This window comes from Procambarus clarkii, chromosome 8 (genome assembly GCF_040958095.1).
Source record: "Procambarus clarkii isolate CNS0578487 chromosome 8, FALCON_Pclarkii_2.0, whole genome shotgun sequence".
Classification (NCBI taxonomy): domain Eukaryota; kingdom Metazoa; phylum Arthropoda; class Malacostraca; order Decapoda; family Cambaridae; genus Procambarus; species Procambarus clarkii.
This window is the reverse complement of record NC_091157.1, coordinates 50,084,714-50,156,802: the sequence shown is the minus strand read 5'-3', so window position 1 is coordinate 50,156,802 and position 72,089 is coordinate 50,084,714. Positions and strand designations below refer to the sequence as shown.

Sequence of the window (72,089 nt, the reverse complement as noted above, 5' to 3'; positions counted from 1 at the left end):
TGGGGTAGGGCATGATCTTGGGTGTCAGGTGTTTCCACGGGTGTTACCTTGGGTGTCAGGTGTTTCCACGGGTGTTACCTTGGGTGTCAGGTGTTTCCATGGGCGTTACCTTGGGTGTAGGCGTAGCGGGTGTGGATGTTGACGAGGACACCCTGGCAGGCGTCCACCCAGGAGTTGAGACGACTCACCGTCTCCTCCAGCGGCTCCCACTCGCTGTGCCTACACGCGCCTCCTGAAGTGGTACAGTGGTACAGTGCTACAGTAGCATAGTGGTACAATGCTACAGTGGTACCGCCTATCAACCTCTGGAGGGGTATTAAGGCGTCCATAAGCATTTACTGCTCATCTAGCAAGTGTAATATAGTCTAGCTAGCAATTAATTGTCATTTATTTACAAGTGTCAGTCATTTCATTGTAATTGATTTTTCATTATTAATTATTTGTTAAGTTGCGATACATGATTTGCATTTGTACATTTATCCTATTGTTAATGATGACAATTATTGGCTTATTATTTGTCAATTTACTTAAATTTAAGAATTAAATTTATATTCCCATACCAAGTTTGAGTTTCGCTTGACCTGGAAATATATATATTATTGAATACAACAGAAAGGGTGAGGTCAATGATTCTAGGACAAATCTTTATATGTCTAAAGTTTTCCCTTCACTCGAGAAGTTGAAAAATTAACCTTCCAAAGTTCACTTTACAGTCTTATTATGACCAGACGCTTAGAGGCGCGTTTTCGTTTATTTGAAGTGCAGTGCCTCGCTGACTGGACATCGATGAAGAACCACAGTTACAGCCCCGCTCCTGTGCCGGGTAAGTCCGCTACGGGCTCACCATAGCCCGTGCTACTTGCCCCGCTCCTGTGCCAGGTAAGTCCGCTACGGGCTCACCATAGCCCGTGCTACTTGCCCCGCTCCTGTGCCGGGTAAGTCCGCTACGGGCTCACCATAGCCCGTGCTACTTGCCCCGCTCCTGTGCCGGGTAAGTCCGCTACGGGCTCACCATAGCCCGTGCTACTTGCCCCGCTCCTGTGCCGGGTAAGTCCGCTACGGGCTCACCATAGCCCGTGCTACTTACCCCGCTCCTGTGCCGGGTAAGTCCGCTACGGGCTCACCATAGCCCGTGCTACTTGCCCCGCTCCTGTGCCGGGTAAGTCCGCTACGGGCTCACCATAGCCCGTGCTACTTGCCCCGCTCCTGTGCCGGGTAAGTCCGCTACGGGCTCACCATAGCCCGTGCTACTTGCCCCGCTCCTGTGCCAGGTAAGTCCGCTACGGGCTCACCATAGCCCGTGCTACTTGCCCCGCTCCTGTGCCAGGTAAGTCCGCTACGGGCTCACCATAGCCCGTGCTACTTGCAACTTTTTGTTCGCAGTAGCTGAATCCAAAACAACAACAGCAACGGCGAATAACTGTATATGAGCCGTCAGCGATCCACCCCTGACCCAATACAATTTTAAATTAACTTCGGAGAGTTTCTTTTTCAGCTTCTTTCCCAAGTGAAGAACAAGAAATATAAAGAAGATTCTGCCTAGAATCACCGATCTTACCCTTTCAGGATAAAAAAATGGATGTAGGAGGGTGGTGGAGGCTTCTTAACATACTGAGACCAGAGAATATCTACCTCAACACCACCCTTATGGAATCAAGTGAAACCAACAATGATTACTATATTATTTCTTAAAGTATTATTACATGTGTGGTACCTGCAGTCAGTTGTTTAGGGAGGAAGGTCTTGCAATGGAGGCCGGTTAGTGGTCCTGAGGGAGGCCGGAGGGCCGCCACACTCACCACACCAGGCAGGCTCATCACCTCTGTGACACACAGATATACACAGCTTTACACAGCGGTTTATCACGACTAAAACAGAAGCGAAAAAGAAACAGGGAAAAAGGAGGAAACCCCACCTCCGTTTAAAACTTTGACCCAAATATCAGAGTAAGAAGGTTATCGCGAATAACGGAACTCAATTACGGGCTCACCAAAGCCCGTGTAATGTCACACTAAGGCTATAGATGAACACTGAGCAATACTTAACAAGTACACAAGGAGGAATATATGGTCAGATAACGCCCTGATGATAACGGCAAATACGGGTTTGATAAATTAGTTAAATTTATCATGTAAGACAAATCATGGTAGTCTGCCCCCAGAAGATGAATGCAGAATGAACGAGTGAGACAGTATAGTGTTTTGTTACAGAGCTGCTAGCAAGCTCAGTGAAGCTGTCAGATAAAGCTGCCAGCTACACTGAGTTACTGAGTTCACTGAGTTGTTGATCAGACCACACATTAGAAGGTGAAGGGACGACGACGTTTCGGGTCCGTCCTGGACTATTCACAATCGACTTGAGAATGGTCCAGGACGGACCGAAACGTCGTCGTCCCTTCACCTTCTAGTGTGTGGTCTGGTTAACATACTTCAGCCACGTTATTGTGACTCATCGCCCTCACCGAGTTACTTGACCATCTTGAACACGAGCGTCCACAACTGTCAAGAGCCTCCCGCCAAGTCAGTAATTAGTGCAAGAGGCCGCCAAGCCTGGACGACGCCCACATGTGGGTACTATGGAAGTAGTAAGTTTGGCGGCGGGAGGCTGATGACCAGCCTGAAAACCATCTTTTGATGCGTTATCTCAAGATATCTTATCTGAATTTACCTGAGGGCTACCATCTCTTTAGTGGCCTCAATGGGGACAAGAAGCCTGTGCATATATATACATATTTTAGGTTTGTACTGAGGTTCCCTTCCCATAGGTAGAATTATTGACTCTCCCCAAGATGTAACCCCATAGCAGTTCCCTAACTTCTGGGTTATCTATTTACTGCTCGATGAACAGTGGCATTAGGTGAAAGGAAACGTGCCCAACCATTTATGTTCTGCCCGAGGATTCGAACCCGAATTCTCAATTGTGAGTCTATAACGTAGCCAGTGTACTTCCATCTTATAATATATTGATACACATGCCATAGGCCTAATAGATGGCATTGTTTACACATGATATCGGAGCTAGAGTTTGTCAACATATATTCCTTATGAATGATGACTAAACAGTGTTATCACAGACAAAATTACATCGCTAATGTATTAAGTAACCATAATTATTTTTCCTGATAACTTGTACAATATTAATCTCTATTTATTTACAGTCAGCGACGTTGAGTGGGTCAGAGTACAGGGAGGACCTGTTGTACAGGGAGGCACTGTGTGTGTCTCCCTCAGTTCGTCAAAAGATTGTTATTTGCTTAGCTAAACGAACTCTGGGGTTCAGTTCCTGAACCAATGTGTCTCCGTAACCCTTTACACCACCGTCCACGGGATGGGTATGGGGTGCATAATAAAGAAATTGAATTGAATCAGTTCTGCCTCTAAACACACACTAACGATGCTCTCACAAAAACTAGAAATGTAATCATGTGTCGTGAAGTTACTGGTAAGTCAAGTTTTTAAACTCTACGGCCACTTGACCATTAATAACACAAGAGCTGCTCGAGGAACTGAGCATCACCATTAATGCTTGAGGATAGCAACAGGACACGTCGAGGGTTACATTGTTGTTGGTGAATGTTGAAGATGTATCTACTGAACCGCTCTTGGGGAGTGCAACCTGTCCTCTTAAAAAGAACGTCGCTTTTGGCCGTTTACCCGTATGGCCGAATTTGGACGTAATTTGAAAATGAAAAAAAAATGAAAATAAATTTGGGATTTTTTTTTTCAACAATAGTAAGTCAAGGGTCGTCTGATAGGTTAGGTGGGCAGGAAATTCTCATAAAGTTTCAAAACGTTAATTTAAAGTGTCCTCTTATAACCTCTGCGCGTAAGCCGGACGACTCGAATAGAAAACGGAACAGAACGTCACTTTTGTGAGTCGATTTCATTTCAAATTACGTCCAAATTTAGCCATATCGCGAATACGAGCCAAAAATTGCCAGAGCGGGCCAGTGTGTGGGTAACTCTGGTAAACGGGACATGGGCCGAGTGCTCGTCCTCTCAGGGGTCTCCAGTCTTATATATACAAAGCCAGTAAAGTGAAAAAACAATATTATATATTATGGAATGTTGATGAACATTTATTAAATATCATTCCGAGCTGTTTAATCCACGTGGCTACAGCTTTTAACAAAGAACTATTTTGACAGTAGTAGCACCTATGGGCCCGGACCAGATTGTCCTCTTCTAGTCATTACTTGACATCAAAACGCCACATTTTCAAAATATGAAAATCTCACTACAAGTACTTGACTACTTAAAGCCCATCTCCTTACCGGCCACTGTGTCCTGGTCGTCCCTAGGGACGTCGTCCTCCACCGTGGACTCCGGGGCCACCTCGTCCACCGCCTCGCCGGTAGCCTCGCCCGCAGCCTCGCCGCCGGCGCTCTCCTCCGTCACCTCTGTGACCTCGCCCTCGGTGTAGGCGATGCGGACGAAGGAAAAAAACTTATTGAAGACGTGTCCAGGATTTTCCAGCATCCAGGTGGAGGCTGTGGTGGTGCGGCCAGCTTTAGCGGGCAGGACCTGGCAGGGAAGATGGAGTTGTGGTCGAGATGGGGGAGGAGTAGTGGTACATGCTTATCCACACTCCCAAAATGATTGATAATACTGGTGCTAACATCACCTATATATAAATAGAAAACATTTTACACACACTCAGCCAACCCGTCCTCAGTCCATGTTTATAAAGACCCCCCAAAAAAGAAGACATTCATCAATTTTAACATACCGTTCATTCAAACTTGGAATATTCTAAAATATAAATTAATATTATTCAATATTTGCATACTTAGGCATAGGTCATGTTAGGTGTTTATGTTCTGTTAACAATTATATGTATTTGTATCTTTTTTCTTATTTTTTATTTTCTCAACACAATTTATACTTTAATTTCAATTAGTATTAAGTTTTAGTCTTAGTGTTTTTCCTGCCCGAAACGCATTGCGTAATAGTGGCTTTAGGCATTGTATGTACCAGCTCTATCTATAAGTCCATCAACGTTTTGTATCTATGTATGTATTTTACCTGAATAAATATTTGTATTTGTAGTATGTGGGGAAAGCATTGAAACATTTACAGAGTTGTGATTCGAACAGAGGTCGTGAGCAAACCACTGTTTGAGAAACGTTCATTCCACTTTCCCTCCCTTCCCTTTCCTTCGTTCGTTCCCTCTCTTTCCCTCCTATTTTTTTTCAGAAAATAAATTACGTAATCCAAATGAATTCACATTTATAGTTTTCAAGTAAACTACGAAAGTATGCTGGTAAACCGCTAGATTAAGCTTGAAAACTTTACGGAAAACACAGATCACTATAGATGCTGATATGCCTTAAGCACGGTACTTGGGTCGACCCCGACTAGCCGATGACATGAACACACCGCTCCATGTTTCATATGTGAAAGTTGGGTGAGGCTACCCTTAAGCGTCTGGCTTCCTACTTCCGACTAGACAGAATTTGATAAATCTAGATTAGAACATATTTTGTGGCTATTACACAGCATGTTAATAAAGAGCGACAATTGTGTCTTTGGCGTCGGGTGCTGCTTGGACGAGCATGTCCTGAAGATGGGTTGTGTGACTTATGTGAAGTTATTTTTGTATTCATAAACAGAGGGCTTAATGGCTGGTTCAATGAGCATCTGGCCCCTGTTTATGGGGTCGAGCTTGATTTTCAGAGAGGAGGGCAGGGTGACCATGGTGGCAGAGAGGAGGGCAGGGTGACCAAGGTGTCAGAGAGGAGGCCAGGGTGACCAAGGTGTCAGAGAGGAGGGCAGGGTGACCATGGTGGCAGAGAGGAGGGCAGGGTGACCATGGTGTCAGAGAGGAGGCCAGGGTGACCAAGGTGTCAGAGAGGAGGCCAGGGTGACCAAGGTGTCAGAGAGGAGGGCAGGATGACCAAGGTGGTAGAGAGGAGGCCAGGGTGACCATGGTGTCAGGTAAGGGGGCTGGAGTAAGCAAAAAAGGTAGGGGGGGGGGGAGCAAGTGTGAGTGAGGGTGAAGGACTCACCTGAAGATTGAGTAGGGTGACACCCTTAGTGGTAGAGCACCACCTGAGGGCTCGCTGCATCATCTCCGTCACCGTCTCCTCGCCACTGAAACACAACACCTCGTGTCAAAGGTCACAAAGGCGGTAATAACCAGTATTAACGAGACTCACTACACACAGTCACGGCCCTTGTGGATTTGTTCATTTGATACATCACGCTATTGTGATTTCTGCGTGTAATGAAGTAAGGGCGAAGAGGTAGAACGGCCTATTAACATAGCTCGAGTGCATGGGGGGAGTTGTGCAAAATCCTGGTTTGTGTCTCGGAGAGGCTGCAGGATCCAAGTAAATTCCATAGAATTTCTGGTTGTAATTCTTATACCATGTCGTATCTCAGTCGATTAAGGCAGCGTCTGGGATGCTCTCGGACGTAGGTTCGAATCCTTGTCACGGCCCTTGTGGATTTGTTCAGTATTAACGAGCATATGCTTGTTAATAGGTCAGGTTAGGTCCTCCAAAGGCACACACACAAACAGGGTAACAACGGCAGTATATGGGAAGCTGACAATCGTTAGGACGTCATTTAAAAACCCGAATAAGGGCTCTTCCAAGGTAATCTTTACAATCTAGCTTAGTTAGACTGATACTGGAATATGCAGCACCGGCCTGGAAAGTGCAGAGATTTGCAACAAAGATTAGTGCCAGAATTAAGAGGGGTTAAGCTACGAGAATGGTCCAGGACGGACCGAAACGTCGTCGTCCCTTCACCTTCTAGTGTGTGGTCTGGTCAACATACTTTAGCCACGTTATTGTGACTCATCGCCTGCTTAAGCTACGAGAACAGGTCAGGGGAATTAATTTTCACCAACCAAGATAGACGAAACAAAGAGGCTATGATCACAGCATACAAGATACTGAAGAGGACAAGAGCAGCCTCTTTATTTTAAGACAAAGTAGGACAAGAAGACATAAGTGGAATCTGAAAACTCAGCTTCCTCGCTGAGTTTGGGGGTGTGCTGAGTGTACTGGCTGACAGGTGAGCACACCACCACCACAACAACCCTTTCAACCACAATAGCAACAACTCACCTTATGAATTTGTCTGGTTTGTTTTTTGGGACAAAGTCCAAGAGGCAGATCCTGGGTATAACGTCATATCCCTGGCCCTCTTGCGGCCGCTTCTGGTACTGCGTCACGAAGAACACCCGCAGCGAGCGGCAGTACCTGCAACACAAACCTTCACTCAGCGGCAGTACCTGCAACACGCCTTCACTCACACTACAGATTGAAGCTAGTTTTAAAGGCTGTCTTAAATGATGACAGCTACGGTGGCCTCTCATAATATGATAATTATATGCAAGGAACACCGCTACTATCACTCTCATCGTGTAATATTACATGTAAACACACACACACACGACGTACTTGGTAAAGCCGTGCTGGGAGAAGGTGAGGGAAGACTTCTCGGTGTCCACCTCGATGTCCAGCACGCCGCTCATGGGGGTGTCCTAGTGGGGGAGACGGGAGGTTATTGTCATCCTATTGTCCTCCCCACAGTGTGGTGTCCCTTCCCCACTCTCCTCCCCATGGTGTGGTGTGACCTGTCACTACCCTTCCCACAGTGTGAACTGGGGGAGTGTGTCGAGGACTCACCAGGGTCTCCACGGCCAGGATACGAACCCTGGAGGTGCGGTTCTCCAGGTACTGGTTGAGACGCTCCAACAGCACTCCGGTGTCTTCGTAGTCCCTACTGAATAGGTTCTTGCGGTCCAGGTATGGCGTGAAGTCCCGGTAACTGAGCAGGAAGCGACCGGTGACAGAAGAGGACGTGTCTTCACCAGGACCTCTCAGCCACAGACGGAGGCCCCTGTGGTGGGGATGAATCGTCTTACCATCTTTCTCTGCCACAACAACGTGGCCAGCGACTCCAATATACATAACAAAGTGTCTTAAATACACATTAGTGGTCTTTAGCATTAATGAACCATGTTATAATTGTTAATAAATATATGTTAAATTTCCACGACAGATTACAGCACACAGAATGAGTATAAGGGGGTGCACTACCCACATAATGGGTATAGGGGGATGCACTGCCCACAGAATGGGTATAGGGGATGCACTACCCACAGAATGGGTATAGGGGGATGCACTACCGGTCACATGATGGGTATCGGGTCCACTTACGATACGACAACAGATATACCTGATGTGTGTGGTGGTGGGCCAAGAGTCGGCCAGGTAGGAGGGCATCTCAGACGGGGTGCAGGCCAAGCTTTCACATCCCAGGATCTCGTAGCCTTCGTGGCGGCCAAGCCATTCGTTGGCGTGTTGAACCGTCTCGCTGAAACAATCAACACACGCGCTGGTTACTAACGACACTGCAGGCCGGGAATTGTATCACTGAATTGACTGTGCCCAACACTGTCGGTGTTGGGCACTGCTGGGCACCACAGAGGGTCGAAGTACCCTCACTTGTGCTCGGGCAGGGCAGGGCACAGCCGAAGATAAGTAGGCACAGTTCTCACCGCTCAGTCCTCAACTATATATTGCATTTCTCTGCAGAAAGCCACTACAATTAGTTACGTGGTTAAGAGCAATATACCACACTACCAACTACCACATGGGAGCCATGTGGGAGGCCAGCTGTGGCCAGCTGGTCGACTCCACTCAACATGACTCAAGTTGGTCCTGAAAAGTGACTAGGTTATAGTACTTATAATTATTAATTTATCATAATTTGTGAAGCAATTGGAACGTCATGTAGTAGTAGTTAATAAATGTTAAAATATATTAAAAATACATAACCATGATCATCACCTAAAGTACCCATTTACACTGGTAAATAATTTACGAGTGAATGATGCATAAAAATAAAAAAAATCAGATAAACATGAATGTCAGGTGTTCTCTCAAGTCGTCTGATTCAAGTATCGTACTTGACCAGTGTGACAATACTGGCATACGTGACAATACTGGCATACGTGACAATACTGGCATACGTGATAATGTTGCGTCACCTCTTGTCACTGGCGGAGGCGCTTAACAGCGCTCCTGGTTACAATATAGAGCGATTTAGGCTTTTCTAATGGGTTCCTCGCGCTCCCTCCCCCCCCCCCCGAACCATGGGCCAGAATCACGAAGCAGTTACGCAAGTACTTACGAACCTGTACATCTCTTCTCAATCTTTGACGGCTTTGTTTACAATCATTAAACAATGCGCTCAGAAGCACCAGGAGGCTGTTTATAACAATAACAACAGTTGATTAGGAAGTTTTCATGCTTGTAAAGTGTTTAATAAATGTAAACAAAGCCGTCAAAGATTGAAGAAAGAGGTACACATTCGTAAGCACTTGGGTAACTGCTTCGCGAATCTGGTCCCATACCTATTATGACCGGGAATGGTTTCATAACCTGTTACCAACCATTGCAGTGTCGACAGGTGTGTGTGTCTCTCTCCCTCTGTGTTTACTCCCTCACCCCTAGCAAGGCATTCCGCGCGTTTCTCTTATTGTTTGCTACGGGGGGGGGGGGGGGGGTTATCCGGCTGCGCCCGGGTCTCTCCTCCTCTCTCTTTCCCTATCTCCGCACTCTTCCCATCTCCCTCTTCCCCTCTTTGCCTTTCTTCTCTCTCATCCTCTCCACCTTCTCTCCCCCCTCTTCCACTCTCTCCCCCAATCACAACACATAAGGTGTAGCTGCTGGAGAAGACATACCAGAAGGTTTGGCTGCTGGAGAAGACATACCAGAAGGTTTGGCTGCTGGAGAAGACATACCAGAAGGTTTGGCTGCTGGAGAAGACATACCAGAAGGTTTGGCTGCTGGAGAAGACATACCAGAAGGTTTGGCTGCTGGAGAAGACATACCAGAAGGTTTGGCTGCTGGAGAAGACATACCAGAAGGTGTGGCTGCTGGAGAAGACATACCAGAAGGTGTGGCTGCTGGAGAAGACATACAAGGTGAGGCCACTGGAGGGAGAAAAGCCTCACCTGAAGCTCTGGTAGCTGGTGGACCAGCATGTCGAGTTATCCGGGTCTTTCAAGGGAAGGAAATCCTGGTACATGAGGCCGCTGGAGAAGCCTGGCGCAGAGTTCTCCACCCACCGTCCGTTCTGTGCCGGAGAGACCACCGTCACAACCACATTCTCTCTTCCAAAAATATGAAACAAAAGAACGAGGAGATTCCAGCTTGGGTTGGAATTGGGATTCCAGCCCAACCACTTGGCCTGGAATCGCAATTGCAAGACGCAAAGATCATCTTTGACACTGAAACAGTTTGAAAAATGGTATCATTTCTGAGTTAACAATGTCACAATATGATGTAGATATATAATTGAGGTGAAAATTTAGGTGAATAGTGACCTATAACTCACCAGAGGATCAAGATGACCCTGTCGTCGTTACGAACACACACACAGAGCAGCTTGGGCAGAGCAGTTACACAGATTATCAAGGAATGTTAATCAAAAGGAAAAAATTATATATGTGCTTCCGGGGGTTGAGCTCTGGCTCTTTTGGTCCTGCCTCTCAACCGTCAATCAACTAATGTACAGGTTCCTGAGCCTACTGGGCTCTATCATATCTACACTTGAAACTGTGTATGGAGTCTGACTCCACCTCATCACTGCCTACTGCATTCCATTTGTCAACTACTCTGACACTAAGAAATAAATTCTAATGTCTCTATGGTTCATTTGGGCACTCAATTTCCACCTGTGTTCCCTAGTGCGTGTGCCCCTTGTGAGTTCAAACGAGAATACTTTTTTTGTATTCTCTCACATATTGCAGTTGGTTCTTCCTTGCTAGAATATTCTCATTCATGGTCTCGTTTGCAAACACTATCTTTATCAGGCAGTCTTTGTCGTTGTTGTACCAGCCTAACTTGAAAACATTTTCAATGCTTCATTCAACCCCTTCCACCTTTAACCCTTTTAGTATTTCATTCACTGCTGCTCTGTCCTTACCATTCCATTCTATCATACTGGAGCCTTCCTGTTCTTTAATGCCCACTGCTACCACTGATATTTTTCTTTCCAGCAGCTGACTAGTGCATCTTGCTGCTTCCTGTGAGGTAGCTGCTTTCATGGCTACCTCCTTCACCGTGGACATTGCTTCTGAATTCTTTCTCAGTATTTTTTTTTTTTAGATATATACAAGAGTTGTTACATTCTTGTACAGGCACTAGTACGCGTAGCGTTTCGGGCAGGTCCTTGAAATACGATCCCCTGCCGTGAAGAATCGTTTTTTCATCCAAGTACACATTTTACTGTTGCGTTAAACAGAGGCTACAGTTAAAAAATTGCGCCCAGTAAATCCTCCCCGGCCAGGATACGAACCCATGACATAGCGCTCGCAGAACGCCAGGCGAGTGTCTTACCACTACACCATGGAGACTGTCATTTTGAGACTGGAGACTGTCAACATTTCTGCAAATGTTGCTTGTACAGTGGCAGTCCCTTCCAATAAACCATTTCTATCTTATCTTTGGATGATTATCTGATGCTCAGCCTCAGTATTGTTCTCTGTGAAGGATTTTATCTCCTCCTTTGCTGCTGTCAGCTCGCTTTGCAGGTTGCTTATTGTATTCTTCATTTCATGCATCTCCCTCTTGATTTCCTCCCAAACTTGGGAAACATTTTCTTCATTTGGTCACTTTGACTTTTTCCTGTGTCATTGGTGTGTCTCCATGTGTGTGTGTGTGTGTGTGTGTGTGTATGTATGTTGAGGTCGTAATATTCCTGCAGTGTTGTTCTTGCATGTAGAGTCGTCGATCTTTGTACCAAAAAGCAACGCTCCATTGCACTTTTGTCAAAGTTCTTGTGTTGGAGTCACACTCACACACACACACCCACTTAGGGTCTGGTAGCTGAGTGGACAGCATGCGGGACTCGTAATTCTGTGGCCCGCGTTCGATTCACGGCGCCAGTGAGAAACAATGGGCAGAGTTTCTTTCACTCTGATGCCCCTGTTACCTAGCAATAAATAGGTACCTGGGAGTTTGACATCTGATACGGGCTGCTTCCTGGGTGTGTGTTGGGGGGGGGGAGATTAATTAGTTAGTAGTTAGTAACAATTGATTGACAGTTGAGAGGCGGGCCAAAAGAGCAGAGCTCAACCCCCACAAGCACAACTAGGTGAATATACACACTGTCATAACACACTCGTGTTCCGAGACGTAAATCACCTGGCCAGCGCAAACAACCACGCTTTGCAAATCATCTCTTTGAAGAATTCAAAGGAATTTTGATCTTGAGGTCAAACACCTCAACCTCAAGGTAAGGTTGCTAACAATAGCGATCACCCGCCCGCGGTCCGCTGACACTGAGCAGAATATTAAGTTCTTGTCTCGAAGGTTTAAGCCTCAACAGTTAATGTGATCAGCATTTTTGAGAGCTTTACCTACGTGTGTTTAATTAAATCTTGAATGTTAATTCTTGTCATTTTTTGAGTCCAGTATCGATTTGCCTCTTGGCGGAAGGTTTTGCTCCTCCGTAATACATTAGCGCCTGAGCTGGCCAAGGCACGAGGACACATTTTTTTTTAATTATCAGGGAAGGGCGCCAAGCCATTACGACTTTATAGCACTAGGAAGGGGTGTGGATAAGGATTTGGGATGGGACGGGGGATGGAATGGTGGCCCAACCACTTAGACGGTCGGGGATTGAATGCCGACCTGCATGAAGGGAGACCGTTGCTCTACCGTCCACTCCAAGTGGTTGGACAAAAATGTTCAAGAGGACACAAATGGAAGCTGGAAGCGCAAATGAGACGACGAAATACAAGGAAATAATCTTACCATGTACAGGTACTTAACAAGTGGAATGCCCTGAAGGCACAAACTGTGGAAGCCACCGCCATCCATAACTTTAAGGTCAGATTCGACAATGAGAATTCAAGCGTCAGAATATTTAAATTATTATGCAACAGGTACAAGAAGGGTTGTCAGGCGGGGCGTGACAAGCCTAGACCTCCCTCCCCCGTAGTGACTGACAGGTGGACATAAAAGCGTTTACCAACTTAAATAATGTTTCATTTATGACGTTACAAGATGACTGAAGCACAGTCACATACAGCATCAAAGAGCTTCACTGCCATATAAGATGTTCACTCACACACAAAAACTAGCTTCCAAACTAAAAGTTGACAAACTTGCTCTGCTGAAGTGGAATATGAAGTCTATAACATAGACAAACCAGTGCATGTCTCACTGGCTATTAATATACACAAAATTTCGCTGAAGCATTCGTTGTGGCACTGACTAGTGGCACTGACTAGTGGCACTGCCCTCACCTCCCAGAAGTTAGAAATATCTCGGTACGAAATTGGGACAATCAAACCGCCTTAGAAATTCTTCACATGATATACAAGCCCGATTTTCCAAGTTTTGCGAGCGCTACAAATTCAAACTTTTCCTCACTACTCTCGTAAAACTTCTATAATCTTCTTAGACTCAAACTTATAACCCATATTCAAGTAGTGATCTGAATAACTGTCGACAGGCAGTTATCTAAAATATGTGACCACATCACTGCCACCACAATTGTCAGCGAGGGTCAATTCACTCACACGAGTCCGTGACCTCGTTCTCTCTTTGCGCCTAGCAGCGGCCCTTCTCTAACCTGGAACTTCTCGGCAGTGAAGGAGGCGCCAGGGAAGGTGGAGGCACTCATAGTGGCGGTGTGTCCGCCGGCCGCCCCGCCCCGGCACTGGTCGTCACAGCAACTCGTGCTCACCTGCTGCCCGCCATCACAACAAACGTTCGCACGTCACAGCCGAACATGAGGGCCAGGCCACCACATCGACCAGTGGAACATGGCTCCACCCGCCCCTGTAATTACCCACATGAATGAATACCTTTGTACTCCAGCAGACACTCGGCAGGAGTGCCAGTATCTGTGTACTCCAGGAGACACTCGGCAGCAGCAGTGCCAGTATCTGTGTACTCCAGGAGACACTCGGCAGCAGTGCCAGTATCTGTGTACTCCAGGAGACACTCGGCAGGAGTGTCAGTATCTGTGTACTCCAGGAGACACTCGGCAGGAGTGCCAGTATCTGTGTACTCCAGCAGACACACAGTGACGAAGAGCAGTGAAGTCCATTCCATGCACCCGTCATACCCCCTGTTTATGAATGAAAAGTGGTTTACACCCCACCCGTCCTCACACTAGGCTGTTTAAAGCAGCGGCCGTCCTCCCCAGACGCATTCATCAATTTTAACATACTGTGTATTAAAAAGTGGTTTGTTCTCATATATAAATTAATATTATTATACATAAAAATTCTATGTATAATTAGGCGTAGATTAGGTTAGGCGTTTAGGTTCTGTTGGCGATTATTTGTATTTGAAGTACGTGGGTGAAGCATTTATAGCAACCCGTCCTCGACTCAAGTCCATTACATCCAGCGGTCAACCCCACAGACGCATTCATAAATTTTAACATGCTGTTCATTCAAAACGGGAATTTTCGCAAGTATAAATTAATATTATAATATATTAGCATATTGTGTATAAATAGGCATAGGTTAGGTTAGGTTAGGTGTTTAGGTTCTGTTGGCGATTATTTGTATTTGTAGTACGTGGGTGAAACATTTATAGCGTTGTGATTCGAACAAAATTCGTCAGTGAAGCACTTGTTCCGGATATGTTCGAACGTCAGCAGTTGTGAGTCGTGTGTAAACCGCTTTTCATTCATAAACAGGGGGTTTGGAGGCTGGATTAACGAGCTTGGATCTTTGTATGCAACCCGTCTTCGACTCAAGTCCATTACATCCATCGGTCGACCCCACAGGCGCATTCATAAATTTTAACATGCTGTTCATTCAAAACGGGAATTTTCTCAAATATAAATTAATATTATAATATATTAGCATATTGTGCATATATAGGCATAGGTTAGGTTAGGTGTTTAGGTTCTGTTGGCGATTATATGTATTTGTAGTACATGGGGGAAGCATTTACAGCATTGTGATTCGAACAAAATTCGTCAGTGAAGCACTTGTTCCGGAAGTGTTCGAATGAAATCAGTTGTAAGTCAGCCCGTCCTCCAAACAAAGATCCAAAAGTGATTCCATGCAGCCGCCAAACCCCCTGTTTATGAATGAAAAGCGGTTTACACACGACTCACAACTGCTGACGTTCGAACATATCCGGAACAAGTGCTTCACTGACGAATTTTGTTCGAACCACAACGCTATAAATGCTTCACCCACGTACTAAAAATACAAATAATCGCCAACAGAACCTAAACACCTGACCTAACCTAACCTATGCCTATATATACACAATATGCTAATATATTATAATATTAATTTATACTTGCGAAAATTCCCGTTTTGAATGAACAGCATGTTAAAATTTATGAATGCGCCTGTGGGGTTGACCGCTGAATGTAATGGACTTGAGTCGAGGACGGGTTGTGTAAGTCGTGTGTAAACTGTTTTTCATTCATAAACAGCTGGGGTTTGGCGGGTGCATGGAATCACTTTTGGGTCTTTGTTTGGAGGACGGGCTGCGACTCCAGCCCGTCCTCCAAACAAAGACAGGTATAAGCTCAGTATACCTGTGTCAGTTCAACAGTGTATTCCTGAAGATGTCACATTGCTGACGAAACGTCGAACAATGGAAAGATTAAGTGATCCAGTGTTTCCTCCAGATGGTAAAAGATATTTACGTAGAATGGAAAATATCCAAAAGCCAGACAGCCAGGAGCACTATGCAACTGGCGTACATGGTACCTTAACCGCTTGATCAACCGTGACTGTACAAAAGACGTTGGTAGCCGTGCTATATCCCCAACATCCCTACGGCACTTGGTGGTAAGCTTGGGCATAGTTATTTCATTGAATCACCTCACTTTGTGGGGCCACGTGAGCAGCACAAATGCGAACAAGCTTGAATGGCCCCCAAGCATATATGCAACTGAAAACTCACACCCCAGAAATGACTCGAACCCAGACAGCCAGGAGCACTATGCAACTGGCGTATATAACGGCATAACCTTTAGTATAATTTAACGGTTATGTTGAAGACGTCATAAAAAGAAAGGTGAAACGCCATGCAACTTGTGAAGAGTCAACCAACACGACACTTGTACCCACTATTAGATTCTTTTACAGGAACTTCTTTTCGACGGCTCATAAAACGGAGGAAAGTGTCCTGAAAGATATTATTAATAGGAACGTTATCCTCACAGACACAAATCAGAAGATACAATTGACAATTTACTACAAAAACAAGAAAACGGCCAACCTACTCATGAAGAACTCTCCAGACACCAAACAGAACGTCTTGAAAGAAACCAACGTCGTCTATGACTTCAAATGCCCACTTGGGGACTGTCAGCCCCAAAGATCTCAGTATATAGGCAAGACAACAACGTCTCTTTCCAGGCGATTAACAATGCACAAACAACAGGGCTCCATCAAGGAACATATAATCTCCTCTCAACCAGACCGTCACCAGAGAAATCTTAACAAGCAACACAGAAATCATCGATAGATATAGCGATAGCAGGCGGCTCGACATCAGCGGGGCACAACACATCAAAAAGTCAACACCAGCAATCAACAGCCAATTAACACAACTATATTCTACTCACTTCAAGACCCCGAACCAGCAAGAGAAAATAAGGACCTATAGGCCTTCTGTAGTTACTTTCATTCTTATGTTCACATATGCAATTCATACCCATTGATTTGTGTCACCTCACCCAAAAACATTAGTGTTATATCACCTCACCCAAAACGAATATAAGCACGAAATGATATGTGTAAGCCTGTCTTTGAAAATGTGAGAAGTCCTTGCGAAACGCTTTTAGGCGTCAAATCATAAATAAAAAAATGAGAAAATGAACTTTAGAGAGTTAATTTTTCAATTACCCCCGACAGTGAAGAGAAATATTGAGAAGATCCGTGTTAGAATCATTAATCTTACCCTTTCGGTCATATTCAACAACATATGTTTACAAGAAAGACTGCTACCAATATATATATATATAATGAATCAATTAATAAAAGTAAGTAGGTAGGTGGCGTGTGTGTGTGGAGTTTATCAAAATCAATTAATGACTCTAGCGCGAATCTTCCTTTACATTTTCTTCACCTGAGAAGGAATATTAAAAATGAACTTTCCAAAGTTCTTTTTAGTTTGATTTGACCTGACACTAAGAGATGAGTTTCATTAACACTTGTTAACATTTTCAATGGCAGAGTTCCAATGATTACAAGGATTGTTTGATGAAGATTAAGCCACCCAAGAGGTGGCACGGGCATGAATAGCCCGTAATGATTACAAACTTTCCTGTTGCATGATATATAATAGAGGATGAGGTACAGGTGAAGCACCTCACTTATAGGTCCATTGTATCTTATCTATCTCTTACGGGCTCACCATAGCCCGTGCTACATGGACACTTCGTACTGAGTAGCTAAATCTGAAACAACAACAACAGTATGTTGTATGTTCCGTCGTGTTCTGAACAAACAACAACAACATAGTCAAAAGTTACAGCAACAATAGAAGACTGGACATCGGCGAGGCACTATACACCAAGTCACGTATCAATAGCCAACTAGCACCAAATTATACGCTGCCAACTTCCAGAACACGACGGAGCATACAACATACTGCCCCAGCCATCATGAGCCAGGCCACACCTTCATCCATGCATTGTGTCTTACGTTGCCTGAAGTATATTCAACAAGATGAAGTCTACAATCTACTTAAATCACTAGCCACAGGTTGTGGGGCTGCTTAAGTCCGCCAAAGACTCTTATAAATGTCTAAGACAATAGGCAAGACAATCTACCGTTGTATGGAGCTGCTGGCTTCAACTCTCAATCGAATCTCGAATCTCACTCTTTCCCAGTGAGAAAACGAGCAGATGTAGACCCTGTCCACACAAATAAGAGTCATTCAGAAGTCTCTATTTACTATTTGTATCTGCAGAATCGAGCTATTAGCTCTTGGACCCCGCCTTTCTAACCAATATATGTTTCCTCTTTTATTGCTACTACATATATTTCTCTTTAACACACTCACACACATCCCCAGGAAGCAGCCCGCAGCAGCTGTCTAACTTCCAGGTCCCTATTTACTGCTAGGTGAACAGACGCATCAGGGTGAAAGAAACTATGCCCATTTGTTTCTGCCTCTGCCAGGGATCGAACCCAGGCCCTTAGGACTACGACCCTAGATCGTTGTCAACTCAGCCGTGAGGCCCCCAACCCGTTCTCGCAAATTTAATAAGTCAATATTGACTTATTAAATATGTGCATAGGTGACATACTTAACATAATAGATACCCGTAAAAAAAATTCATAGAAAATACTGACCTTACCTAACCTACTTAGTATGTTAAGATAAGCATCTTATTGCTTCGTAATTACAATTATTACCTAACCTATAATAGGTATAGGTTAAGTAATAATTGTAATTACGAAGCAATAAGATGCTTATCTTAAGATACTAACAAGGTTAGGTAAGGTTGGTGTTTTCTATGAATCTTTTTAAGGGTATCTATTATGTTTAGTATATCACCTAAGCACGTAGTTAATAAGTCAATATTGACTTTACGAATTTGCGAGAACGGGTTGGAGGCCCCTCTGTATTTACAGACCTGTGTCATTGCTTTCAATTACTGGGTAAATTTGCTCGTGCAACAGATGGCTCAATGTTCACCTAACAGGTGGCTCAATGTTCACCTAACAGGTGGCTCAATGTTCACCTAACAGGTGGCTCAATGTTCACCTAACAGGTGGCTCAATGTTCACCTAACAGATGGCTCAATGTTCACCTAACAGGTGGCTCAATGTTCACCTAACAGGTGGCTCAATGTTCACCTAACAGGTGGCTCAATGTTCACCTAACAGGTGGGTCAATGTTCACCAAACAGGTGGCTCAATGTTCACCTAACAGGTGGCTCAATGTTCACCTAACAGGTGGCTCAATGTTCAACGTCCACCGTTGGTTCAAACAGCTGGATTCTTGCAACAGATGAACCAAACATACTTCGGGGAACCAGAGTGAACCGGTGCCATCTGGCTGGTCGTCAAATGCAACGATCGATTGGCTTTAAGCAAGACTGGCAACGGGTGGCGTCACCTACGGCTCCAGGAGGTACCTGGAATTGGCAGGTGAACACACCCCCGCCTACACACGCGTGTTGATATGATCACGACGTAGAAAATAGTGACAGCAATCGCGACACAACTGACAAGGAGAAATCTGTTAAACCAATTTAGCAAACAGGAGGTCATAGATTCAAAGCTAAGGAGCTGAAGGGGCAGAATGCATACAGGAGATTTATCTTTTGGCGAACAAGGCTACAGACGGTTGGAACAGGTTAAGTGGTGGAGGCCAAAACCGTCAGTAGTTTCAAAGTGTTGTACGACAAAGAGTACTGGGAAGACGGGACACCACGAGCGTAGCTCTCATCCTGTAACTACACTTTTGTTATTACACACTTCCCCACACCCCACACACCAACCCGTCCTCGACTCAAGTCCATTCCATCCAGCGGTCGACCCCACAGACGCATTCATAAATTTTAATATGCTGTTCATTCAAAACGGGAATTTTCTCAAGTATAAATTAATATTATAATATATTGGCATATTGTGTAAATATAGGCATAGGTTACGTTAGGTTAGGTGTTTAGGTTCTGTTGGCGATTATTTGTATTTGTAGTACGTGGGTGAAGCATTTACAGCGTTGTGGTTCGAACAAAATTCGTCAGTGAAGCACTTGTTCCGGAAGTGTTCGGACCTCATCAGTTGTGAGTCGTGTGTAAACCGTTTTTCATTCATAAACAGGGGGTTTGGCGGGTGGATGGAATCACTTTTGGGTCTTTGTTTAGAGGACGGGCTGCACACACCACCTTCATTATTCCAATGATCCTAAATTAACCCTTCAAATATAATTATAATCTTTGCGAGCGTGATGAGCTGGAGTGTGTAGGTGGTGTGTGTGTAGGTGGTGTTTATTGGGGGGTGGCGCCGTATCTTGGTGGTAATGAAGTAGTTTAGTGGGTGGTAGGGTGGCCAGGGTGGTGACTGGCTAGGGTGGCCAGGGTGGCAAGGGAGGTGAGTGGCCAGGGTGGTGACTGGCTAGGGTGGCCAGGGTGGCAAGGGAGGTGAGTGGCCAGGGTGGTGACTGGCTAGGGTGGCAAGGGAGGTGAGTGGCCAGGGTGGTGACTGGCTAGGGTGGACAGGGTGGCCAGGGAGGTGAGTGGCCAGGGTGGTGACTGGCTAGGGTGGCCAGGGTGGCAAGGGAGGTGAGTGGCCAGGGTGGTGACTGGCTAGGGTGGCCAGGGTGGCCAGGGAGGTGAGTGGCCAGGGTGGTGACTGGCTAGGGTGGACAGGGTGGCCAGGGAGGTGAGTGGCCAGGGTGGTGACTGGCTAGGGTGGCAAGGGAGGTGAGTGGCCAGGGTGGTGACTGGCTAGGGTGGACAGGGTGGCTAGGGTGGACAGTGGCTTGTTGCAAAGCACATAATCAGAAGGTGTGTGGTTATGTGGGCGTGATGGAGGAGGGGACGCGGGTCGACACGCGACGGGTGAGAAACAACATTGATGAAAACATTTGCTAGAAAACTGTAATTCGAAGAAAAATAGGTGAAGGTCATTTGGCACATTATTACCCTTTATTACTTATCCCATTTATTTTTTATTTTTTTTTATTAATTACCGCATTGATCCGGAACTTGTCTTGCCATATTCACCTTGTTATCGTTACTCCTTACAATTTGTGTTTCCTGATATATTTTCGTAAACTCATCTAATGGGATTGTAATTTATTGTAGGCACGGGAGGCGGCTGGTTCATTGTGCACCCCATACTCATCCTGTGAGTGGTAGTTCAATGTGCACCCCATACTCATCCTGTGAGTGGTAGTCCATTGTGCACCCCATACTTATCCTGTGAGTGGTAGTTCATTGTGTACCCCATACTCATCCTATGAGTGGTAGTCCATTGTGTACCCGAAACTCATCCTGTGAGCAGTAACGCAAACAAGTATTAAAAACGGCTCTTATGAGAATCTGTTGTTTACAATATTTGTTTACAGTATGTTATTTACAACTACGGAAAGATAGGCGAGCTGAAGTAGACAGGGAACTTCCATTGATTATTATTTCGCATGAACTGACATCCACGTAGGGCTCCTGAAACATTGATGAAGATGTGAGCCCGCGAGTCATCACATGTTTACCAAGAGTGGGAGCAGCCTCGCCCACCTCAGAGAATGTGGGCCACAGTCTCACAGTACAAAACATCTCGTTTCGTGTCAGCTAATGATGGTGGAAGATCAATAGCGGCCAATATCATGCCGTCCTTACCACCGTAAGAGCTGACAGGGTGGAGTCGGAGGAGGGGGGGGGGGAGGAGGGATCTCAACACGCATGGCACCTAGTTGCCACAGGCAGCATATCCTCTGGGACCGCTACCAGTTGCCACAGGCAGCATATCCTCTGGGACCTCTACCAGTTGCCACAGGCAGCATATCCTCTGGGACCTCTACCAGTTGCTACAGGCAGCATATCCTCTGGGACCTCTACCAGTTGCCACAGGCAGCATATTCTCTGGGACCTCTACCAATTGCCACAGGCAGCATATCCTCTGGGACCTCTACCAGTTGCCACAGGCAGCATATCCTCTGGGACCTCTACCAGTTGCCACAGGCAGCATATCCTCTGGGACCTCTACCAGTTGCTACAGGCAGCATATCCTCTGGGACCTCTACCAGTTGCCACAGGCAGCATATTCTCTGGGACCTCTACCAATTGCCACAGGCAGCATATCCTCTGGGACCTCTACCAGTTGCCACAGGCAGCATATCCTCTGGGACCTCTACCAGCTGCCACAGGCAGCATATCCTCTGGGACCTCTACCAGTTGCTACAGGCAGCATATCCTCTGGGACCTCTACCAGTTGCCACAGGCAGCATATTCTCTGGGACCTTTACCAGTTGCCACAGGCAGCATATCCTCTGGGACCTCTATCAGTTGCCACAGGCAGCATATCTTCTGGGACCTCTACCAGTTGCCACAGGCAGCATATCCTCTGGGACCTCTACCAGTTGCCACAGGCAGCATATCCTCTGGGACCTCTACCAGTTGCCACAGGCAGCATATTCTCTGGGACCTCTACCAGTTGCCACAGGCAGCATATTCTCTGGGACCTCTACCAGTTGCCACAGGCAGCATATTCTCTGGGACCTCTACCAGTTGCCACTGGCAGTATATTCTCTGGGACCTCTACCAGTTGCCACAGACAGCATATCCTCTGGGACCCCCACCTCTACCAGTGGCCACATTCTCTGGGCTTCAAGTAAAGAACAGATGAAGAGTACAATTCCAATCCAATAAAAGGAACCGAGTGGGTCCAAGGACCTTACCCGTCTTCTCACTAAAGACGGGAGTAGTTCCATCTCCATATCAAGCCACGAACTCGATGAGAGGTTTGATAATCAAAGTATACCAGAAGATCACAATTACCTTCACCTTCAGGAGTGAAAGATAAGGAGAAAGAACCCAGAAAGAAAGGTCCACCAATTACGATAAAGCGAGCGTGTTACACCCGAAAGCTCCTATCTTAGTGACTGTCGATCCTTCAACAGACACCAGCTGCCATCACCCGCAACAGGCGCCAGTTGCCATCACCCGCAACAGGCGCCAGCTGCCATCACCCGCAACAGGCGCCAGCTGCCATCACCCGCAACAGGCGCCAGCTGCCATCACCCGCAACAGGCGCCAGCTGCCATCACCCGCAACAGGCGCCAGCTGCCATCACCCGCAACAGGCGCCAGCTGCCATCACCCGCAACAGGCGCCAGCTGCCATCACCCACAACAGGCGCCAGTTGCCATCACCCGCAACAGGCGCCAGTTGCCATCACCCGCAACAGACACCAGCTGAAAGTCGACATTTAGGCGTCTTAAAACAACGGCCGGTGCTGGCGTGTCCCTCAGAAGGTCGCCCTGAATGTCAGAAAAGGTCACAACACACTCGCCCTCCCGTCCCGCCTGCAGGTATTAAGCTCACCCTCAGGTCTCTCACAGCCAGCCAGTAAACCTACATTGTTTACCTTACTTGACTCGCTAGTCAAAGCATGTGCTCTTAAAAGAGGCCAGTTGATTACCCTCTTGGACTGCCTTGAGGATATACCAGGAACTGCAACAATATTTTAGTAGATCGTCACAGAGCTCACACACTGCTGGGATAAGCATCCAGGGTTTCATGACTGTGAAAAGTGTGAAAAGTACTTACGCGCCGAGGTGCCCAAGGCCCAGCGTACAGCTGGGTGACAGCGTCCCAACTCCTCCCGTAAAACTATTACAAATTCACTATGTGATCACAGTATAAAACATAATTAAAAATATAATTTCAAATGGAGTGAAACAGACAGCCCCAGACCAAAGCTTGGAATTCAATATTTATTACAAAACAAAAAGGACTGTTCATTTAATACTTAAGAACAGCCCCAATAAACAATACAACTTTCTCGAAAGAGCAAACGTGATATCCCAATTTACATGCCCTAATGAATGATGCCACCTTCGACCTTCTTATATTGGTATGACCATCACAAAGTTTTCAGAAGACCGACCTGCCATCTACAAGCTGCTGCCCCCTAGACACCATATGCAAAGTGTACATAACACAACACTCACTAGGTACATGCTAGTAGATAATACAAAAATCCTGGCATCCACCACTGACCAAAGACTACAAATCCTGGAAGTGCAAATACAGAACCTTCATGACTTCAGGAATGGATTGTGGAGCCAGCACTAGTGGAATGGATGCTGAAGCCAGCAGACAACCCAAGCGACAGAGAGAGGTAGATATGACAGAGAACGAAAGATGAACCTCGAGGTCCAGAAGACCTCCTGAACCTCCTGGAGGAGAGTATATGTTCAGTGAGGTGTTTGTCGCACACGACAACTCCTAACTGGTGCAAATGGTAATATCTTTCCAGGAAATCAATCTTGGGACTGAAGGTAATATTTACCGCGAGTCACAACTGCAATTTCGGAAACGAATGAAGATTTGCTGGATATTTATGAGTAATCAATATGGCCTCTAAACCTCGCCTATCGACCTCTTTTCGGCAATTTTTTGTCTTGGCAACAAAGGCAGACTGCACAGTACCGACTGCCAGACTCTGGCTGTGTCAATCGATCTTAAGAGTATTGTAGTGCTTAAGTGACAGGACTCCAACAGCCAACACTCAAACTGGGAACACTAACAAAAGTCTCACAAGTGAGCGAGTGAGCGAGCAAGACAGCCAGCCAGCCAGCCAGCCAGCCAGCCAAATACTCAACAAGCCAACTCCTCGAAACATAGAAGACTGGATGTACAAGAAACGCAATTCAGTCGTCATTGTTTACCAACATTAGCGCTGTACCTGCTCCAACTATGTGAACATTAATCATCCGTGCCAAACACAGCAGAAATACTTGGAAGATTGGACCAGCCGTTTCCGATGAATTCTTAGTAACCGCAAACACCTGGTGAGCTGCAGTTGTTTGTATGTCGTCACCATCTGCGTCAAACAACCCAGAACTAAAGACAGCTGCTGATTAGAGCAACTGTGTCAAGGCAGTTGGACAGCTCGCACCACTTCAGGCGCTGAATGTTCCACTACCCATGGCAACCTGCTTCACATCTGCCGAGAGCATTCACCTGTTGCTGCCTACCCCCACATAACGTTCCTGCCTACCGCAACAATGGGTGTGCGTGTGTGCATACTTGTGAAACTAAGCATTAACACCTGTTTGGACTCTTGTCCGCAAAGTTTACAATGGATCTCGTGTGAAAATAATTACCTCTGGCCATAGATTACCACTTTAACTACTACCAGTTAAAGGAGTATTACAGACATCTTGTGGACGAAATTTGCTTGTACCCTGTGACCAAACGGCTTGTATTTTCCCAACATCAACCTAATAGGTGACGCCAGGATTCCTCGTAGGGGTGCCGTCGCCCACACTTGCTGTAGTACAACCGAGACAAATAGTTATTTGTTGTAGCTACACTGTTAAGCCAGACATTCCACTAACTCTGCTTACCTTCGCCGTGACACTTTCGCAGAGTTTTGCCAAACCCTCTGGTTCTCTATAGGTACATTGTTATCAAATAATGTTTAGAGGTTGCTGTTGAGGCCAGTTTACTCTATACTACTTGTCCTGTGAGTAGTAATTCAGATTAATCACCGAGGTACAGACGGTCTTAACCAGACCCCGTGCATGTTCTTTGACTAGTTTTTAACATGTCTGTGAACACCTTACATTTAAATATAATGAAAGCTAATAACATAACATTTCCGGCGCTGTAACTTTGACAATGTAATATTCCACATTAAAGGCAAGTCATTTTGGTAATACTTTTTATTTCCAACACTGAGTGTACGAGGCAACAGAAGTAATGTTGTTAAGGCCCCACAACTTACGACGTGTCGCAAATAACGCGGCTAAGACAAACTCACAAAATCTGAAATTGAAGATACAACTACGCTTCGGTCCTTCCTAGATTGTCCTTACACCACTTGATTGTTGGTGTAATTGTCATTACACCAACAATCAAGTGGTGTAATGACATGATAATGGTCCAGCACGGACCAAAATTTAGTCATTTCCTTTCTTGTTTATCGGTTAGGCGTCTCAGTCCGCTTATTCTATCGCACACAGTTTCCGTTATCTACCAAAGTCAAATTCGGATACATTGAACGAATGTCCCATTAGATTGTGTTTTAAACCTTCAATATTCTTTGTAATCCTAAACGCTACGCGTACTAGTGGCTGTACAAGAATGTAACAACTCTTGTATATATCTCAAAAAAAAAAAAAAAAAAAAATCACACAGGGCTGTTTTTTTTTGCTCCAGCGGTGTTTGATAGCTTTTATAGGAAGAAGAAACTGACCGAGATTACAGCCTATCTGAGGACTTGAAACTTCAGCGATTGCTGTAGAATGTCGCAGTTTTGTGTTCGCTTACACTTGTAAACGTTGTAAAGGATGGATTCACATATAAATCAGCTCAACGTAGAGTTGACATTGAAAAACAAAAAACTTCACAGAGTGGAGGCCTTAAAGAGGTGCCTAGGACGTGGAGGGCAGGGAGTGGGAGGCAGGGAGTGGGAGGCAGGATGTGGGAGGCAGGGAGTGGGAGGCAGGATGTGGGAGGCAGGGAGTGGGAGGTAGGGAGTGGGAGGTAGGGAGTGGGAGGCAGGATGTGGGAGGCAGGGCGTGGGAGGCAGGGTGTGGAGGACAGGGAGTGGAAGGCAGGAAGTGCCCGGGACACTGAAACAATGATGAACGATGCCACTTACCTGAATGTTGTTTGACGAAGAGTTTTGCGACATCTCTGGACCTGCAAAATATCACCACATCCAGATCTTTCCGCACCAACCGTAAACCTTATATCTAAACCGGAACTTGACCTTCTCCAAGCCGGTATCAAGGTTATCTAGGGCAGTAGTCGACGTTATCCAAGCCAGCAGTCGACGTTATGTAGGGAAGTAGTGGAAGTTATCCAGGGAAATAGTCGACGTTATCCAAGCCAGTGGTCGACGTTATGTAGGGAAGTAGTGGAAGTTATCCAGGGAAATAGTCGACGTTATCCAAGCCAGTGGTCGACGTTATGTGGGGAAGTAGTGGAAGTTATCCAGGGGAAATAGTCGACGTTATCTGGGGCAGTAATCAACGAACTGTCGCTGTGTATTTCTACTTTTTCTTCTAACGTGAGAGAGTAGCGCAGCAACACTCCACCAACAGTATCATATTTTGCTACGATTCTTTACAAAAGTTGCACATATTTATCGTTGTGGGTATACACTGCATGCATACACGTGTCACTGCGAGTATACATGGCTTGTATACACGTCCCTGCGAGTACACACTGTTTGCAAACGCATGTTAATGTGAGTACACATTGTTTGCATACGCATATCTGTGTAGGTATAAACGATATTTTGCTATCTCAGTAGCTGGCGAACTGTATATTTATTTATCATTTGTTTACGAATAATCAACCAAGAGTTGTAAACAAAACTCCTCCACTGCTGAGACAGGAGAACTGTAAACTAAGCTCTACAGCTGAGACAGGAGAACTGTAAACATAGCTCCTCCACAGCTGAGACAGGAGAACTGTAAACAAAGCTCTACAGCTGAGACAGGAGAACTGTAAACAAAGCTCCTCCACAGCTGAGACAGGAGAGCTGCAATCCAAGCTGTGGACAGGTGTGGTGGTGCGAGCCGGACGCGAGCGACAGTAGAGAGAGGTTGACAGTGACTGGCCCAGGTTCAGGTGGCAGAGTGAGGCGGCTGGTAATGCTCGGGAAAGAGGCGCCTGGAAGAGTAGCAGGTGAGCCAGTAGCACTACTTGCATTTGTTCCTGACGCACCAGATCTATAGTAGCAGTCGCTTATGTTCACATGACAGTCGCCGGCCGTTCGTGAGTGTGCTGGACCAGCGGGCCGGTCGATTGTTACCCAGGTGTTTCTGTAGACATATAGTGGGTCACGCAACGTGAGGAACGACCCGCACTCAAAAATTGACCAAAATCTCCTCTTTACAACCGCTCCTGTGCCAGATAAGTCCACTATGGGCTCACCATAGCCTGTGCTACTTGCCCCGCTCCTGTGCCAGGAAAGTCCACTATGGGCTCACCATAGCCCGTGCTACTTGCCCCGCTCCTGTGCCAGGTAAGTTACGGGCTCACCATAGCCCGTGCTGCTTGGAACTTGTTCCGAGTAGCTGAATCTATAACAACAACAACATCCTCTTTACAAATAATAAGTATTACACACAAAACTCAGCTAATTGTTGGAACTTTTTTCACTTGCTATATTTGAACACTCTCTTCAAACTATTGGCTAAATGCCGGTTAGTCCACTTTTACACTATGTCTAACAAGCAATCAGTCCTCAGGTTGTGTTCATTTCCTCCAGCGGCCGACCCCAAAGATGCATTCATCAATTACACACACAAATCACAATAGCGTGATGCATCAAAAGAACAAATCCACAAGGGCTTTGACGAGGGTCAAGGATTCGTTCTTGCCCTTGATGGGGTGGTTCCTCTCCGGCCCCGACTACGGCGGTTTCCGGGTTTGGAGTCCCTGTGCTTTCTTATACCAACTTCGAGGTAAACTCCAGAACTGGAGCCCTTAGGGCAGTTTGTTGTTGCCGTCAACTTCGTTCTGACAGTTCCTGCGACAGCGCTGGAACCAATCTTATTGGCGTTTGCCTTTCCATTGGAGACTTGGCGCCGTGGAGAGGGGGGAGACCTGCTGCATGGGCGACAGCTTCTCCTCCATAACCTGTAGCGAGTAAACATTATACTCGCTCCAGTCTCTCATGATCTTAATGACAAACTCATTAGCACTAATTATGACTACTCAAATCCTTTCCTTAATTACAGGTAACATTCTTTCCATCCTATTGGAGGAAGCTGAGGTGTAGTCACCAAATATAAGCAAGCGAGAAGCGAATAGTCTCCTTACGGGCTATTCATGCCCGTGCCACCTCTTGGGTAGCTTAATCTTCATCATCGAATAGTCTCCACCATTTGGTCACCATTTGGTCACCATTTGGTCACCATTTGGTCACCATTTGGTCCGGGAGACATCTCCCGTCACGCAGGGTGCAGTCGCACCTCCAGATCTCCAGTATCAGCTCTTGATACTGGTAATGGCTCAAAAGGGCCACCACTTACGGGCTATTCATGCATGTGCCACCTTTTGGGTGGCTTAATCTTCATCAATCAATCAATCGAATAGCCACAAGTTAAAGCCCCGCTCCTGGGCCAGGTAAGTCCACTACGGGCTCACCATAGCCCGTGCTACTTGGAACTTTTTTGTTCCCAGTAGCTGAATACAACATCAACAACGAATAGCAAACAGTACAATTTCCAGTGATTCAGTTAACTTCAGTACAGACACTTCGGATTTACCACACACCTTCAACCTCAAAAATGTAGCACTCGGTGTAAGCAGTTCTAATCGACCCTAAGATGCTCCAGCTTCGACACAGCAGACAGCAGACTACGACTGCATCGAGCTACAATGCTCTCGTTCCCTATTGAGTTTAGACACTCATGATTCCGCATAGAGCTCCGCGACTCTGGCCTCACTCAGCTCTCTGCTCTGCTCCAAGCTCCGTCTCAACGTCTACAACACCACCAATAACCGACTGCTGTAATCAAGACTAAATAAAGGTGAAACCCACTAAACGCTGTGTATCTAATCTGTCCAACAACATAACATAATCGTATGTTACAAACCTACCCTGGCTTTGCACCCTGGAGAGGCCACTCCAGACTGACAACCAGAGCACAACTCCATAGTCTCATATGACTGATGGATGCCTACTATATATTAGCATATTACACAAATTTATGCATAGGTTAGGTTAGGTATTTAGATTCTGTTAGCCATAATTTGTATTTGAAGTACTATACATGGGTAAGCAGTTACAGCATTGTCATTTATATGCAATGTTGGGGTACCCAGCTATACCCGAGTGTATCAAGTTTATTATATCAGTAATATACTTGCTCCATACTCTCATTAGCTCATGTGCAGATAATGAGAGGGGTCTGTTAATTCTACTTAGTCCACTAATTACAGTTAATACCTCTTCCCAAACCTGCTAGAGGATGGTCAGTCGAGGTGTAGGACTGGTAATATAAGCAGTCGATAGGAAATCATCGAGTTAGTTTTACGGGCTATTCATGCCCGTGCTTCCTCTTGGGTGGTCTAATCTTCAACAATCAATCTTCATCAGTCTAATTCCTAGAATTGTTCAGTACAGATACTAGAGAGATATTGCACATCTTTAACACCATTAATAATCAGTGTGCACTTGACTCACCAACTCACTGTCACACCATCAATATTTCCATGCACTCGACTTTCCATCACACCATCGACATTCAGCATGCACTCAACTCACTGACTCGCCAAGCTTCACCTGCAAGCTTCTGTAGACTACATTAGTCCAAATATATATTTTTTATTACTATCTCTGTTTATTGTCACCACAATTGATGTAACAATAAAATGTTACAAGGGTCTCTTCTCCCCTTCACTTTTCTCTCAGATAATGTATCATTATGAAGCACTGAAATACTATGGGAATCACACCAAATATTTCACACTTAACTAAATGAAAATCACATGGGCATCTCTATAAGTTCTAGTATTTCTTGAAGTATTTAACTTATGCCGACCCTGACCAACCTATGTCCGTCCTGTACCTCAGACCCTTCCCCCCCTGCAATGGTGAGGCTAGCCCGAAGAGCCTTGGCCTCCAACCTTGGACTAACACTCATATACAGATTAAAATTTCAAGTTAACGCACCAAGTCTCTCAAGATATTGCGCAAGGGTTGTCTAGTGCACGTGCATTAAAATAATGTATTTCATGCTTAGATAACCAAACGTATTAGGTACTGATGAAAATAAGAAAAATCTTTAAAATAATGAAAAACTTTTATTTGAATTTTTGTTTGTCAAACATTAATTACTTTTCATATAATTAAATAGTCTATACAAACCTATAAAAGACATTTTAATATTAATTACTTTTATATAATATTGCATTGATGTGCATATCCACCCCTCTGCCAGTATACTTATATAATAGTGACAAACACTCTTGTATTGTATAATAAATTATGTCTTGGGAACAGACTTCTATCATTCCAAGAATGAGCGTAGTATGCTCATATGATTTGTATAATACAGAGGACACTTTCATCCAGTGTGTTGCTGGGCTTTCCATCTAAAAATATATTCTCTGTATCTCCTGTGTTGCACCATTATTTCTTGTAGGTGTAGAATCCTTCACCAGTCTTCACTCCTAGTTTACCCTCTTTCACTAATTTATCCATTACAGGAGATGGTTTGAAGAGGGGGTCATCTGGGAACTCCTTGTGCCAACCTGGGGAAACGAAGCTGTTGATGGATGACTAATGCAATGAAACAAAAAATATATATGGTAGTTCAGTCATATGAGAGGAATACCCAAGCTGGTATATCTAGCTATAAAAATAGGGTGATAAAAATATGAGTTCCACTAACACAGCAAAATTTGGACTACTTCTCACAAGCCTGCGACAACTTTGGTCTCATCACCAGCACCAAAAAGACTGAAGTTGTGTACCAACCCACGCCTGGAATACCCTACCCTTTCCCCACCTTTCTTGTCAAACATTACATGATTCCAGGCGCAACGCGCGCCTGGAATACCCCACCTTTCTCTATGCTTGAGACCTGGACTGTCTACAGCAGACACGTCAAACAGCTAAATCCCTTTCACTTGAGCTGTCTCTGTAGACTCCTCCACATCAGGTGGCAGGACAAAATCCCAGACACGGAGGTCCTGGAAGGGGCCAGTATTCCCAGAGTGTCTACACCCTCCTACAGAAAACTCTGGCCTGATGGGCAAGCCATGTTGTCAGAATGCCTGACAGCAGACTGCCTAAACAGCTGATGTATGGAGAATTATGCCAGGGCATGTGTTCAGTTGGGGAGCAGAAGAAACGATTCAAGGACTTCCTGAAGGTCCCTCAAAGACTTGGACATCAACCTCAATACCTGTACTTGGGAGTCACTTGCTCAAGACCATCCAACTTGGAAAATCAAAGTCACTACAGGGGGCCCGTGCAGCAGAAAATAGACAGACTGCAGAGGCCCAGAGGAAATTGACTGTGCACAAAGCTAGAGCAACCTCCACCTCTATAGTAGCACCCACCCACACACACACACACATGGGACATGTGTGGGCGAGCCTTCCGGACTCAGATTGGTCTCATTCTCCATCTGACACAGCCACCGACCTTCGACCTGATATATTGAAGTCATGGTCATCTTCGACCCCGAAGGATGACCATCGTAGTAGTAGGCATCCATCAGTCTCCGGAGACTATGGGGTTGCGCTCTGGCTGTCGGTCTGGAGTGGCCTCTCCAGTAGGCTGATATGGAGGAGAAGCTGTTACCCAAGCAGCAGGTCCTCCCCCCCCCCCCTCTCCATGGCCCTGAAAGTCTCCAATGGAAAGGCAAACGCCAATACGATTGGTTCCAGCACCGTCGCAGGAACTGTGAGCTCCGGAGTTGACCTCGGAGTTGGTGAAAAAGGCATACGGACTCCAAACCCAGAGACCGTCGAGGTCGAGGCTGGAGAAGAACCACCCCATCAAGGGAAAGAACAACCCCCAGCCTCCTGAAGGAGAACTTGGGCTGCACGAGCCTCAGGAGGTGGACTTCCCAGTCTCGCACCTACGGGTTACAGAGAGATCGTCACAGCCCTCTTTCAGCTTCCTTCAAGACCAAGCAAAAGGAAGAGTGATAATTATTAAATACAACAATTATTATTATAATACTGTAATTATAATAATAATATAATTAATAATAAATAAAATAAAATAAATAAATAAATAAATGTTTATTTAGGTAAGGTACATACATACAAGAAATTTTTACAAAGATTGGTTGACTTATAGGTAGAGCTAGTACATACAATGCCTAAAGCCACTATTACGCAAAGCGTTTCGGGCATGAAAAACTTAAATGACAAGCTTAATACTAATTGAGCATAAAGAGTAGAATGAAAACAAGAAATGAAAACAGCTGAAAAAGCAGCACAAATACAATTATGTCGACAAACAGAGCTCTTTAAAAAAAACAGACATTGGTTGACAATAGAAGGGTAAGGTAGGTTACAGGGAATTTATTAGGGATAGCTTCGTTTTTATCTTAAACTGGTTGAGAGAGGTACAGTCTTTAACATGGTTGGGAAGGTCATTCCACATTCTGGGCCCCTTGATTTGTAGAGCATTTCTAGTTTGATTAAGTCGTACTCTAGGAATATCAAAATTGTATTTATTTCTGGTGTAGTGCTCATGGGTTCTGTTACAACCTTCTATGAAGCGTTTGAGATCAGGATTGGCATTATAGTTTAGCATTTTATATATGTATAATACACATGAGAGAATGTGCAGTGACTTAATGTCTAACATATTCAGAGATTTGAGTAGGGGTACCGAGTGATGTCTGGGGCCAGAGTTGGATATTGTCCTAATAGCAGCTTTGTGTTGAGTAATTAGAGGACGTAAGTGATTTTGGGTAGTAGAGCCCCAAGCACAAATAATAATTATCACACATCATCCTATGCAGTCTGTATTCCCTCTATTTCAGCAATCTCTCCTGCTCTGAAAGTGGAAACAAATACCAAGCACATCTCAAGGCAGGACAGCACCGGTGATTCAAATATTAACATTGCTAAAGGATCAATGGATTTTAATGTTCTTGTAATCCATCCTATCATTTTACTGGCCGACGCTATATTTGCACGGTTATGTTAATTAATTGTCAGGTGATCAGACAATATAATTCACAGAACTTTTACATGTTATTTTCCTTTTATGAATCGGTTTGATTGTCTTGTACTCTGCATTTCATTAAAGTTCTTCATTTCTACCATACCTAAGTGCCTGGAATTTATTAGTTAAACTATGCTATTTTCCAATGCCCAATCGAAGACTTTATTAATACTTTCGCCCGGGCATGACGCAGCATTGCGTCATCCGTTTACTGTCGGTGATGCCGGGGATGACGCAGTATTGCGTCATCCACTTTAAATAATCGCCAAAAATCAGGTTTTTATCCGATTTTTTTGGGACTGGTTTTAAAATGCGTGCCGATGTCTTCCCATTTTCCTTGTTGCACCTCGTGGCCCGCAGGCGGCTCGGCACACGCCGTCGGCCCATTGTTTTCGCTCCACTGTTGTGACCAATGTCGCCTCCCCTCGCATCTCAAACGTGTGAACATTTCGGCTATTTTCCGTGGCTATATTTCTTACTGCGGCTTTAGAAACTATCTACGCTTACTCCACGATGGATAGTGATCATGAACAAGGCCCTTCCAGGAAGAAATTTGCGAAAGAAAGGCTTGAAAAGGGCGGGAATTGGGAGTGTAGCTGGAAGGCATCTGAGCGCTCACTCGCGGCTAACGCATGGCCCGTCTTCAACTCGTCGGCGGTTGGAGCGTGACCAGGTTTTTTATTTTATATGCAAATGTTCCTCTAGAGAATTCTATTGCAAACCCATTGAGACCAAAATGAAAGACCTAGGACGAAAATTGAGGTGACCAGAGTGAAAATAGTGAAAACATTTTATCGCGTTTGCTCGCTCCTGGGTAACTCGTTCGCACTTTCTCTGTTTGCTGCGGGTAATTAGCCGGGCTTTTGGAGTTTATATGCATTTAGTGCTGTAGAGAATTCTATTGCGAACACAATGATACCAAATTTAATCTCGTAGGATGAGAATTGAGGTGACAAAGTTGAAGAGAGTATACACTTTTCAGAATTTACGCGCGCTCCCGTGACACCCTGGGGCCCAAATCGCACAGTTGAGGGGTGGCGTGCGGGGTACGCCAAAGTGTTAATATCAACTTTTAGTTTTTTCAGCGTCTTTTACAGAAGTAATTTTCATGCCGAGTTTTGTATCTGCAAAGGATGACAAAAGTGACTTGCCTTTTTGTCTATAACTGATATGAGAATGAGAAAAAGCAGTGGTGCCAGGATTGTGCCCTGAGGTATAGAGCTTTTCACTGTGCTTGAACCCGATTTTATTTGACTGACTGACTTGCTCTTTGCATTCTGCTTGACAGGAAATTGAATATCTACTGTCCTACTTACCAGTTATTCTTATTGACTATTTTATGGGCTATCACTCCATGGTCACATTTATTAAATGCCTATGCAAAGCCCATGTATACGATACCTATTTTTACTTTTATTGCTTTTATTGTTGAGTAATTTCAAAAAGCAGGATCTTCCTGCTCTAAATCCATGATGTCCTGGATTGTGAAGTTCATTGTTCTCTATGAAACTGGATATCTGACTCCTAATCACTCTTACAAAATCTTTATATTTGTGGGATATTAATGTATTGTCTGCAGATTTTAGCCAAGCTAACTATCCAGACAACCTTCTCCCTTCAGGGATTCTGGATATAACTAATACAAGCAATACAAAATAAAAATGTAAACTAAATAAAATCATCTTACCATCAACAATGAATTTCCCAGTGTCAAGACCAACATAGTCCATGAGCTCAAAGGGTCCCATTGGGTAACCGGCACCAAGTTTCATTGCAGTGTCAATATCACGGGCACTAGCATCACCTGAAATAAATAGGCAAGCGTCTTTTGCTTATAACAGCCAATAAAAAAAATTCCTACTTACATTATGCTATGCACAGTGTTAATCACAACTTTTATATCACAAAATATATGATAATAACTAAACAGTCACTTGTGTTAAAAAATAAAAGTACTTTTGTGAGATGAATGATTTGGTTGGCCACTAGGATAAAAATTCAATGTGTAGCAGCCAAGATCACATACAGTTAGGCAGGACAAGATGTCATGGGATAAAGAATTGGCTCAGGTTATAATGAGTTTTATGACTTGGGTGTTCTTGACTCGTACGGGCCTGGTAGGGTATGTTAGGTTTGGTGCTAACCAGGCCATTTGCTCAGAGGGCAGGGGGGAGGGGCTAATAAATATGGATTAATGTATGGATGCTACTTTGTACTGGTTGCTGATTATTGGTAGACCCTAAGAGTTAGTGGGTGAACAGAGACTGGTACCAACACCTTGACTCTAAGCTAACTGGATGCTGGGAGCCATGTGTCTGCTTTCAGAAATCCCATTTCTTTGTGGATATATATATATATATATATATATATATATATATATATATATATATATATATATATATATATATATATATATTATATATATTATATATATTATATATATATATATTATATATATTATATATATTATATATATATATATATATATATATATATATATATATATATATATATATATATATGCAAACAAGCCTGAATGGTCCCCAGGACTATATACAACTGAAAACTCACACCCCAGAAGTGACTCGAACCCATACTCCCACAACTGGTATGTACAGGGACGCCTTAATCCGCTTGACCATCACGACCGGACATAAGGAAGTGATAGCCGAGGCTATATGAACCACTTCCCCGCCGGCACTCGGATGGTTATCTTGGGCATAGCATTTTATCAAATCACCTCATTCTTTGGGGCACACGTGAGGAACACAAATGCAAACAAGCCTGAATGGTCCCCAGGACTATATACAACTGAAAACTCACACCCCAGAAGTGACTCGAACCCATACTCCCACAACTGGTATGTACAGGGACGCCTTAATCCGCTTGACCATCACGACCGGACATAAGGAAGTGATAGCCGAGGCTATATGAACCACTTCCCCGCCGGCACTCGGATGGTTATCTTGGGCATAGCATTTTATCAAATCACCTCATTCTTTGGGGCACACGTGAGGAACACAAATGCAAACAAGCCTGAATGGTCCCCAGGACTATATACAACTGAAAACTCACACCCCAGAAGTGACTCGAACCCATACTCCCACAACTGGTATGTACAGGGACGCCTTAATCCGCTTGACCATCACGACCGGACATAAGGAAGTGATAGCCGAGGCTATATGAACCACTTCCCCGCCGGCACTCGGATGGTTATCTTGGGCATAGCATTTTATCAAATCACCTCATTCTTTGGGGCACACGTGAGGAACACAAATGCAAACAAGCCTGAATGGTCCCCAGGACTATATACAACTGAAAACTCACACCCCAGAAGTGACTCGAACCCATACTCCCACAACTGGTATGTACAGGGACGCCTTAATCCGCTTGACCATCACGACCGGACATAAGGAAGTGATAGCCGAGGCTATATGAACCACTTCCCCGCCGGCACTCGGATGGTTATCTTGGGCATAGCATTTTATCAAATCACCTCATTCTTTGGGGCACACGTGAGGAACACAAATGCAAACAAGCCTGAATGGTCCCCAGGACTATATACAACTGAAAACTCACACCCCAGAAGTGACTCGAACCCATACTCCCACAACTGGTATGTACAGGGACGCCTTAATCCGCTTGACCATCACGACCGGACATAAGGAAGTGATAGCCGAGGCTATATGAACCACTTCCCCGCCGGCACTCGGATGGTTATCTTGGGCATAGCATTTTATCAAATCACCTCATTCTTTGGGGCACACGTGAGGAACACAAATGCAAACAAGCCTGAATGGTCCCCAGGACTATATACAACTGAAAACTCACACCCCAGAAGTGACTCGAACCCATACTCCCACAACTGGTATGTACAGGGACGCCTTAATCCGCTTGACCATCACGACCGGACATAAGGAAGTGATAGCCGAGGCTATATGAACCACTTCCCCGCCGGCACTCGGATGGTTATCTTGGGCATAGCATTTTATCAAATCACCTCATTCTTTGGGGCACACGTGAGGAACACAAATGCAAACAAGCCTGAATGGTCCCCAGGACTATATACAACTGAAAACTCACACCCCAGAAGTGACTCGAACCCATACTCCCACAACTGGTATGTACAGGGACGCCTTAATCCGCTTGACCATCACGACCGGACATAAGGAAGTGATAGCCGAGGCTATATGAACCACTTCCCCGCCGGCACTTCCTTATGTCCGGTCGTGATGGTCAAGCGGATTAAGGCGTCCCTGTACATACCAGTTGTGGGAGTATGGGTTCGAGTCACTTCTGGGGTGTGAGTTTTCAGTTGTATATAGTCCTGGGGACCATTCAGGCTTGTTTGCATTTGTGTTCCTCACGTGTGCCCCAAAGAATGAGGTGATTTGATAAAATGCTATGCCCAAGATAACCATCCGAGTGCCGGCGGGGAAGTGGTTCATATAGCCTCGGCTATCACTTCCTTATGTCCGGTCGTGATGGTCAAGCGGATTAAGGCGTCCCTGTACATACCAGTTGTGGGAGTATGGGTTCGAGTCACTTCTGGGGTGTGAGTTTTCAGTTGTATATAGTCCTGGGGACCATTCAGGCTTGTTTGCATTTGTGTTCCTCACGTGTGCCCCAAAGAATGAGGTGATTTGATAAAATGCTATGCCCAAGATAACCATCCGAGTGCCGGCGGGGAAGTGGTTCATATAGCCTCGGCTATCACTTCCTTATGTCCGGTCGTGATGGTCAAGCGGATTAAGGCGTCCCTGTACATACCAGTTGTGGGAGTATGGGTTCGAGTCACTTCTGGGGTGTGAGTTTTCAGTTGTATATAGTCCTGGGGACCATTCAGGCTTGTTTGCATTTGTGTTCCTCACGTGTGCCCCAAAGAATGAGGTGATTTGATAAAATGCTATGCCCAAGATAACCATCCGAGTGCCGGCGGGGAAGTGGTTCATATAGCCTCGGCTATCACTTCCTTATGTCCGGTCGTGATGGTCAAGCGGATTAAGGCGTCCCTGTACATACCAGTTGTGGGAGTATGGGTTCGAGTCACTTCTGGGGTGTGAGTTTTCAGTTGTATATAGTCCTGGGGACCATTCAGGCTTGTTTGCATTTGTGTTCCTCACGTGTGCCCCAAAGAATGAGGTGATTTGATAAAATGCTATGCCCAAGATAACCATCCGAGTGCCGGCGGGGAAGTGGTTCATATAGCCTCGGCTATCACTTCCTTATGTCCGGTCGTGATGGTCAAGCGGATTAAGGCGTCCCTGTACATACCAGTTGTGGGAGTATGGGTTCGAGTCACTTCTGGGGTGTGAGTTTTCAGTTGTATATAGTCCTGGGGACCATTCAGGCTTGTTTGCATTTGTGTTCCTCACGTGTGCCCCAAAGAATGAGGTGATTTGATAAAATGCTATGCCCAAGATAACCATCCGAGTGCCGGCGGGGAAGTGGTTCATATAGCCTCGGCTATCACTTCCTTATGTCCGGTCGTGATGGTCAAGCGGATTAAGGCGTCCCTGTACATACCAGTTGTGGGAGTATGGGTTCGAGTCACTTCTGGGGTGTGAGTTTTCAGTTGTATATAGTCCTGGGGACCATTCAGGCTTGTTTGCATTTGTGTTCCTCACGTGTGCCCCAAAGAATGAGGTGATTTGATAAAATGCTATGCCCAAGATAACCATCCGAGTGCCGGCGGGGAAGTGGTTCATATAGCCTCGGCTATCACTTCCTTATGTCCGGTCGTGATGGTCAAGCGGATTAAGGCGTCCCTGTACATACCAGTTGTGGGAGTATGGGTTCGAGTCACTTCTGGGGTGTGAGTTTTCAGTTGTATATAGTCCTGGGGACCATTCAGGCTTGTTTGCATTTGTGTTCCTCACGTGTGCCCCAAAGAATGAGGTGATTTGATAAAATGCTATGCCCAAGATAACCATCCGAGTGCCGGCGGGGAAGTGGTTCATATAGCCTCGGCTATCACTTCCTTATGTCCGGTCGTGATGGTCAAGCGGATTAAGGCGTCCCTGTACATACCAGTTGTGGGAGTATGGGTTCGAGTCACTTCTGGGGTGTGAGTTTTCAGTTGTATATAGTCCTGGGGACCATTCAGGCTTGTTTGCATTTGTGTTCCTCACGTGTGCCCCAAAGAATGAGGTGATTTGATAAAATGCTATGCCCAAGATAACCATCCGAGTGCCGGCGGGGAAGTGGTTCATATAGCCTCGGCTATCACTTCCTTATGTCCGGTCGTGATGGTCAAGCGGATTAAGGCGTCCCTGTACATACCAGTTGTGGGAGTATGGGTTCGAGTCACTTCTGGGGTGTGAGTTTTCAGTTGTATATAGTCCTGGGGACCATTCAGGCTTGTTTGCATTTGTGTTCCTCACGTGTGCCCCAAAGAATGAGGTGATTTGATAAAATGCTATGCCCAAGATAACCATCCGAGTGCCGGCGGGGAAGTGGTTCATATAGCCTCGGCTATCACTTCCTTATGTCCGGTCGTGATGGTCAAGCGGATTAAGGCGTCCCTGTACATACCAGTTGTGGGAGTATGGGTTCGAGTCACTTCTGGGGTGTGAGTTTTCAGTTGTATATAGTCCTGGGGACCATTCAGGCTTGTTTGCATTTGTGTTCCTCACGTGTGCCCCAAAGAATGAGGTGATTTGATAAAATGCTATGCCCAAGATAACCATCCGAGTGCCGGCGGGGAAGTGGTTCATATAGCCTCGGCTATCACTTCCTTATGTCCGGTCGTGATGGTCAAGCGGATTAAGGCGTCCCTGTACATACCAGTTGTGGGAGTATGGGTTCGAGTCACTTCTGGGGTGTGAGTTTTCAGTTGTATATAGTCCTGGGGACCATTCAGGCTTGTTTGCATTTGTGTTCCTCACGTGTGCCCCAAAGAATGAGGTGATTTGATAAAATGCTATGCCCAAGATAACCATCCGAGTGCCGGCGGGGAAGTGGTTCATATAGCCTCGGCTATCACTTCCTTATGTCCGGTCGTGATGGTCAAGCGGATTAAGGCGTCCCTGTACATACCAGTTGTGGGAGTATGGGTTCGAGTCACTTCTGGGGTGTGAGTTTTCAGTTGTATATAGTCCTGGGGACCATTCAGGCTTGTTTGCATTTGTGTTCCTCACGTGTGCCCCAAAGAATGAGGTGATTTGATAAAATGCTATGCCCAAGATAACCATCCGAGTGCCGGCGGGGAAGTGGTTCATATAGCCTCGGCTATCACTTCCTTATGTCCGGTCGTGATGGTCAAGCGGATTAAGGCGTCCCTGTACATACCAGTTGTGGGAGTATGGGTTCGAGTCACTTCTGGGGTGTGAGTTTTCAGTTGTATATAGTCCTGGGGACCATTCAGGCTTGTTTGCATTTGTGTTCCTCACGTGTGCCCCAAAGAATGAGGTGATTTGATAAAATGCTATGCCCAAGATAACCATCCGAGTGCCGGCGGGGAAGTGGTTCATATAGCCTCGGCTATCACTTCCTTATGTCCGGTCGTGATGGTCAAGCGGATTAAGGCGTCCCTGTACATACCAGTTGTGGGAGTATGGGTTCGAGTCACTTCTGGGGTGTGAGTTTTCAGTTATATATATATATATATATATATATATAATATATATATATATATATATATATAATATATATATATATATATATATATATATATATATATATATAACTGAAAACTCACACCCCAGAAGTGACTCGAACCCATACTCCCAGAAGCAACGCAACTGGTATGTACAAGACGCCTTAATCCACTTGACCATCACGACCGGACATAATGAGGTGATAGCCGAGGCTATTTGAACCACCCCACCGCCGGCACTCGGATAGTAATCTTGGGCATAGCATTTTACCAAATCACCTCATTCTTTGGGGCACACGTGAGGAACACAAATGCGAACAAGTCTGAATGGTCCCCAGGACAATATGCAACTGAAAACTCACACCCCAGAAGTGACTCGAACCCATACTCCCAGAAGCAACGCAACTGGTATGTACAAGACGCCTTAATCCACTTGACCATCACGACCGGACATAATGAGGTGATAGCCGAGGCTATTTGAACCACCCCACCGCCGGCACTCGGATAGTAATCTTGGGCATAGCATTTTACCAAATCACCTCATTCTTTGGGGCACACGTGAGGAACACAAATGCGAACAAGCCTGAATGGTCCCCAGGACAATATGCAACTGAAAACTCACACCCCAGAAGTGACTCGAACCCATACTCCCAGAAGCAACGCAACTGGTATGTACAAGACGCCTTAATCCACTTGACCATCACGACCGGACATAATGAGGTGATAGCCGAGGCTATTTGAACCACCCCACCGCCGGCACTCGGATAGTAATCTTGGGCATAGCATTTTACCAAATCACCTCATTCTTTGGGGCACACGTGAGGAACACAAATGCGAACAAGCCTGAATGGTCCCCAGGACAATATGCAACTGAAAACTCACACCCCAGAAGTGACTCGAACCCATGTCCTATGGACATTTTATCCTATGTCCGGTCGTGATGGTCAAGTGGATTAAGGCGTCTTGTACATACCAGTTGCGTTGCTTCTGGGAGTATGGGTTCGAGTCACTTCTGGGGTGTGAGTTTTCAGTTGCATATTGTCCTGGGGACCATTCAGGCTTGTTCGCATTTGTGTTCCTCACGTGTGCCCCAAAGAATGAGGTGATTTGGTAAAATGCTATGCCCAAGATTACTATCCGAGTGCCGGCGGTGGGGTGGTTCAAATAGCCTCGGCTATCACCTCATTATGTCCGGTCGTGATGGTCAAGTGGATTAAGGCGTCTTGTACATACCAGTTGCGTTGCTTCTGGGAGTATGGGTTCGAGTCACTTCTGGGGTGTGAGTTTTCAGTTGCATATTGTCCTGGGGACCATTCAGGCTTGTTCGCATTTGTGTTCCTCACGTGTGCCCCAAAGAATGAGGTGATTTGGTAAAATGCTATGCCCAAGATTACTATCCGAGTGCCGGCGGTGGGGTGGTTCAAATAGCCTCGGCTATCACCTCATTATGTCCGGTCGTGATGGTCAAGTGGATTAAGGCGTCTTGTACATACCAGTTGCGTTGCTTCTGGGAGTATGGGTTCGAGTCACTTCTGGGGTGTGAGTTTTCAGTTGCATATTGTCCTGGGGACCATTCAGGCTTGTTCGCATATATATATATATATATATATATATATATATATATATATATATATATATATATATATATATATATATATATATATATATATATATATATATATATATTTATTTATTTATTTAAGCATATCCAAGTTGTTATCTGCAATGGATGACACAAAGCTGTGGTTTACATATCTGTCTTTAAAAGAGAGATGAGAGAGAGAGAGAAAAGTGACAAAAGAACCCTTGTGATATAGAGCTTTTATTAATTGGACAGGATTATGCATGGTTTACCATTATTCTGTACAACCCATTTCAGAAAATTTAATAAATATTGGGGACAACCCACTGTATCTTGTTCCTCTGGATCTCATTTTATGAATTATTACTCCATGATCACATTTAATAAATATCTTTGCAATTACCTGTATATTTAACATTCTAGGTTTCTCCTAATTCTTCATTGATTTTGTTATAGTGGTTTAGTTGATCTAAAAAACTAAATATTCTCACCATAAAAAAAATAAGATGTGGATCCTAATCACTATCTCAAAACATGTTTGACATTAGTGTGATAGGTTTATAATTTTTTTGTCATTGCTTTACTCCATCACTTTAGCAGTGTGAGATAGGATAATTTTTGTAAACTTGTTGACAATTTTACTGGTGTATGAAAGAAGACTTACAAGTGAATATGAAGAAAAGTAACTTTTATGATGAAAGGAAAAGACAATTCTATGTAATAAATTTAGTGAATAGAGATGTGCTAGAAGTGACTGACAAGTAAATACCCAGAGTATGTGACTGACAAAAGAAGAAATTGTGGAAGTGAAGCCAAAAGGAAAGTGACAGCCCTAGTTATAAAGGCCAAAACAGTAGGAGATGAAGCCAGAGCAATACAAGGACTGGACAAATCTGAGAACAATTGCAGTGTTTGGAGGATAGAGTAAGAAATTAAAATGTTGTGTAAAGATGAGGAGTACAAAAAGTTAATTAACAGCAAGATTGAGAAGAGTGTACTGAAAAGGTTTCTCATGTTAGATGAACATATGATGAATAATCATCAATTCATTAACAATATCTTTTGCTCTTGGATAATAAGCATTATTTACCAATTGCTTATTTCTTTAAAGTATAGAATACGGCTATTGTTCCCTCACAATGTCCACAGGCTCATTGCCCTTGTGACTAGGACAGCGATATTTTAAAATTTACCTATTTCCCAGAACATTGCAGATCGATCTAGTGCTGCATAAACTTGGAGAAACCCCATAATGGGAACAAGAACCTGTCTTTTCCCCCCCATGACTCACTTGGTACACCTCAAAGAGGATTACAACAGCATGAAGACCCTGCGGGACATCTTAAAGTATGATGAGTACAGTTGGAAGGTCATTGGGGACATCAAAATGGTGGCACTCCTGATGGGCATCCAAGGTGATTTTTACAAAGTTTCCCTGCTATCTTTGTCTCTGCCACAGCAAGGACACCAATGAAAAGATGCAAATTTGCCCTTTATCTCATTGGAAATAGGCAAATGTCAAAATCTGACTGTCCAGGTCACAAAATTCAAAGTTTGAGGGGGAATTAATAGCCATTTTATATATTTCAGAGGCATAAGCAAATAGTAAATAACACAACTCAGGAACAAAATGTGAGTTACATTGTGTAAACATACTGAATTCAGACAAAGAAAACACTAAATAGTCTGAAGAAGTTGCTTACCTCTTTCCAGAATCCTAACGGCTTCAAACATGTATGGCACTAGCAGACGATTGACAATAAATCCAGGTGTGTCCTTGCACTCCACAGTCACCTTGCCCATGGCTTTGCCCCAACTACACATTGCTTCGTAAGTGTCTTGTGACGTTTCTGCGATGCGCACAACCTGTGTAATAATAATATCAAAACAATGCATAATGACCCAAATTTCCTTCAGTTATTTCACATCCTTGTTATATTGTATTAATCAAGAAATAAATTATCAGTACAATTCATGGCATTAACAATCATGATTAGTTGATGCATGGTTATTATAGAGTAATGGAATATGAAGATTTTAAAAGTAAGTGTTCGAACCTGGAATTGCAAGATCAGGCACGTCCAGGCACTCCACATGTGTGATTATTTTACAACACATGTCAGACTCATGTCAGGTCAATCCATGTGTGTGTGATTATTTTATAACGTGTCAGAATCACGTCAGGTCAATCCACGAGTGTGATTATTTTACAGCACATGTCAAACACACCTAATAAACTCCATGTAACCTTCCTTACCCCCTAAATGTCAACCCATGTCTTGCTATTTTCAAACAATACCAACTTGCTTAATTTCTAATTTCTGCCATGTTCCCCCCCCCCCTCCCCCCCTTCACACTCAATTTATACTTTAATCTCAATTAGTATTAAGTTTTAGTCCAAGTGTTTTTTTCCCCCACACCTTGCCCAAAATGCTGTGTGTATTAGTGGCTTTAGGTATTTTATGTACTAGCTCTATCTATAAATCCAACATTATGTTTGTAACTCATCTTCTATGTACACTGTATGTACTTTTACCTAAACATTTAAATTTTGAATGTTGTGCATGCAAATTAATGTCTCATTGAGCTCCTGTGAACATCCATTGAACACAGCAGTGATAGGAAGCCATGTAGTGAACCACCTATACTTGAACACCCGACCCCTTATCCCTATATGACGAGTCATCAAGCTGAGTATAAACATGTCCAGAGGCTCATTAATTTTACTGTTGGAATGCTCAGTGGGCCACCCACATCACTCCGGAAGGTAGGCTGGGCATTAACGGTAAGCACACAACCCAATGTCCAAACTCTTTCCCTTACAATATTTATTCTGTACTTAATAATACGAATAACCAAACATTAATGCATGATGCCGAGAGCATCATCACCCACTCTGTGTGTATTGTTTTAATGACACCGAGAGCATCACCAGGACGCCAAAGTGTTATACTAACTCCCCCAACTGGCTTCCTCCCGATGTGTAGAAGAACAAGAAGACAAAAATGTGTTTTTGCATTTTCCTATTTTCTGCTTCATTTTAAAAGTAAAACTATTTTAGTTAGTGTCCTGTCATGTAAATGATGCATTCTCTCATACTCGCCCAAATGTCTTGCCCTGCCTGGGAATTGAACCCAGGACCAATTGGTAGCGAGTTGACTGCTTTATATGTGAAGCAGACAATTAAAATAATGTATTAATGTATTACAATGATTGGTTAATCAAATTATAAATTTAGTACAAAAATATTAACTAGTATATATCAACAATAAGACAAACAGAATTTACAAATAGTCACAAAGGTGACAGAAAAACAAAAATTTTAAATGACAAAGGTAATATATACAAATTATTAATACAATATTAAGAAAGGGAACCATATGTGCCCGGAATCTTCACAGTAAGGGAACGTGTCCAATGCAACAGTGTTAACGAACAGTCATCCACCACACTACCGCCAGCTTGAGTAAAGCCAGCAAGCAAGAGCTTTCATTCCTTAAAAGCTTCAATACACTTACCTCCAGCAGCTTCATAACTGGCACTGGGTTGAAGAAATGAAGACCTCCAAATCGATCCCTACGGTTAGTAGCATCTGCTATTTTACCAATGGACAAAGACGACGTGTTGGAAGCAAATATGGTGTGGGAAGGCGCTACCTGAAATCATATATGTCAGAATTAAAAGAATAGATTTGTTTACTTCTCACAGGCAAAATTATCGAGTAAAGTGTTAGTCTCTGAATACAATATATGAATTAAAAATAAGATGATGCATGCACAACGAAATCACATTAATGTGATTTTCCCAAAATGATGTACAGTATGTTTCAATCACAGCTGGTTGGATTTGGGAGATCATCAATACCTATGCCAGGCATGTCTTGCAATACACACAATATGAATATTTACAAAAACATTTTAATATATTTATATACAAAGGGGGGACTGCATGTGGTTGGCTGTAGGAGGGGTGTGGCCATAGGTCACACAGTCTCCGTGGTGTAGTGGCAAGACACTCGCCTGGTGTTCCGCGAGCGCTATGTCATGGGTTCTTATCCTGGCCGGGCAGGATTTACTGGGCACAATTCCTTAACTGTAGCCTCTGTTTAACGCAACAGTAAAATGTGTACTTGGATGAAAAAACGATTCTTCGCAGCAGGGGATCGTATTCCAGGGACCTGCCCGAAACGCTACGTGTACTAGTGGCTGTACAAGAATGTAACAAATCTTGTATATATCTCCAAAAAAAAGGTGTAGACAAATGGATGGTGACAAGTGGTGGTGTGGTGTACCTTTGGGTGTTGAGTGGTGTTGAGGGAGGCAGAAATAATATTACTGATGGGTTGGAAGGACTGCAAGTTACCTATTTATGAAACGATACAAGATACTTATAAGAAGGAAGCTATGAGAAAGTGCCAAGCCATTACAATTATACAGTATAGCACTTGGAAGGGATCAGGATAAGAATTTGGGATGGGATGGGGAGAAGGAACGGAGCCCAACCACTTGGACAAACGGGAATTGAACGCCAACTTGGACGAAGCGAGACCGTTGCTCTACCGGCCAGACCAAGTGCACAAATTATGGTTAACAATTAGTTTTCAGGATATGTGGGATCAGATGCGTTAGAGCATCATTGTAACAACGAGATCAAATTAGTGACAATGCGTTAATGCTTCATCATAACCTGAGAGTTATCTCAGGTCAAGTTATCTACTGTGCAATAATTATAGAGTAAAGCACCAAGTTACTGAAGGAGTTTTCAAGAACGTTATCACAGAAAGTTGCCAGCAATACCAGAAGACAGCATACAGTATTAAAGTATATCTTTAGAATTTTTAAATGAAAAATCTATCCATGCTGTAAATTTATACAATGAAATAACTTGTTTAACGAAAGCCTAAAAGTATCCCAGATATGCAATAAATTAAATTAAACAAATACAGTACAAACCAACCACATACTGTACTGAAATTGAAATTGAAATAAGTTTACCGTGGTAAAATACACAGAAAGGGATGAGGTAGCTCAAGCTATTCTCACCCAGATCAGTACAACGTGTTCATACATATATACACACATAAACATATTACAGAACATTTTGAGTGATAAACATACATATTTCTTGCATACTGTACTGACCTTATCTAGCTCTGTAAATAGCTTCTTCTTTACATCCAAATTTTCAACAATAGCCTCTACTACCAAATCCGCTGTTCCTACAGATGCCACAGCATCAGTTGATGTGCTGAGGCGAGAGACAGAATCCGCGACAAACTTTCTAGCCTCCTCACTTTCACCACCAAATTTCTTCTTAGCTACACGTTGGATAGAATCGTTAATTCTCTTCTGTGCCTTTTCTACGGCAACAGCATCAATATCTACCATGGTCACATGATGGCCAGTTTGTGCTGCTACCTGCAAGATGAAAAGAATTATGAGAAACATATCACATTGCACATATTGTATTACAATTGTCAATTGTAGAGAACTAGAATTCCCAAGATCAAGAAAAAATTGTGAAGCATACCTTGGTGTCTGTTTCAACTGTTTATCTTACCCATCAGTGACTCTGGGGGAGTAAGTGATAGGTCTTTATGCCTCACCTCCTAGCTGTTTATACATGATGCACTAATTACCTTTCTTAACATTACCATTTTCATCATATTTTTGGTCTTAAAAGTTGTGGATGGAATTGGATACCAACCTCTTCCTTCAGTGCAAACCACATGCAAAGCACAGGGAATAAGAATGCCCTTACATCTCCAACTTAATTTTATGTCTAGCTTCCAATGATGGCCCCTTGCCTGACCTCTCTTGATTAGTACATTAAATACATAGAGATTGACACTATTGGTTCCCACTTTCAAGGGATGGGGAGGCATCAGCACAGAGAAAAAACCTGGATAATATAGCAATAGGTTATATATTAAGAAGCCATTTTTAGCTTTATTTGATGAACTATTACATTTTGTCAAATACAGTGTATTATTTTTCATAGCACAAGGCAGCCTATCTTTCCAGCTACAGTTTATTCTTTTTTTGAAAGAAATTACTGTAGATCAATACAGTTTCCTTTAGACAAAAGAAAGTGCTCAAAATATCATTAAAACTAGCAAATTAAAATGAAAACTTAAAATAATTAGATTAATTTAATATCATTGGAAAGTACAGGTATATACAAAGATACTTTTATCAGAGGTAATGCTGCTGAGGGTTTTAAACTGCATTGTTAGGTAAATACAAATAAAAAAAACATATAATGTAGCGAAATAACCTTTTTTTTGGGGCAAGCCCCAGTGGCTCTCTGAAGCTTATATAGCAGATATAATTTCTGAATATCTAATCACATCAGTCATAGGCATCCTGTTGGCCAACTGAAGACCGGAGCTAAAGCCTCGCCACCTCAAAGAGGCACAGGGGAGCAGAGGATTGTTATGATTACCCTCGCCAAGAAAACACCCAGAGAAAGCAGACGAGACATTGCCAGGAAAGTGGAGAGGTGGTAGTTACAAAATCGAAGAAGAAACACAGGTCGGGAGACCCAGCCACGGCAACACAAGCCCGAATGGGATCAGGAACATAACCAGATACCTACCTCCTAAGACTCGATTTGATTTCCAAAATCTGAGCCCGAAAATTTGCCCACAACATATTAGCAAATGTGACGGCCAAAGCCTCAAACTTACAATCATCATGGGCTTGTGGGTAGACTACAGTCTGGCTAGTTTCAATGACTGCAGAAGACCCGAGACAAATGTGCCTTGGAAATGGGAACCAAGGAAACCTGATCGACAATTAGCGTATCCACCATATACAGTACATTATTTATTGATCAGGTTTACTTAGTTCCCTGTTCCAAGGCACATTTGTCCTAGATCTTCCACAGTTATTAAACACATTCTTAACTAATCAGCATAACAATTATAATGTTAAAGTAATTTTACTGTCTTGGAAGATGAGAACAATTGTGAACACAAGTCAAGATGCACACATGTATGAAAAAAATTATTCCTATATACAAAAACCTACTACATTAACTATTTGTGGAAAGAATGTATACATGATTTGACTTAAGGCTCACATCATCTTCTGGAAGTGCTAACATGAGGAATTTCAGCTACTGTTCTTTCACCAGGAACCTGATCTGAGATACAAGTCAAGTAATCCCTTTGAATTTTTATGCGAATTTACCCGAGGGCCACTAACACACTAGTTGCCTTGATGAGGACAGGAAGCCGGCAGCTCGTTAAAAGTGCCCTAATTGGTCCTGATTTTTTCAAGCTGGATTTTAAAGTTCAACAGTTTTGGCATTTGCAGCTTCAGCTAGTAGGCAGTTTCATGGGTTTATAACCCTGTGGGTGAAAAAACATCTACTGTTTTCAGTCCTACGTTGTGGCTTGTTGAGCTTGAAACCATTGCTCCTTGTTCGTGTTACATCTGACCTGTTGAAGACATCTAGATCAACATCCTCCAAATTGTTCATTATTTTAAACGTTTTGATGTGATCAGCCCTGTCATGTCTGGTTTGCAGTGTTGTTAGCCCTGCTGCCCTCAACTGTTCTTGGTATGAGATGACATTTATTTTTGTATTTATTTATACTGTACATTAGGTTCATAAGAGTACATAACATTGGTGTTTTTACAGTCTTGCAAAGCCACTAACACGCATAGTGTTTCAGGCAGGACTTGGCTCTGGAATGATTTTTGTTGCCAGGTGTTGAACAATCTCCAGAGCAGCATAATCTAACCCCCAAAATCTTTAAAACGAGGAAAAAAAACCCTCCAAACTTGTGTTAGTGGCTTTGCAAGAATATAACAAACCCCAATGTATGTACTTTCACAACCCAATGTACCTTCTTGTATGTAAATAAAAAATTAAATAAATGCTAGTCACATCATACACTGTGACTTGTATTTATACACAACCATACATATCGTTTTGCAAACGGACATAAAAACCCCCCCTTACCTAACGTAATCTAAGTCAAACCAACCCAACGAAATTAACATAGCCTAATACAGTACTGTACATCGTAACCTAATGATATACCTATATACATTTTTCACAATTGGGACACACAATAACTATTATTTTAAATTATGCCTGAAACTCAATTATTAAACCACGATCATATTCGTCTCTGTATTTTTTAAATAACGATTATTATAATTATTATCCGACCATTCCTCTGTGTAAGTGCATCCCCCTAGACACTTTTTATACCAGCACCTGAGGCCTGACAGCTGAGTGGACAGCACTCGGGATTCGTAGTCCTGAGGTTCCGGGTTTGATCCCCGTTGGAGGCGGAAACAAATGGACCAAGTTTCTTTCACCCTGATGCCCTTGTTCACTTAGCAGTAAATAGGTACCTGGGAGTTAGACAGCTGCTACAGGCTGCTGCCTGGGGATGTGTAACAAAAAGGAGGCCTGGTCGAGGACCGGGCCGCAGGGACGCTAAGCCCCGAAATCATCTCAAGATAACCAAGATAGGCCAGTTATACCAGCGTCTGAGGGCCAGTACAAATACAACTGTTTTGCTTTCAGGCGATATGTCAGTTGCTTAATTTAGAACCTGTACTTGTGGTCAATCTCGAACCCATTGTTGATGTGACGACATACTGAATTTTGTAACTAGCTCATCAAGATTGTAACTTGCTTAGCTAAATGAATTGTGGGGTTCAGTCCCTGAGCCCATTATGTGCCTCTGTAACCCTTTCCACTACCACCCACAAGATGGGTATGAGGTGCATAATAAATGAACTAAACTAACTTTCAGGTGATAATAATTAACTGCTATGATAAAGCTTTCCAAATACAGTGTACCAGAACAACATTTCCATCTTGACACAGCGAAGACACCCTCGCTGTGTCTTAAAAGATTTTTGCCGAATCCTCCCCAGAAGGTGAAGGGAGCCGGGTCGTGCCAGATACTTCATTCCTCTCTCTCTCTCCGTCACTCTCACCTGAGCAATACCAGCACCCATCAGGCCACTGCCAATCACCGTCACGTTCTTGATAGCGGCGGACATGACAGCAGAGTGGGATAAGGTTCTGGAGGAGAGAACGTTGAAGAACGCCATAGTGATCAGGCTGCTGGCCGGGTGGACTCTGTGGCCCTCTCCCGGCGTTCTAATTCACTATATACTGGTACTATCTGTTGCTAGGCGAGCTATCTTCATTTATATTGTATTACTTTATTTATATATATACAAACGTTATTACATTCTTGTAAAACCACTAGCACGCATAGCGTTTCAGGGTTGCAGGTCCATAATTCTAATTTTTGCCTGGAATACGGCTTGATAAATAATTTCCCATTTTACTGCTGGGTGAATAGAGGCTTCAGTTAAGGATTAGTGCCCAGTCAATCCTCCCCGGCCAGGATACGAACCCCCAGGCCAAAGCGCTCGTAAAGTACAGGGCAAGTGCTTTACCGCTGTGCCACTGCGACTATTGTCAATCTATATTCCATCATTAATTGTTCACATATAAACTCTTACACAACTTATATATCAAAATACCACTCAATATGAAAATAAAGAAAATGAGACAAGTATAATTATCAATTATACAAGCATATTATATCAAATTAACAATTATATCAAAACATATATAAGAGTAATTATATCAAACAAGCATAGTGGTATACATACCAGTATGTATACTGATATACATTCCTGTATAATAATAAGATCTAAACTTTCCTTTCATGAGAGTAGATTCAAAGAAGCAAAAGGAAACATGAAAACGCTTACGGGTCCCCGTGGCACGGTGATAAAGCACTCGCCCCGTACTTCGCAAGCGATTTGGCCTGGGTTCGTCTCTAGATAAGATAATGTTTATTTAGGTGACAGTGCATATATTCAAAATGAGTTACAAACATAATGCTGGATTTCTAGATAGAGCTAGTACAACTATGCCTAGAGCCAAGTTTAACTCTTATTGTTATATTGGTAAGTATACCAGTATGCTAGTTTGATATAACTACTCTTATATATGTTTTGATATAATTGTTAATTTGATATAATATGCTTGTACTGTATAACTAATATACACAGCGTTTCGGGCAAGGTGAGGTAAAAACGCTTAGACTAAAGCTTAAAACTAATTAAGATCAAAAGCATAAATTGAATTGAAAAAGGAAAAAAAAAAGAATTATAATAATTTAGATGATGGATGGAACAGCAGAAATTGTAACAGTACAACTGAAGTAATTTTAATTAAATAAATAGAAGACAACAATTTTCTTTTAAGTTTATACATATCGGATATCAGCAGTTAAACAAGTTGGTCAATAATTAATATTGTTTGAAAATAAATAGACATAGATTGACATTTAGGAGGTAAGGTAGGTTACATGGAGTTTATTAGGTAGTACTTAGTTTTTCTCTTAAATTGGTTGAGAGAGGTACAGTCTTTGACATGATTGGGAAGGTCATTCCACATTCTGGGTCCCTTGATTTGTAGAGCATTTCTAGTTTGGTTAAGACGCACTCTTGGAATATCAAATAGGAATTTGTTTCTGGTGTGGTGCCCATGGGTTCTGTTACAACCTTCTAGGAAGCGTTAAGGTCAGGATTGGCAATACAGTTCAGAGTCATATATATAGAGTACACTTGAGAGGATGTGCAGTGATTTAATATCTAACAAATTTAAAGATTTAAGTAAGGATGCCGAGTGCTGTCTGGGGCCAGAGTTAGTTATTGGTCTAATAGCAGTTTCGTGTTGAGTAATTAGAGTACGGAGATGATTTTGGGTAGTAGAATCCCAAGCACAAATACCATAATTGAGATAACGATAAATGAGAGCGTAATAGAGCGTCACCAGGGCAGGGCGAGGCATATATAATATCTCATTTTAGAAAGAATGCCAACTGTGTTAGAAACTTTTTTGCTATATGTTGAATGTGGCCCCTGGAAATTCAGCTTGTTGTCATTGAGAACACCAAGGAATTTATCATCCACTTTGCTACTAATTTAGATATTGTTAATTCTTAGATTAATTTGATCTAAGGATTTAGTACCAAATAGACTAAAGAAGGTTTTGTCAAAGTTAAGGGTGACTTTGTTAGCAGTTAGCCAAAGATGGACTTTATTTAGTTCAGTATTTACTGTGGCATTCAAAATATGAAGGTTAGGAGAGGAGAAAATGAAAGTTGTGTCATCAGCAAATAAAATTGGTTTTAGGTGTTGAGAGGCATTTGGAAGATTATTAATGTAGATGAGAAAATGGAGAGGTAAATAAATACAAAAAATAAAAGCATGGGGGACTTTCAGAAACACATTCTGAGTTGGAGAAGTTCAACGCTGGACGACAAAAACCATTCCAGAACTAAGTCGACTCCCATACTGCAAACTAAACATATCATTGCTAATCTCCCCAGAAAATGAAGGGACGACGACGTTTCGGTCCGTCCTGGACCATTCTCAAGTCGATTGTCCAGGACGGACCCGAAACGTCGTCGTCCCTTCACCTTCTAGTATGTGGATTGGTCAGCATACTTCAGCCACGTTATTGTGATTCATCGCCTGCATTGCTGATCTCACTTTTGTATAAATTATATTTATATCAATATAAACTTTTAAAATATTAAGCAACTTTGCTGTAGCCGTAAATGCCAAAACGCTGTTGCATTTCAAACTCCAGTTTACAAAAAACCATCAGGACAAATGGGGGACCTTCGACAAGCCACCAGCTTTCTGTCCTCGTCGAGGTCATTTGAGAACTAGTGGCCCTCAGTTAAAATTCAGGCAAATATATGCTAAGCAATTTATATTTTATCAAAGTTCTTTATGTCCCCCCATAAAAGTTCATTTTCTGTAATGTAATTGCATTAGAAAATAGTTTTAAGGCAGAGACTATATTAAAATGAACAGATTCACTACATAACATCCAGAAATGTGGAAAATTCTTTAATAATAGCCAGGTATTTATTTTCATTATCAAATATATGTATATACATATAATTCAATTCAACTACAACCTTATAACAAATGCTCAAGAAATGTGTAGATATTTAATTCAATGTAAATATTTAATTTTGTAACTAGCTCATCACGACTGTAACTCGGTTAGCTAAATTAATTATAGGGTTCAGTCTCTGAGCCCATTATGTGCCTGCGTAACCATTTCCACTACCGCCCACAGGATGGGTATGGGGTGCATAATAAATGAACTAAGATAACTCTAATGTGCCTGCTACTTATCAACAATGAGATTTGCAATCATATTGCAAAGCAAAAAAAATGAGTTCCCTTGACAAAAATGAGTTTCCGATTGGACTCTTCATTGACCTGAGAAAGGCCTTTGATACTGTTAACCATAACTCCCTCTTACTTAAACTCCACCATTATGGAATCTGAGGCCTTGCCCTGAACTATATCCGATCCTATCTTAGTGACAGACACCAATGTGTAGCCATCAATGATATAACCTCTCCCACTCTACTACTAACCGGAGGAGTGCCACAGGGCAGTATCCTAGCTAGGACCTCTCCTATTTCTTATATACATCAATGTTCTGCCTAATGTCTCTAACATTCTTACACTTATGTTATTTGCTGACGATACTACTCTCATCTACTCAGACCCCCAACCCACACACATTAAATAATGTTGTAAATAATGAATTAAAAAAGTCCACTTATGGATGTCAACCAACAAACTCACACTGAACATAGTAAAGATCTACTACATCGTATTTGGAAGCAAATCAACAAATGCATTTCAGCTTCAGATAAACAATGTTTCCAGCAATAACAATGATGGAAAGTTCCTTGGCCTATACTTAGACAAGAGACACAGAAATCACAATATTTGACCATGTCAAAATCACAATTTTGACCATGCCGTAAGCTCAGTCGATTAAGGCAGCGTCTGGGATCCTCTCGGAACAGGTTCGAACCCTCGGCACGGCCCTTGTGGATTTGTTCATTAGACAAGAGACTCAACTACAGCCATTCATCTTCACCATTGTAATCACTGCTCTCATCTTACATCATGGTTGTTACATTGGACGCAAATTTTACTACATTATACCTAGAAATAATCCTTAAATTATGCTACAATGTACCTGTTTATAATCCTCAAATTTTACTGTAATGTACCTATAATGTACAATATAATGTATAATGTAATATAATGTAATATATGTAACATATGTACCTTCGTCAAATTTTCTTACAATGCACTTGTTATCATTTCTCAATTTTTCTAGAAATTACCTACTTAAAATTATATGTTAGATTAAGGATCTGCCCATCAAACCTGTCCTCTTAAAAATAACGTGGCTTTTGGCCGTTTACCCGTATGGCCGAAAGTGGACGTAATTTGAAAATGAACAAAAAATGAAAATAAATTTGGGATTTTTTTTTCAACAACAGTAAGTTAAGGGTCTTCTGATAGGTTAGGTGGGCAGGAAACTCTCATAAAGTTTCAAATCGTTATGAAAAACGATAATTGAAAGTTTCCTCTTCTAACCTTACCGAGTAAGCCAGAAAACGGAACAGTACGTCACTTTTGTGAGTCGATTTCATTTCAAATTACGTCCAAATTTGGCCATACCAGCGAAAAGTGACGTTATTTTTAAGAGGACGGGTTGATGCGTGCTAGTGGCTTTAAAAAGAGTGTAAACACATCAATGCTATGTACTCTCATAAACTTAATGTATCTTCTTGTATATAAATAAATAAATAAATAAATAAATAAATAAATAAATAAATAAATAAATAAATAAATAAATAAATAAATAAATAAATAAATAAATAAATAATTACTAACCATTAATGACATCTGTAATTATATTAATACATTTCATTCACATGGACCATCAAGGCTTCGAACCGTCGACCACAATGACAGTAACTAGATGTTCTACCAACACCCCCTTCAAAGAAAGGATTCCAAAGGCACCTATCTGCTGCCCAACTGAAACTTTAGGCCGGGAGATGAAAAGGACCTTACACAATTCAATTTCAATTTTATTGTACACCGCCTACGTAAGACCAGTTTTAGAGTATGTCGCCCCTTTGTCGAACCCCCCACCTAAAAAAAAATTATGAAAACTCAAAATGGAAGTTTGGAATAAGACTCGTCACATGACTGTAAAGGAACGGGTTGAAGAGCGACTGAAAATAACCAGACCTGACGTGGCTATAGAGGATGGAGAAGGGAGACATGATACTAAAGAATAAAATACTTAAGTGATTGTTAGAGTAGAAAATACGAACTGTTCAGAATAAATACCAACAGAACAAGAGAAACAGATAAGCCATGGAAACATAAAAAAATTTTGGCATAGAAATAGTGGAAAACTGAATGAACAAAAAGAGCAGATTGTACAAGCGAACTCCATTGAATTTTTTTTAAAAGTAGCTATAATATAGAAATAATTCAGGAGTCATTGCATTACACAACTGGCGGCTAGAATGACGGGGTCGAGGAGCTAAAGCTTGATCCTGCAGGCACAAACAGTTGAACAAGTTAGGTGAGAAGGTGGTGGAGGCCAAGACCGTCAGTAGTTTGAAAGCGTTATATGACAAAGAGTGCTGGGAAGACGGGACACCACGAGCGTAGCTCTCATCCTGTAACTACACTTAGGTAATTACAAATAGGTGACACACAGAAATCACAATAGCGTGATGCATCAACTGAATGCATCACGCTATGGCAGCGTCTGGGATCCTCTCGGACGTAGGTTCGAACCCCTCGTCACGGCCCTTGTGGATTTGTTCACAAATAAGTGAGTTGACAGCATACCCATAAGAGTCAGAGGGGGACAAGAGACGAGGGAGTTCGTCTCCCTCTAGTTCCCACGGGCCAACACCCCCCTCCCCCCTGGAGCGCGACAGGTGCGCCAGATTGGGTTAACTTTGATTAAAATTTGATCTCAATTAATCAGAGTCCGGCCCTCGGTGGGGACGGATAGCGGCTTCAGCATCTGCTTCCTCACGCGTTCAACGACGCTCTCAGCGAGTCTCTTGTTCCCTCTCTCCCTCTCCGCCAATGACAAGCTGCCCCCCTACCTGTGTTATCCCCTTCACCCATTAGAGGGTGCACCTACGTGTGTGTCACCCCCTTCCCCTATCACACGTTACCCTCTCCCCCCCCCCAGGAATACAGACTATTGGTATATACGTGCGTGTATATACAGTATATGCAATCAAATACATATTTTGATACCAATTAGTGTTCACTTGTATATTCTGACTTCGGGAAGGGAAGGGTGGGGGCTGTTGAACTTGTGTTCAACCCGACTATAAGAATGAATAACATTCACCAGCGGTGCATTATCTATCTTCTATCTATATCTATACAACATCAGAGGTCCACGGTTGTTCAACGTCCTACCAGCGAGCATCAGAAATATTACAGGAACAACCGTGGACATCTTCAAGAGGAAACTAGATTGTTTCCTCCAAGGAGTGCCGGATCAACCGGGCTGTGGTGGGTATGTGGGCCTGCGGGCCGCTCCAAGCAACAGTCTGGTGGACCAAACTCTCACAAGTCAAGTCTGGCCTCGGGCCGGGCTTGGGGAGTAGAAGAACTCCCAGAACTCCATCAACCAGGTAACCAGGTATCAACCAGGTAACCAGGTATCAACCAGGTAACCAGGTATCAACCAGGTATCAACCAGAATGTCAGTTTGTCTCTGTATGTCCGAGGTTGGAGGCCAGAGGCCGAGGGCTAGTCTCATGAAACTGTACATGGTGAGTTGTGATAGCATGGAGAGTGTCATAGGGTGGTTGGGGTCCACTTCCTTACCTCTTAAGTAGGAGTGGCTCCTATTCTATATCCCAGCAACTGTTAGGAAGTCTCAAAAGGGGGATTAGTTGTCCAGAATTGAAAAAAAATCAGATATTGATATCCTCATAATGCACCTAGAGCTTGCTAGTGTAGACTACTGATCACATGCCTCTGTATGACTAACCATCCTGTGTGATGGGGATCTTTAGCATCACCCAGAGAGAGAGAGAGAGAGAGAGAGAGAGAGAGAGAGAGAGAGAGAGAGAGAGAGAGAGAGAGAGAGAGAGAGAGAGATAATCATATGAGTATATGATTGTTACCTAATGTTGTTAATGAATAAAGGCTATTCCTACTCATGCATATAACAGGCTCATGAAATAAATGAGTTTCTAGGATCAGGCTTCAGATAAGCTGAGGCAGGATAACAGCTCTCGCTTGCAGTTTCACTAGGCACGTCACTTGACAGCCTTTATGAACCCTAGTCTTAGTTAAAAATAAAAAAGCCAGACAGAGAGATAAAAAGATAGATAGATATACAGGCAGAGAGAGAATCATACCCCATCAAGGATGGTATACAACAAACATGTACTGTATAAAACATGTGCAGCTGTCACTCACAGGATCGAGCAGGGGGACGCTGACAGCTGTCACTCACAGGATCGAGCAGGGGGACGCTGACAGCTGTCACTATAAGACAGAAACATCCTGATACAACACAACCACCGGAAGCACTTCCAAACGACTCTGGAGATTTATAAAATGATGTGGAATTTCTTCAGAATGCTTCCAGGAAACACCGCGATATTCTGGAATGGCATTTTCTTTTGACGTCACTAGCGTCCGGTGAACTCTTGAAGCTGACAGTTGCAGGAAGACGAGACAGTTAGAGTTTTAGTTGAGGACGGTCAGTGATGAACAGCAAGTAACTGGAGTGGACCTGGATATGGCGGAGGAAAACCAGCATTAATTGGCTTTCTAAAGGTACCCTCTCTATGCTGCCTTCAGTCTCCAGTCATCCCTGTACACAACACAGCCTCCAGTAATCCCTCCACTCTCCCAAGCCTCCAGTTATTCCACCAGTTAATTCAACGCGGGCGTCTTCCCACTTGTCAGTGTTGCCAGCTGACATGTTGGCGTCGTCAGTAGGTCCCTCCCTTCGTCCATGTTCTTCCCTTCGTCCATGTTCTTCCCTTCGTCCATGTTCCTCCCTTCGTCTATGTTCTTCCCTTCGTCCATGTTCTTCCCTTCGTCCATGTTCCTCCCTTCGTCCATGTTCCTCCCTTCGTCCATGTTCCTCCCTTCGTCCATGTTCCTCCCTTCGTCCATGTTCCTCCCTTCGTCCATGTTCCTCCCTTCGTCCATGTTCCTCCCTTCGTCCATGTTCCTCCCTTCGTCCATGTTCCTCCCTTCGTCCATGTTCTTCCCTTCGTCCATGTTCTTCCCTTCGTCCATGTTCTTCCCTTCGTCCATGTTCCTCCCTTCGTCCATGTTCCTCCCTTCGTCCATGTTCTTCCCTTCGTCCATGTTCCTCCCTTCGTCCATGTTCGTCCCTTCGTCCATGTTCCTCCCTTCGTCCATGTTCCTCCATTCGTCCATGTTCTTCCCTTCGTCCATGTTCCTCCATTCGTCCATGTTCCTCCCTTCGTCCATGTTCCTCCCTTCGTCCATGTTCCTCCCTTCGTCCATGTTCTTCCCTTCGTCCATGTTCCTCCCTTCGTCCATGTTCCTCCCTTCGTCCATGTTCCTCCCTTCGTCCATGTTCCTCCCTTCGTCCATGTTCCTCCCTTCGTCCATGTTCCTCCCTTCGTCCATGTTCCTCCCTTCGTCCATGTTCCTCCATTCGTCCACCCTTACACACGCCTCTCTTGTGTGGACTTTGGTCATTTTGTACACAAGACTATTCGACAAAGCTCGTTTTCTGTTTATTAAAACCATATATATATAGCATTAGCTTAACCCAAAACAGCCTATCCCAGCAGGCAGTTTTGGGCTCTGCTGGGATAGGCTAGATCGGTTTGATTAGGATGGGTTGAGTTGATTTTGGTTATGTTACGTAGCTTTCAAAATACGTTGGCAAATTATCTTAGAGGAGAGACCACCTGAGAAGAATGACCACCTGAGGAGAGAGACCACCTGGATGGTAGTGACTTGTGGGATGGTGTAACTCAACCAACACAACGAGCTACATATTTATCATTAGATTAATTCATATAACACCCTGACAGTGTAACATGCAGGGACCCGGAGCCTGGCACAAGGTTGTATTCTGTCACTGTCCAGCAGGTGTAGGTTGGTTTAGAAGGCGAAGCGCCGCGGCATCGGGTTCACTCTGAGGTGATGGGGGTGGCGTCGTGGAGGTGTGGCGTCGTGGAGCTGTAGGCGTCGTGGATGTGTGGCGTTGTGGAGGTGTGGCGTCGTGATGTGTGGCGTCGTGGAGCTGTAGGCGTCGTGGAGGTGTGGCGTCGTGGAGCTGTAGGCGTCGTGGAGGTGTGGCGTCGTGGAGCTGTAGGCGTCGTGGAGGTGTGGCGTCGTGGAGCTGTAGGCGTCGTGGAGGTGTGGCGTCGTGGAGCTGTAGGCGTCGTGGAGGTGTGGCGTCGTGGAGCTGTAGGCGTCGTGGAGGTGTGGCGTCGTGGAGCTGTAGGCGTCGTGGAGGTGTGGCGTCGTGGAGCTGTAGGCGTCGTGGAGGTGTGGCGTCGTGGAGCTGTAGGCGTCGTGGAGGTGTGGCGTTGTGGAGGTGTGGCGTTGTGGAGGTGTGGCGTCGTGATGTGTGGTGTCGTGGAGCTGTAGGCGTCGTGGAGGTGTGGCGTCGTGGAGCTGTAGGCGTCGTGGAGGTGTGGCGTCGTGGAGCTGTAGGCGTCGTGGAGGTGTGGCGTTGTGGAGGTGTGGCGTCGTGGAGCTGTAGGCGTCGTGGAGGTGTGGCGTCGTGGAGCTGTAGGCGTCGTGGAGGTGTGGCGTCGTGGAGCTGTAGGCGTCGTGGAGGTGTGGCGTCGTGGAGCTGTAGGCGTCGTGGAGGTGTGGCGTCGTGGAGCTGTAGGCGTCGTGGAGGTGTGGCGTCGTGGAGCTGTAGGCGTCGTGGAGGTGTGGCGTCGTGGAGGGGGCCTCAACCACCTCTACAACAGCATATGCTTGTCTTGGCATCTGCAGCTGCAGCAAGGCTCAAGTCACAGGTTGGGTCATAGAGTCCTCCGACCAGGGAGCCGCTCTCCGGCGCGTGACAACCTGTCCCCCCTACAAAGAACGTCGAATTTCGGTCGTATACGTTACACAAGACCAAAAATTGCCGTACTAGAAAATGGAAGCGGCTGGCGAAAGTGACATACTGTCCCGTTTTCTGTTTTGGGTCCTCTGGCAAGTTAGGAGAGACCACTTTAAATTGATCGTTTTACCTTGACCTTAGGAAATCTTAGGAAGACGGACTGCCCACACAACCTACAGATTTCGAATATTACACTTAACACGATATATATATATATATATATATATATATATATATATATATATATATATATATATATATATATATATATATATATATATATATATATATATATATATATATATATATATATATTTAATGCAACGGGATTCTCAAATTTATTTTAGTCTCTTGAAAAATTAGACTATATTTTGTCATATTATTTCGGACCAGCGAGCGTTTTCCTTTTGCTAATGTTCAACCACTTCCGGTCTCACTCACTCAAGAAAAAGTATATTTTAGGATAGCGAACATTTTTTTTGCTTTATGCAAGAATTTTTTTTTTCAAGCTGATGAATTTATATTTTTTTTAATGTTAAATTATATCTTGGTATGTTTAATTTAGTTAATTGAGTTAATTATATATTATCCCATTGGTTGATTGATTATTAAGGGAGTTGGGTAAGTATTTAATATACGTATTTTGATGGGATTGGCTCCCTTATGGAATCCAAATACGCAATAACATTTCGGTCTCCTTCTACAGACCTCAGGAGAATGTAGTCACTGTGGAAGTCAATGAGGAAGTCACTGGAAAAGTCACTAAGGAGGTCACTGAGGACGTCACCGTGTAAGTCACTATGGAAGTCACTGAGAAGGAGGAGGCCACTGTAGAAGTCATCGTGGAAGTCACTGAGGCCACTGTAGAAGTCATCGTGGAAGTCACTGTGGAAGTCACTAAGGAGGTCACGTACAGATAGATGTCTAGGTAAAGCTGCTCCTCCCACCAGCGAGATTTTAAACGTAAGTTCAAACATATCAACCAGAATCTCCCTGGCAGGTCGACGGCCAGCCGAGGAAACGTTCTGTGAGATCCAGGGTTGGGGGGTGGGTGGGGTGGGGGAGAGCTGGGAGTGGGGGGTGAGGGGAGGAGAGGCGTGAGGGGATGGGGTATAGAGGGGAGGGGAAGCACAGGTAAGGGGACACCTGGGTAAGGGGACACCAACACAACCTTGTGGCCGCCTCTTGCATCCCCCACCAGACACCTGACCTGCTTCCCCGCTCCCACACACACACTTTAGCGTAGCTTGCAGCCATGACCACACACACATACACACACACACCTGCAAAGATGACGTTGATTGACGGTTGAGAGGCGGGACCAAAGAGCTAAGAGCTACCTGTAGGCCTATTTCCCATGCACATGGGTATCCAAACCTGATGCGATGTAAGTGCACTTCTGTTGCTCTACTGCTCCCTGTCATCAAACTAAGTGGTTCATAGTTGGCCGAATTCTTGTACCAACCCGCAGATCCTGATGTTGCAACAGCTGTGTTGTGGTCACTATACATCATCTGCATTGCTCTATTTCTAATTACTTTCTTAATCTGTGATAAACTCTGGGGTATATAAATGTTTATATTTCTTCGCTTAGTTGCAAGTTTTGCAGCTTCGTCTGTAATGTCATTTCCTATTATTCCCACATGACCTATATAATGACCTATATAGCTACCTCCAGCCTCGTCTGTGAGGGTGACCTCCAGCCTCGAGTGTGAGGGTGACCTCCAGCAGTCATCCACCCCAGCAGTCATCCACCCCAGCAGTCATCGACCCCAACAGTCATCCACCCCAGCAGGAGCAGGCTCGGGGATCAGGGGCGTGGAGAATCAACCACCTCACAGTTCCCGTGAACTGTGAGGTAAAGAAAACAGTTTCTATGCCTCAACGCGAACCACTAAACAAAGTTCTGGAAAACAAACCCATCCTTTTCACAGTTGATTTCCAGTTGCAGTTGCCCGTTGCACCTGCAACATCCGAACAGTAATAATCATCCATTTTATCAACCTCGTTCCGCAGCTTCCGCTGAAATATTGCAGGAGGACGGGAGATTCTGGCGGCCATTTGGGTGAGATATGGAGGCTAGATGCGGGCGGTTATAGTCCGTCTGTTCTGGAGCGGAGCGCCCCCGGATAACGGCCCCCTTGAGGGATGGCGCCCCCCGCAGCCGCACTCATCTCCTGACACGCCCATTTCTGCCGCCCACCTCCGCCACGCCCACCTCTGCTGCCCTGAGCCACGCCCATGCCAGCTTCCCTCCCTCCGCCCCGGTGTAACGACCGCTTCCCTCTGTCGTAATAACCGCGGCCACTATTGTAATAACCCAATGTTCCCCAGTAGTAATCCTGTTATCTTGTTATCTCTCGTGATCGTAATATACGCTCTCTGTTGTACATCTCTGTCTCTCTTCACTCAATACCCCAGCTTAACACTGTTACAGTCCAGCATGACCCCTCACTGGACGGCCACGTATGTAAGAGGAATATTAAATGAGGAAGATACACCAAGGACAAGGGTTATTAGTTAAAAGAAACAATAACAAAACACATTTACACTGCCACCACCTTCCTGACCAACCATACCTGAATGTGTCAATCACCGATCCCCCAGGAAGGCAAGGAATCAGTAATCCTGGGACTCCGGGTAATATGAATTTCAGTAATAAATTTTGGAAAATTAGTTTGTGTAATTTACGTTACTAATTTAAATCCAAGGGCAACTTTAGTATCGATTTATTGTTAGGAGAACCTGGGGGGCTTCCAATACAACACCTAAAAAATGACAAAGTAGCAAAATATATCAAAGGGGAGTTAGTGAATACCACTGGACAAGCTATACAATTTATTTTATGAAACGTAAATTAAGACAATTTGAACACATCACCTATTCTATTTCCCTAGAGGCACAATGGATATTTACCGAGGACACGAAACTCAAGTGCTACTCTACCTTAAATACCCGCACTACGGCCACGATGTTGATGGCTGCCCTCAGCCCCGAGGATACGGGCTTGCGGCCCTGTTCCTAATACACTCCCAAGACACACTAATGAAATTTAGTTTTTCCAACCTATTGCTGGGAAGGATTACTCCTCCCACCATCTACTACAGCCCCAGGGCTCCACCCATTATTTTGGCAATGGCCAACCATTTAACACGTAGGCCTGAGGTCTGGCTCTCTAGGGCCAATAAGGACTTGGCCCTTATCTCAGGCCAATCACCTTCACTGATCTGTCGTGGAAAGCTACATGAATTTCTGAAGATTGAGTCAGCTCTCCCCAGCTAAAGAGAAGAGGGACAAGGCGCGTCTATGGAGCCCAGGCACCTGCGAGCAATGTTTACAAAACTGATAATTTATGTTCAAGCCTGTCTCCTCTAAGATAGGAGTAGGGACATTTGACTCTGCCTGGTATGGGGAAGGCCGCTGCTGAGAGGGACAGAGAGGGATGAGAGGGGGTGGAGAGGGAAATATCTGAGTGGGGAATTGAGTGGGAGAAGCCAAGGTATCCACGACCACCCTACCCTCAGGTCAACCTCTTGACCCTGACAAATGGGCGACAGGGGGGGGGGGGGGAAGAGGAGGAGACGAATGACGGCCAAGGGGAGGGGAGAAGGAAGGAGGGGAGAGGGAGAAGGAAAGGAGGGGAGAAGGGGAGGGAAAAGAGGGGAGAAGGGAGAACCAATGATCTGAGCCCCAGATCATTACACCGGCCTGCTGACCTCCCCCTCTGCTGCGTCCTGCTTCTGCCGCTCCTCGCTGGAAGGTTACGAGTCTCCATAAATAGCGATTTTCAGGGTCAATTTGTGTGATTCACAGACTTGCTTCTCTGTGAAGGGTAAGCCGAGAGGCATTCTCCTGCGTCAGTGCGTCGGAACCCTTGCGTCAAATGTCAGGGAAGCTTAACAGAAGCAGCGTCAGTGAACTTGCGTCAAATGTCAGGAGTACGGAACAGGAGCAACGTCAGGGATCTTGCGTCAAGTCAGGAATAGGCAACAACAGGTGTACGAGCATACACACGCAGGCCTAAATGTATAATACAAAAATACAACACTAATGAAATACACACACACGCTCACACACGCTCACTCAAACACATACACCCATGCACACGACTATGCAAATCAGTGCAAAAATCAGTGCATACAAGGCCTAGTGACCGGACGAGAGTAGCCCTGGCAACAGCCACAACCGCAGAGAGCGTGCAAGAGCGTGCAAGAGCGTGCAAGAGCGTGCAAGAGCGTGGAACACACGCTGGGCCCCGAGGACCTCACACACTACCAGCTGTTCAGTGTGACATGCTGACCATAACCTGTCACTAGTCAGGCCACAGCAGGGAACTACCAGCCGAGAGAAAAAACTTGGTATTAGAGAGAGTCAGGTGGTGTTACAGGCAGTCAGATGGTGCTTATGTTCTTATGTTGTGTGAGAGACAGCTGACTGGTGAAGGGTGGGCATGGTGGGGAAGGGCTGCAGGGGGGGGGGGCATGGTGGGGAAGGGCTGCAGGTGGGGGGGGCGGGCATGGTGGGGAAGGGCTGCAGGGGGGGGGGCATGGTGGGGAAGGGCTGCAGGGGGGGGGGGCATGGTGGGGAAGGGCTGCCGGGGGGGGGGCATGGTGGGGAAGGGCTGCAGGGGGGGGGGCATGGTGGGGAAGGGCTGCCGGGGGGGGGGCATGGTGGGACAGAGGCTCACAAGCCATCTGTGATGATTGTTTTTAATATATCTTATTAATTATAAAGATTTCCCTTAAGAGAGAGTGAGAGACAGATCTCGTTATCCCACCTGGTGTGTGTGTGTCTGTATTTACTATTTGTGCTTGCGGAAGCGAGGCATTAGCTCTTGGACCCCGCCTTTCTAACCAGTGTAGTTTTCCTCAATTATGTCTATTACAAATATTTCACTCTAATGCATGTAACACCGTAAAGGTGTTTTGTTTAGTTTTATTTAATATATATATAGCACATGAGTTAAGCCAGACAAGATTTGAGAGGCGCCAATCTGTCGGCCCGAAAGTCACACCTCTAGAGTGTTAATGACCACCAAGTGACCAAGGTCAGGTCGTGTGAAGTTGACCTGGTTTCTGCTAAGGTCATAATTGTAGCCGGGTAGCCGGGTGGGTCCTTCAAATATGCCGCCAGTTTAAGGTGTGGCTTGGTAGAGTGCCTGGGGCTATCTACTTGTGGGCGGAGTTAGCTAGTTGGTCCCCAATATATATCCAGGGTACTGTACACTTGAGAGCAATAGGAGAGCAGCCCAGCAGAGCAGAGCAGAGGACAGCATAGCCAGACAGGCTGTCAGCCAGACGGGGGGAACTCTGTCAACTGCAGACCCTCCCCTTCTCTCTATCCAGCTATAGGCAGACACTTGGTGAGTTGAACATGAAAGGTGACTTTTTTTTTTTGAGATATATACAAGAGTTATTACATTCTTGTACAGCCACTAGTACGCGTAGCGTTTCGGGCAAGTCCTTAATCCTATGGTCCCTGGAATACGATCCCCTGCCGCGAAGAATCGTTTTTTCATCCAAGTACACATTTTACTGTTGCGTTAAACAGAGGCTACAGTTAAGGAATTGCGCCCAGTAAATCCTCCCCGGCCAGGATACGAACCCATGACATAGCGCTCGCGGAACGCCAGGCGAGTGTCTTACCACTACACCACGGAGACCGTTGACTTATTTCGTGTACTAAGATGTGGTGTGATCTCTGGGGGCAGACAGCTGTAGTGCCTCTCAAAGTTCTGTGTTGTGGCTTACATTGTTTATCTGGACATAATGAACCTTCAGTTCCATTGCTTGAATTCTGATATTTATCATGCTAAATAAATACTTGATTCACTTACTTTTAATTTGATTTTAATTGTGTTCCCGAGATCTTGGAATTTCTGTTATAATATGGGAACTAGAGTGTAGAGCACTCTTGAGTTAGGCACTAAAAGAATCTTGCCTGGAACATGATTCCTGTTGACACATGCTAATAACATCTTTTCATACAGACAAGTTCCATTCCTTGTCTTGTATGTACTGACTAGGATGGATGGTGGCAGCATTTCTACTTCTACTTATCTACTGTTCTACCTCTACTTCTCCTACTCACTTCCTACTCCCTCTCCTCTGTCTCCACCTCTCTCCGCCTTTCCCTTTCACCTGATGACCCTCTTTACTCCTCCCACCTACTCCTCCCTCCTCTCTACCTCCCTCGCCCTTGCTTGCTAATTACTTCATTATTCATCTCTTTCTTTTCGTTTCTCTTATACATTTGTGGCAGTGAAATGTTCTAGAGTTTCTCTCTAGAGTTGTGGGTAGCTGATCAAGTTACAATGTCTTGTGGATGTAGCACCTAGGTAATCAAATACCTAGGTTACAAGGTGTTGAACTAGAGTGTCCCGCCTCTCAAATGTCAATCAACTGGTGTACAGATTCCTGAGCCTACTGGGCTCTATCATATCTACATTTGAAACTGTGTATGGAGTCAGCCTCCACCACATCACTGCCTAGTGCATTCCACTTGTTAATTACTCTGACACTGAAAAAATTCTTTCTAACGTCTCTGTGGCTCATCTGTGTACTAAGTTTCCACCTGTGTCCCCTTGTTCGTGTTCCACCCGTGCTGAAGAGTTTGTATTTGTCAACCCTGTTAATTTCCTCGAGAATTTTGTAAGTGGTTATCATGTTTCCCCTTACTCTTCTGTTTTCCAGGGACGTGAGGTTCAGCTCCCTTAGCATTTCCTTGTAGCTCATACCTCTCAGTTCCGGAACTAGTCTGGTGGAATACCTCTGAATCTTCTCTAACGTTGTCTATCTGTGTGTGTACTTACCTAATTGTGCTTGCAGGGGGTTGAGCTATTTGGTCCCGCCTCTCAACTGTCAATCAACTGGTGTACAGATTCCTGAGCCTACTGGGCTCTATCATATCTACACTTGAAGCTGTGTATGGAGTCAGCCTCCACCACATCACTTCCTAATGCATTCCACTTGTCTACTACTCTGACACTGACAAAATTCTTTCTAACGTCTCTATGGCTCATTTGGGCACTCAATTTCCACTTGTGTCCCCTAGTGCGTGTGCCCCTTGTGGTAAATAGCCTGTCTTTATCTACCCTATCAATTTCTCTGAGAATCTTGTATGTGGTGATCATGTCCCCTCTAACTCTTCTGTCTCCCAGTGACGTGAGGTTTAATTCCCGTAGTCTCTCCTCGTAGCTCATACCCCACAGTTTGGGTGCTAGTCTGGTGGCAAACCTTTGAACCTTTTCCAGTTTAGTCTTATGCTTGACTAGATATGGACTCCATGCTGGAGCCGCATACTCCAGGATTGGTCTGACATATGTGGTATACAAAGTTCTGAAAGATTCCTTACACAAGTTTCTAAAGGCCGTTCTTATGTTAGCCAACCTGGCATATGCCGCAGAACATACACTAACATACTCGTTCCTGGTTCTCTGTTATCTCTCTCTACTGTCTGGTGTTCTGTTATTTTCGAAGTTCCTCCACGGCCTTTTGTTCAGTCCCTTTGCTTCCGTACATGCCCTGTTAAACCATGGATTCTTCTTTTGCTTCTCGGATTTTTCCCTTTGGGGCGGGATAAACCTGTTTACTGCCCTCTGACACTTTTGGGTGACATAGTCCATCATGTCTTGTATGGACTTAGTTGTGAGTTCTGTGTCCCATGGTATATACCCTAGGAATTTTCTCATATCTTCATAATTTCCCTTTCGGTATGCCAGCCTTTTGTTTCCCAGTTCTTTTTTGGGGGAGATAATTCCTAGCTCTACCAGGTACTCGAAGATCAATACACTGTGATCACTCATTCCCAAGGGTGCTTCCAACTTAACTTCCCTTATATCCGACTCATTTAGGGTAAATATCAGATCAAGCAAAGCTGGTTCATCCCCTCCTCTCATTCTTGTCGGTCCCTTGTTGTATTGGCTTAGAAAGTTTCTTGTTACCACGTCCAGCAGCTTAGCTCTCCATGTGTCCGGTCCTCCATGTGGGTCTCTGTTCTCCGAATCTATCTTCCCGTGGTTGAAGTCTCCCATGATTAGTAGTCTGGATCCGTTCCTGCTAGCCACAGAAGCTGCTCTCACTATTATATTGATGGTGGCCATGTTGTTTCTATCATATTCCTGTCTGGGTCTTCTGTCATTTGGTGTGTGTGAGTGTGTGTGTGTATATGTGTGTGTGTGTGTGCGCGGGCGTGTGCGCGTGCGTGTGTGTGTGCATATGTAGACTCCGTAGAGCCTCCTGTTACCACGGCGCCACGCACACAAAAATAGGCGTAATAGGTTATCGCGAAACACTATATAACCCCCACCACAATTTTAATGGCGGCCTTCATTAATGCCGCAGAGCCTGATCTCCGGAGCCCGCCACAGATAAAATTTATAATTATTTCACCTGAGGCCTTACCCCCTCTGGCTGGCTTATCCTTGTTTGCCAATGAGATGATGAATCCCTCCCTCACCTCCCTCACCCTCACGGTCTCTTTATCCATAGCAACGCCCAATGGGGGAAGGATTACGTTTAATACCGTGTTGTAATTGGTTCTCCTCGGGGGAAGAAGGCTTGCCAAGGGAGGCGAGAAAGGAGAAGTTATGTGGCCTTTTTTTTCCGTATCCGATGTCGGCAGTTCGTTAAAAGCTTCGTCATTAAAAAGCGAAGTCTTAGCGAGACTAATGATTAACCAATACTGGTAACCACGAGCTGAAAGGTAGAGTATTGGAGACCTGCTGGTAGTTGTGGTGGTTGCTGCCTCGTAGTTGGTGGTGGTTACTGGGTGTTGTTGTTGTTGCTGTTAGCGATTGTTGGTGTGGTACCGCCAGAGGACCCAAAACAGAAAACGGGGAAGTGTGTCCATTTCGCGAGCCGCTTTCATTTTCTAGTACGGCGATTTTTGGCCTTGGGTGGAGTGTACGTCAAAATGCGACGTTCTATCAAAAGGACGGTAACTACTGATCTTCCCCAGGACGCAACCCACAACAGTTGCCTAACTCTCGGGTTACCCATTTGCGGCAAGGTGAACAGAGACATCAGGTGAAGAGAAACCTTGCTCCCAACGATTTTGTCTTGCCGAAGGAATCGAACCCGGGACCTCGCAGGTGTGACCCGACTGCACTTATCGACAGCGCTTACATGCTCCTTAAGAATGAGGCATATCACAGCCTGGTGCAGAATGAGACACATAACAGCCTGGTGCAGAATGAGACACATAACAGCCTGGTGCAAAATGACACACACAACAGCCTGGTGCAGAATGACACACACAACAGCCTGGTGCAAAATGACACACACAACAGCCTGGTGCAAAATGACACACACAACAGCCTGGTGCAAAATGACACACACAACAGCCTGGTGCAAAATGACACACACAACAGCCTGGTGCAGAATGACACACACAACAGCCTAGTGGAGCCGCGATGTAAGATATATTAACAGAAAACCAGCCGTCAGGCACACCAGCACTAACTACAATAACTGACACTTGTCATGATCACTCCAGCTGCTCGTCTCGTATAGTCTCTCTCTCTCTTGGTTGTATATATAAATATAAAAGTCACGCTTCACTAAACTTATGGATGTAATTATGAAAAATATAACAAAATACAGCTAGCCCGCACAGGATTCGAACCTGTGACCTCAAGCACGTTTCGTTGCTAGAAACATGCTACAGATGTAGCCTTCTACGTATCGTAGCCGTCTACGTATCGTAGAAGGCTACGATACTACCTGGCGCTCTACCAACTGAGCTAACGAACATGTATATAATATGATTCTATATATTTTATTCAAGCAAAGTCTTAGTTTCTCCCAACTTTGGGACAGGAAACCTGTCAGCCTTATGATGTTTCCCTAGACCCACGGATGACTGTTTCATAAGCATAAAAGAGGTATAAAAGACACGTTTCAATAATGTTATGGATGTAATTATGAAAAATCTAAAATACAAACAGCCCGTACAGGACTCGAACCTGTGACCTCCAACAAGTTCATCAAGAACCACGTCGCATTCTGGCACTCTACCAACTGAGCTAACGGGCACATATATAAACTTACGTTATTCAATTTATTAAAACAAAGTTTTAGTTCCCCAACTTTCGGACAGGAAACCTGTTAGGCTTATGATATTTCCTTAGGCCAACGGATGACCATTTCATAAGCATAAAAACATAAAAGAGGCATACAAAATATGCTTCACTAAAGTTATAGACGTAATTATGAAACTCTAACAAAACACAGCCATCCCGTACAGGATTCGAACCTGTGACCTCCGGAAAGTTTACGTTAACAGAACCTGGCGCTCTGCCAATTGAGATAACGAGCATGTATATATATATATATATATATATATATATATATATATATATATATATATATATATATATATATATATATATATATATATATATATATATATATATATATATATATATATATATATATATATATATATATATATATATATATATATATATATATATATATATATATATATATATATATATATATATATATATAACAATTAAAAATAAACACACATATAATAATAAATG

The 72,089-nt window shown here is 44.1% G+C and overlaps 4 protein-coding genes across 7 annotated transcripts in view; all 4 read right to left on the bottom strand.

Annotated features, from left to right (window-relative positions):
* Positions 1 to 27,273, bottom strand: part of LOC123759681 (uncharacterized) — a 30,874-nt gene extending 3,601 nt beyond the window's left edge. The window contains exons 1-10 of one of the 3 annotated variants that reach the window (XM_045744894.2): positions 26,310 to 27,273; positions 9,976 to 10,097; positions 8,193 to 8,330; positions 7,640 to 7,853; positions 7,412 to 7,494; positions 7,076 to 7,210; positions 6,008 to 6,092; positions 4,274 to 4,523; positions 1,715 to 1,822; positions 110 to 232 (exon numbers count right to left, since the gene is read on the bottom strand). In XM_045744894.2, coding sequence (XP_045600850.1) covers positions 110 to 232; positions 1,715 to 1,822; positions 4,274 to 4,523; positions 6,008 to 6,092; positions 7,076 to 7,210; positions 7,412 to 7,494; positions 7,640 to 7,853; positions 8,193 to 8,330; positions 9,976 to 10,097; positions 26,310 to 26,342 — 1,291 coding nt within the window. In that variant the 5' untranslated portion in view covers positions 26,343 to 27,273. Of the gene's footprint in view, positions 1 to 109; positions 233 to 1,714; positions 1,823 to 4,273; positions 4,524 to 6,007; positions 6,093 to 7,075; positions 7,211 to 7,411; positions 7,495 to 7,639; positions 7,854 to 8,192; positions 8,331 to 9,975; positions 10,098 to 13,551; positions 13,743 to 26,309 lie in introns of those variants that run through there. The other 2 variants (XM_045744893.2, XM_069318236.1) reach the window with 2 other exon arrangements.
* A 3,185-nt stretch (positions 27,274 to 30,458) lies between these two features.
* LOC123759680 (hydroxyacyl-coenzyme A dehydrogenase, mitochondrial) lies at positions 30,459 to 52,333 on the bottom strand. Of its 2 annotated transcripts, none has more exons than XM_045744890.2 (6): positions 52,198 to 52,333; positions 47,683 to 47,958; positions 46,060 to 46,197; positions 44,245 to 44,407; positions 35,050 to 35,166; positions 30,459 to 30,922 (listed from the first exon to the last, which is right to left on the bottom strand). In XM_045744890.2, exons 2-6 carry the CDS (start codon positions 47,926 to 47,928, stop codon positions 30,801 to 30,803), a joined length of 786 nt encoding a protein of 261 aa, XP_045600846.1. In that variant the 5' UTR covers positions 47,929 to 47,958; positions 52,198 to 52,333; the 3' UTR covers positions 30,459 to 30,800. The 2 variants fall into 2 exon arrangements, with proteins under 2 accessions (XP_045600846.1, XP_045600845.1); XM_045744889.2 differs by lacking the exon at positions 52,198 to 52,333 and adding an exon at positions 51,508 to 51,674.
* Positions 52,334 to 59,367: 7,034 nt separating this feature from the next.
* On the bottom strand, positions 59,368 to 60,171 carry LOC138361382 (uncharacterized protein MAL13P1.336-like). The gene has a single exon (XM_069320736.1). The coding sequence runs from the start codon at positions 60,169 to 60,171 to the stop codon at positions 59,368 to 59,370; it is 804 nt and encodes a 267-aa protein (XP_069176837.1).
* Positions 60,172 to 60,582: 411 nt separating this feature from the next.
* Positions 60,583 to 61,425, bottom strand: LOC123759831 (uncharacterized). Its single transcript, XM_045745089.2, has one exon. The coding sequence runs from the start codon at positions 61,423 to 61,425 to the stop codon at positions 60,583 to 60,585; it is 843 nt and encodes a 280-aa protein (XP_045601045.2).
* Positions 61,426 to 72,089: the final 10,664 nt, after the last annotated feature.

Bases quoted from the DNA above. Each gene is read 5' to 3' on its own strand.
- LOC123759680 (XM_045744889.2), bottom strand. From the start codon at position 51,624: ATGGCGTTCTTCAACGTTCTCTCCTCCAGAACCTTATCCCACTCTGCT. The intron at 47,959-51,507 runs GTGAGAGTGACG...TTCATCTTGCAG, and splicing joins TGGGTGCTGGTATTGCTCAG to GTAGCAGCACAAACTGGCCA. The intron at 44,408-46,059 runs GTAAGTGTATTG...ATTATTACACAG, and splicing joins CAGTTATGAAGCTGCTGGAG to GTTGTGCGCATCGCAGAAAC.
- LOC138361382 (XM_069320736.1), bottom strand. From the start codon at position 60,171: ATGACCAAAGTCCACACAAGAGAGGCGTGTGTAAGGGTGGACGAATGG.
- LOC123759831 (XM_045745089.2), bottom strand. From the start codon at position 61,425: ATGCCAAGACAAGCATATGCTGTTGTAGAGGTGGTTGAGGCCCCCTCC.